This window comes from Lissotriton helveticus, chromosome 1_1 (assembly GCF_964261635.1).
Source record: "Lissotriton helveticus chromosome 1_1, aLisHel1.1, whole genome shotgun sequence".
NCBI lineage: Eukaryota > Metazoa > Chordata > Amphibia > Caudata > Salamandridae > Lissotriton > Lissotriton helveticus.
The window spans coordinates 1,400,990,150-1,401,062,025 of NC_136057.1; the positions used below are offsets into that span (position 1 = coordinate 1,400,990,150).

At 51.4% G+C, this 71,876-nt stretch overlaps 2 protein-coding genes across 5 annotated transcripts; both read right to left on the reverse strand.

Annotated features, from left to right (window-relative positions):
- Nucleotides 1–1,070: 1,070 nt before the first annotated feature.
- Nucleotides 1,071–33,831, reverse strand: ELOF1 (elongation factor 1). 4 transcript variants are annotated; one of them, XM_078684682.1, is made up of 4 exons: nt 33,729–33,831; nt 33,393–33,517; nt 2,911–2,981; nt 1,071–2,341 (listed from the first exon to the last, which is right to left on the reverse strand). In XM_078684682.1, the coding sequence occupies exons 2-4, from the start codon at nt 33,506–33,508 to the stop codon at nt 2,277–2,279; spliced, it is 252 nt and encodes an 83-aa protein (XP_078540808.1). In that variant the 5' UTR covers nt 33,509–33,517; nt 33,729–33,831; the 3' UTR covers nt 1,071–2,276. The 4 variants fall into 4 exon arrangements, with proteins under 4 accessions (XP_078540808.1, XP_078540820.1, XP_078540814.1 ...); XM_078684694.1 differs by having other exon boundaries at nt 33,393–33,514; nt 33,729–33,821; XM_078684688.1 differs by having other exon boundaries at nt 33,688–33,810.
- An 8,746-nt stretch (nt 33,832–42,577) lies between these two features.
- LOC144764108 (uncharacterized) lies at nt 42,578–43,279 on the reverse strand. Its single transcript, XM_078650279.1, has one exon. It carries the CDS (start codon nt 43,277–43,279, stop codon nt 42,578–42,580), a length of 702 nt encoding a protein of 233 aa, XP_078506405.1.
- Between the last annotated feature and the right edge of the window lie 28,597 nt (nt 43,280–71,876).

Below are 71,876 nucleotides of genomic sequence, written 5' to 3' on the forward strand. Positions count from 1 at the left end.
TACTTCAGAATGCCCTACTGCTTGAAGCCTTCCTTTTTCATCAGAGGACTGCCTTGTAGCTTTAGGCCTCCCTGCTGCTTGAAGGAGAGACTACTATTTCCTTGAACCAATGACTACCAAAGTGACTCCAAGGGTGAGTTGGCTGACTTATGTTCTGAGCTACATAGACTCAAAAGGCTCCAGATGCCTCCCTGCAACTGGACCCGCTTGAGCCCCGCTTGCCTCTGCTGGAGGGAGTTCCAGATCCCCAGATAGAGTCCAGAGTGTGGACTCTTGCCTGGTATCAGTTGAGCTCCTCTTGTGAAACCCTTATTTTGAACTCTGTGTACTGGATGTTGAGAAGCAAACTTTTTTAGTGAGACTAACTCTGTCCTTGTTTCGAGTGTGCTTTACCCCAGTCAGCCTGAATCTGCGACTTTGTCCCAGGTTAACACGACCACACACCCACAGTTAGTGCCTTCTGCTTCTTGGTGCCACATTTAATCAAACTTTTAAATTAGCATCTCTCTGGATCTATGGATTGTTTTTAATTTGTTTTTTCATTTCGTTTAATAAATTGTACTCTATTTTTCGAAATTGGTGTGAGATCTTTCTTCTGTTATGTTTTACACTTTATTACTGGTTGTGTGTTGCATAAATATTTAACACAGTGCCTCTAAGTTAAGCCCGACTGCTTTTGTGCCAAGCTACCAAATCGTTAATCACAAGTTAATTTAGTGAGTTTTGTAGCTCATCCAACAAGGATTGTGGTTGTTGCTTGAGAAGAGTCCACCCCACACCAAACCTTTAACCCAATTTTTCACACTGCGTTATTCAATTACAAGTCAATGTAACTTGTGGTTATTTCTTCCTTAAGGGTGCTGTCATGCACTTTACCTTGTTCCTACTGTGCCTGGCATAACCCATCACACAAGGTTTCACTCATTGAACCAGTGGTTCACACGAAGTTCAAGCAAAAACAAGTGAGGAATAAATTATACTCCTGCAAGCAAACATCGACTGCAGGTACTAAAGCGGAGACCATTCAGGGCTTTAGGAAGGAAAAAATTTGATACAGAGATAAACAAAACTACATGTTACTGTTGTTTAATGAACAGTTCACACAAACTTTACGTCAACCCAAACTAAACAGCCTCTTCCAACTTGGAAGAAAACCTGAACATAATACAGTTGTAGCCTCTTGTTTTCCACCACAGTGGTATTTTAAAATACCATACACCTCAATCAAATCATATTCTGGTTTAAGACCGTAACAGAGGAAAAGTATCCAACAATAGCATAATTATTAATATTTGTCCCCACCCATGAAGGATCAAATCAGTTTGAGTTTAAATGAATTAAAAATGAAAAATAAAAAAAACTGCAGTCAGTGCCATGTTAATGCAAGGGGGTTTTGATGTTCCAGCAATAGTTTTGGAATTGTATTCATATATTTGGAGTACAGAGTCCTCCCTACATGGGGAAATTCTGGAAAAAATGTACATGACATTAAACAAATAATATTTGCATCAGATGGTTGCTCGCAGGCAGAAACCGTGATAGGGCTGAACCTACCGGGGCATACTTGGAGAGGGAGAGAATGGACACCCCTCAACTCCCCACTGTAAGTGGCCAACAAACATCCCTTTCACAGATGTACTGTCGTGAAGCGGTCACCTACAGAAGAGGTTTGGGGGTTTTAGTAGACTGGTAAACAAGATGTTATACTGCTTTATCACAACCTACCACACTAGTGTAGTTAACACACAAGAACAAGCCATGTTAAACAGTTACAAATGAGGCAAGAAAATTCCATATCCAGAAATTGTTGGGGGTGGGTGGCTCAAGAGAAATTAACTGAATGCTTTGTTGGTGGGTGAGAGAGAACAGGGACCGGCAAAGGGTTGTGGGTCTGTAATTGACAGGACAGACATCTAAAATTCTGCTGGACAGTAATCCTTTGTTAGTATGTGTTACTGCTGACCTAATACAGAATACACTTTATATTTACAATTTCTGAACACAATCAACTACTTAGTGAAAATTGTGTCTTTCAGCACTAGTGGAATGTTTTTAATGCGACTGCTCTCATCAGCTAGAACTCTGTTCGTACCCTGCTATTGACAAAACTACCAAGGAGTACAAGGATGTTCATCAAACTCCCAGATAAAAGTCAACTCAACAAACATGAAGAGTTGCAGCATTCAAACTTGTCATTGGCTTGTTGACAATCAGTAAAGAGATGCCAACAGTTTGGGGAAAGAGCTCAAAATCTGCAGGGAGCCGTCGCACCAATGCTACTGATTGGCTGCTTCACATGCATCTATCCAATCGCTGTATACATCCACTGCTTCCGAGAGATCTGACAGTCTTATGTCAAGGAAAGTAAAAGTGATCACTGGAGGCGGCAACTCAAAGGCAGTGTCCGAAATAGGAGCTGCAGTTAAATAGACAGAAGGAAGAGAGGAGGAAAGGACATTTGTAAAAGGAGCATTCAACGCAAATACGACTAGTACATCAATATAGCCCGGCAGGGCCCTATTCCACTCGAAGTTCTTTCAATCTTAGACAAGTAACTGCCTATGCCAACACAGAACATGTCAGCTATATTGCACATCATTCCAGATGTATAATAGTACCTCCTGTTCCAGCCCAAATACTTGCACAGCTCTCCCTACTGACTGTCCTGGACCCTAGCCCCCTCAGCTATGCCAGCACCGAGGTCCCTGTAATTTTAGGTTGGGAAGAAGAAAGTTCATGCTTTTCAACACTAAACCATTGGGGTCTCTTTCTTCTCCCTAAATATATTTTATGAGTCAAATGCACCAAAGTACAGAACTAAGAAAACACACAACACAATATATAATTCCAACATACTAACCACACTTAGCTGAGGTGACCCCCACCTCCATCAACCCTGACAAAGGATACAGGTTATGGGAGTTTGAAATTCTTCTAGACACACAGTACAGGAAATCACCCCTGTATTTCGAGCTCGATCCCTGAAAGAAAGAAAAAAATGGGTAAGAGGAAATGAAAGACGGATAGGTTATTGCTGCAGTTGTCCCATTAAGAACATGGACTATGGTGAAGTTGTTTTTCGAAGAGAATCCATGCTTTCTAATAATGTAAAATATATATATATATATATATATATATATATATATATATATATATATATATATATATATATATATATATATATATATATATATCTGAACGCTCAACTGACCAGAAAAAATATACATCATCTATCAGGATGCATGGTGAGCCAATTACAGGCTAGGGAGTCATTCTGAACAAGCATCATCAGTAGGCATTTGAAAAGCTCTGTATCAAAGCAGCCAATATTTCTTCAATGCCATTACAGAGGTAGCAAAGTGGAGAGAGATACATTTAAAGTAAAGGGAGATTTTTAAATCTACGATTAAAGAGATTACAAAAGCAGATCTTAAGTTGACCTGAAGAAGGCAGCGAGTTACTTGATGCTTCCAAGCAGAGCTCGGATCTCCACACATGCAAAGGAATATTTAAAAGCTTTATAAAGGTAGACTTTAAGACAATGGAAAAGGCACATCGCATTGATGAAGAAACAGGACTGGCCAAGTAGGTTTGACATGCTCAGTTGGAGCCCAAAAAGAACCACAAACGTGAATGAACATGTGGCTAAGAGCATATGGATTCTTCAATGTACGATAGAGCACAGCGTAAAGAAAATGGAAACTTTAAAAAAATTCAACTATCCGAAGTCAATCTGATTAGTAAGCATAGAACAAAGCAGTTTGATATTTGAGGAAAACATTGCGATTTTTTTTTTTTTTTTTTTTTTAAAAGGCTGCCTAATAGTTAATAAAATTATGACAATTACATCGAGAGCAGCGTCTTTTGTGATAATACAAATGCTCCAAGACCAGTCGGAAGATGAAAGTCAAGTAAACATACACTCCACATAAATGTTATGTGGATTTTAATTGTAACTGTAAGTAGCATTCAATATTACCACGGCAGCAATTATAAAAGAACAAGCATTTACAATGCAACGGTCTCTCCTTTGCAAAAGTTAGACCTATTGGCATTGTAATGACAAACTTTTTATTTATGTGTTGGTTTTGAAAACAGATAAATGGCATTATTTACAATGCCAATAGCTTATTCTCTCGCAAATGCAAGACCTATTGCATTTGCACACACACAGAGCCACACACAGCTCTCTGTAGGCGCAGCAATGTCCCACTAAGCAAATTTAAAAATTGGCAGCTATTTGTGGTTGTTTTACACCTCTATACTTTCAAGACGATGTACAGCAGGGGTCGCCTGAATCAAAACCAAGAGAAATCGCAATGAACGGACATCCCGAGGTGATCTCTCCAACTTCGCAGTGCAAGGGCGCACGGCAGAATTGAACTTCACACAGACAGTGCAGAGGCGCACTTCATACAGACAGTGCAGAGGCGCACTTCATACAGACAGTGCAGAGGCGCCCTTCACACAGGCAGTGCAGAGGCGCCCTTCACACAGGCAGTGCAGAGGCGCACTTCACACAGGCAGTGCAGAGGCGCACTTCACACAGGCAGTGCAGAGGCGCACTTCACACAGGCAGTGCAGAGGCGCACTTCACACAGGCAGGGTAAAGATGCACTTCACAGACAGGGCAGAGGTGCATTTCACACAGATACATTCCATATACACAGGGCAGAGGGACACTTTACACAGACAGGGCAGAGATGCACGTCAAACAGGGAAAAGGTGAACTTCACAGAGGCAGGAAAGAGGTGCACATCGCAGAGGCAGGAAAGAGGTGCACATCGCAGAGGCAGGAAAGAGGTGCACATCGCAGAGGCAGGAAAGAGGTGCACATCGCAGAGGCAGGAAAGAGGTGCACATCGCAGAGGCAGGAAAGAGGTGCACATCGCAGAGGCAGGAAAGAGGTGCACATCGCAGAGGCAGGAAAGAGGTGCACATCGCAGAGGCAGGAAAGAGGTGCACATCACAGAGGCAGGGAAGAGGTGCACATCACAGAGGCAGGGAAGAGGTGCACTTCACACATACTGGATTGAGGTACATTTCACACAAGCATGGCCGGTGTGTGCGTACCAAACAAGCAGAACAGGTGTGTAATCCACGAGGGTAGGTTAGAAATGCAATTTACCCGGACGGCAAGTGCACACACCTGACCCTCGCAGGGCAGGCGCCCGTGTTACATATGCACCGCAGGCCCATTTTAAGCAGGCGTCATATGGACACATTTTATACAGGCAGGCAGAGGTACCTTGCACCGACTCATGTGGGGTAGATATACATACGAGGGGAGTTGGGAGGGGGGTGAGGCAGCGGCCCGGGAGATGTGCCCTGGCAGGAAGCGCTCTAGCAGAACAGGACTTAGTCAGCTGGTGGGTGGACCTACACATGAGAGGGGCCACACTTTGGATTTGGTTTGGTCAACCTGCCCACTTATAGGTCCCTTAGTGGCATCCCCATGTTCTTGGTCAGATCATTATCTGGATTGAAGGCCAATACCCTCTCTCTACAAGAAGAGCTAAAGTTAAACCAGAATGGAAAACTTTGCGGAGCTGGAGGCAGGTCATAGCATCTGACCTGATAGCTATTCTACGACACTGTCAACTCTCCACCCACGAAGGCCGATTTGGACATGGAAAGCGTTGCCCTGCTGTCTACACTTAAGGATGCCATCGAGGTTGTAGCACTGGCCCATAAAATCAGACTAGTAGACAAGAGCAAGGGGACACTATGGTTTAATAATGCTCTTAGGGAACAAAAAAAAAGCCCTCCGCCAATGCGAGAGAGCTTGGCGTAAGTCTCACAATCCTAGTGCTTTTGTGGCATATGCGCTGAAGTTCGCTACATACAAAAATGCCATCCGCTTGAGGAAGGCCGAATTCTATGAGGCGACAATCACTGAGGCTACTAACCCGCAGAAAGAATTGTTTAAAGTCCTAAAAGATTTGAGGACAGTTAGGGTGCCTAACCCGACTTTTAGCCAAAAGGACTAATGTTTTTCAAACCTTTTCCTTGGATAAGATAAAGGATTTGATGATAGAAATTAGTCATACTCCTACCCTTCTCTGTTCTATTGAGCCTCCCTCCATTCCCCCCAGGCCGCTTACGAATCTCCTGACTAGTGTGCCCCTCCTTACCAAGGAGTCCTTGGTCTCCTAAGTGGGCCGGGTGAAATCAGGCTCTCCAGCGGACCCCTGCCCTCCAAAAATGTTAAGCTTGGATGGTTGGGTATGGAGGATAAAGTGCTTGCCCTTCTGAACCGGTCCTTGGAGACGGGACTTGTCCCCTTTAACTTCAAGGAAGCACAGGTGGTTCCGCTTCTGAAGCAACCGGGTGCTGAACCGAAAAATTTTAAGAACTTTAGGGCAATCTCTCAGCTGCCTTTCCTGGCAAAAGTTTTAGAACAGCATGTTTTACATTCTCTCACCTATTACCTGGAAGGCAATTATCTCCTTGAGCCCAATCAGGCTGGGTTCAGAGCTCATCACAGCACGGAATTGGTTATGCTTTCCGGGCTGGATGATCTGCGACCCAGGGCTGACAAGAAAACGATGTGTGCTTTGGTCCTATTTGACTTATCCGCGGCGTTTGACACCTTAAATCATAGCCGCCTACTCTCGCGGAGCAAGGGATCCAGGGCTCGGTTGACCTCCTTTCTTAAAGACCGCTCCCAGCGAGTCCAACTAGCTGATCTAGTGTCTAATCCAGCCAAGCCGATTTGTGGAGTGCCCCAGGGTTCAGCTTTATGACCTCTGCTCTTTAACATCCACTTGCAGCCCCTGATAGCAGCACTGAACCGGATGGACTGCAGGGTTCATAATTATGCCGACGGCACTCAAATCCTGATCCAGATTGACCATTCACCAATGGCTCACTCGAGAGTTCATAAACTGGATGTTGGATAATTCACTAAAAATAAACCCTGACAAAACTGAAGTCCTAGCGGTCACCACAGCCTCTAATCCGTCGTGTGAGTTGTTCTGGCCAGCGGAAGTCGGGCCTTTCCCAGTAGCCGCAGGGGCAATAAAAAGTCTGGGCATCAAAATTGATGCCCGGCTATCCATGACACAGCAGGTATCGGCGGTGGTGGGTACTTGTGTCAATCTGCTGCGCCAACTTCGGAAATTATCCTCACTGTTGTCTTTTTCCACTCTCAGACTGGCGATCTCTGCCCTGATTCTGGCACGCCTCGATTATGGCAACTCTTTATACTATGGCCTACCAAAAAACCTGTTCGCCAGGTTACAAGTGGTGTTGAACGATGCTGCCAGATTGATTTTTAAAAAACCTAGACGAACCCGGGCCACACCTTTACTTCAGGATTTACACTGGCTCCCAATTGCCCAGAGAATTAAATTCAAAAGCCTTTGTATTACACACAAGGCCATTTATGGCTCGGCCCCTAGCTATATCAAGGACCGATTGATCAGTTACACGCCGAGTAGGGCCCTCCGGTCAGCCGATGCATGCAACTTGGTCTGCCCCCGGTTTAACCTTGCGTCCATGGGCAGTAGAGCCTTCTCTAGTACCATCCCTCAGGCTTGGAACCGCCTTCCAGTGAAACTTCGGAAGGAAACTAATTACTCCCTTTTAGGAAAACTCTGAAGACTGTGCTTTTCCTGGAAGCCCCTCTGATTTGGCGGCTCTACATCTTTCGTGGGTTGTGTATGTCCGCTGATAGCGCTTAAGATACCTCAGGATGATAATGCGCTATATAAGTGTATATTAACATAACAAAAGTGACACTCGGGAGGGAGAGCGCGGCGGAGGTAGGAAAGGCCAAAGTGAGAGCAGATTCACCCGAGCACAGGCGCCCCCCTATCTCCGTAGGAGCAACAGATGGTCCTCCGAAAACCAGCCTGTCAAAGAGGGAAAGGAGGGTGAAACTCCTGGAAAGGAAGGGTGTACCCATTTTCTACAAGAATTAAAACCCAAAGATCTGATGCAACAGATCCAATTATGTAGAAAATGGGACACCCGACCTCCTACTGGTCCAACATGCTCCAAGATGGGTGGGGGGGGGGGGGGACTAGAGCTGCATCCCTGCAGAACCAGGGTGGGGGCAGGATGAGGAGGAAGAGACCTGTTGGCCCTCTTCCTGCGAGACTCCCCCTAGACCTCTTCCCTTCCCTCTGTAGGATTTCTACAAAGGGTTTTGTTGCGGCATCGAAACGGAGCCGCCTTCCCAACACGCCTAGTCTGGAGTGCAAGCTTATGAATCTAGCGGTATCCCTGCCATCCTTAAAACATTGCAGAGCGGAGTTTGCTTTTGTCCCTAAGAGACTGGAGCCATTGAAGGGAAGATCCAGCAGCATGGCTAACACGGATTCCTCACCTGAAGAGAGTAGTCCATCCTTCACTCCTGGGATGGATTCAGTCAAGAACCTCGGCAGAGCCCCAGATGGAGCCATCGGCATGAAAGACACGAGGGCATAATGTTGGGGAACACCCAAATTATAAGAACCGGATGGGTTCACCGCCCTAGCAAACATGCCATAAATCACATGTAGAAAATGTGAAGGATCCTCACCTGGAGCCGGGAAAGGCGGGTACGGAACAGCCTGGTCTGGAATAGGCCGAGGGGCGGGTTCTGGCTGCGGCGGCGGAGACACTGGAACGGGGAATCAGAGAAGCTGGAGGTGCAGGAGATGCTTCCCTGAGTGCCAGAGAGTCCTTCGGTGACTGCACCGGAGTCACCTGCGGTGAAGAAGCCGAGACATTATCCTTCCTATGACGCAGCTGGACCGGGGACACTGATTCGATGACTTGTCCTTCAAAGAGGGACGCTTGGACCCATGACGCAGCTTATGTTTTTGGGACCTCGAGGTGTGTGGAGTCGGTGACCTTGACTTGGTCCTCTTCCAACCTCTGTCCATAATAAACTTTGCCTCCCATTCTTTAAGAGCCTCCGGGTTCATACAACACATCAAGCATCCCTTGAAACAGTGGTCAGGGACCAAAGGCAATCTTTGTGGGGGTCTGTGACTGACATATGGCCCCCACATTCCAAACAGGGTTTAAAACCAGGCTTCTTCTGAGTAGCCATCGTGCAGAAACAGGAACGAGGCAACTGTAACAAAGTATACTACAAAGAAATGGAGTCCAAGAAAAAGCGTTATGTGTAGACGGCACCAAAAAGAAGGGGAACAGACGTCCGCATGCGGACGAGGTCTTATGGCTCCGATGACAGTCAGGTGAAGTCGCAAGCGGAGCCATGCCATCGTGACGTCCTCAACGGGGCAGAGCTATGAAAAAAGTTTCTGTGGAATGGGGTAATTTCAAAAGACGAGGAATCAACAGGCAGATGTATCCATCAGAAAAAGCATTTTCATTTAACTGGCGAGCTCAACTAAGTCTTAGGGAATTGCAGGCGTGTAAAGTGAAAGCTATTTTTCAGCCCTGAGTTTTATTTATGTAACATTCTTACCTACGAGCTCAGCAAAGATTCTGGTTGCAGTCGCTGACAAATTGTCCCTGTGATAATGTTTCCATGCAAAGTACAGGGCATTGTACGCTCTTTCGGTCTCTTTACGGTTAACCCCCGAGGCGTTTCCTACTCGGAATTTTGCAGGAAGCCAATATCAAACATAATCCAGCTTTGTAATTAATGCAAAAACTTTGATTATGGAGCCTTGCTTATGTAGTTATTTCTTTAAGATACTCCATAGTCATTAGAAAGAAATATGGTTACTATGCAGGGAGAATTGAGTATGATGTTTATATCATCATTGTTTTAACTTGTGGAGGATAGAGGGGACGTTATCTTATGTTAACCACACTGCACTTTAGCACCTTTTAAATTTTGGGTATGCTTTTATTGTATATTGGTCTGATTATCTAGTCCTCAGACTAAATATTAGAAATGGCGATTCTGGTTGGTTAGGGTGTGCACCTAAGCCAGGCAGAACCTACACTAGTTAGGGTAATTGAGTTGCACACCTAAGATAACCCCTGCTGGGTAAAGTAAGAAAATACCCACTTTCTAAAAGTTCAAACACACCAATGCCAAAACTGACTCTCCTTTGTAATCTACAATTAATCCAAGACGGCTATATACAACAAAAGCGGTCGCTATTTAAACTTTTTGCAACATCTAACCAACACTTTAGTTTTTATGTTATTTTTTGTCACACATAGAAAAACATATACAATTGGTCAACAAAGTTGACCTATTACAACATGTGTTCTCTCAATGACTTTAGACTGGACAATTGCACCAATTGAGAAATCTGCAACAAGAAATCTTGATATTACTAGATGAGCTCTGTCCTTTTTTCAGTGAGTATTGAACCTTAACAGTGGTGGATTTTGTGGAATTGTTTGAGCTTGGAGGGATCCTTTTGAGTTGAAGAGGTAGTCTAACAATGGTGTATGGACGTATGTCTTTCAGGTTTAAGAATCCAAACAGTGCATTATTACCCATGCTTCAAGTCATCTGTGGTCATCACGGTAATGTATACAGATCTTGGGAGTCATTGTTGACCCACCTTAGCGTGTTTTAAATAGTAGTGTGTAATTTTGTGTTTATTATTTGGTAGAGTGGATATCAGTTCTACGTCCTGAGAACCCTACAAAGGATAATGTAGGGGGTAAAAAATGCGTGGACCATTTTTGTGGGCCTACTGTCGCCATTGAAAATTGTTTTAAATAGAGTGACTTTGACTTCCAGGGAATGAACAATTGGTGTAGTAAGAGTTAGGAACCTGGTGAAACAAGTCAGGTGTAGGCAGAGGCTCATTGTCCATAAAATTAGTGAGCGGCTGAACTAAATTTGTTTTATAAGGGTATTCAAATGCATTCCCCTTTAAGGTTGTGCTCTGGACATTGTAAAATAACGGACCTATTAATGTACTGTATTCATGTTTTTTGTGTTGAGTATTACTTTTTTTGTTTGTATCCACTGTTGCGTTTCCCTTTCTGTTGGTGGGAAGGATAACAAGCACTGGCGTTGCCAATAGGTTTCGCATTTGGAAAGTTGGAGCTATTGGTTTTGTAAATGACATTTTATATTTATATATTGTTATTGACAATGCCAATAACGATATATAAATATAAAATGTCATTTACAAAACCAATAGCTCCAACTTTCCAAATGCGAAACCTATTGGCAACGCCAGTGCTTGTTCTGATAGGGGGCCGGTTTTGTTTTCGGTCTGTGAGTCCGTGATGCAGTCATGCCAAGTATTACAAAGACATATTGTTTTATTAAGCGCTCTTCTGCAAAATTAAAATGTGGACTCTTACTGGGCAGCTGGCAGCGGCGCACCCCGTTGGTGCTGCTCTGGCAGGCTTCGAGCACTCGCTCTGCAGCCTAATGTAATGCCTCAACAATTTATCACAGCTCGGGGATGATTTGTGGTGCGGTTCTCTGATGACGTCAGGTCGAGTTAGTGCCCAATGGCTGCTACTTAGACATGACGCAGCCAGTCAGGGTGTGTAACAAGTTCAACACTGATTTAGGCTTGGCAGGGACCTGACGTCACGTGCTGCTGCCAGAGTTCACTTGTGGGAGGCAGGAGGCTGAGGCGCTGGGCTTCTTGGCGGCAAATTCAAATAAATTACCATGATCAAGGCTCGCAGCAGGCAGTGCTGTCTTCTCACACCTCCGGCGGCCCCTGCTTCAAGTCTCAGCTGTCTCAGCAGCTGCCCTAAATTTGACCCTTGGCCGCACTGATTAAATTGCCACGGAAGGGAGTGAGTCCTGCTGCAAGTTAGTAAGTCAACCCTCACAGAGACCGAGTCAGTGCAGTGGAGTTTAATATCATGATCATGCCTTGTGAAACATTTAGAGAATGTGTTGACTTGTCTGGATAAAGTAGGGTAATATCTTTGTACAGCTGGACCCACGGGGACTCATTTTTGTAGACGGCAAATCATAAAATTTCCTCTACAAACTTTGACCCAGTGCAAAAGAAAGTGAAACACAAAAGGGGGGCAGAGGACGGTAATTAAGGAAAAACAGTGACAAAAGGGAGAGGTAGCGGCGGGAAAACAATTAAAGGAGGAGGCATGGAGAGTTGGGAGGTCGATTAAATGGCCAAGAAGTGGAATGAACACTGTTTATTTGGTAATCCGAGAGCGTCAGAACAAAACTTTGGGACACAGCAGTTATACTTTTACAAATTAAGCACTACATTAAGGCAAATGGCCGGAGGGAAGCCGGATGGGGGCGGGAGAGCCTGGTGGGGGGGGCGGGAATGCATGCGAGGGGAGGAGAAGTGTGGCAGGCAGATGCACGGAGGGAAGCCGGATGGGGGCGGGGGTTTCTGTGTTTTTGAATGAATGCTGTTTGCGGATTAGGGAGATGCGCGTGCTTGTGTGGTCACGTGACCCGCTTTTGTGGCCACGTGACCTCACATGCACTGTGAAGAAACCACAGTGGTTTCACTAGTCGACCGAGCCCTTGAATTTTCGCCTATTACATTCGCAAGCGAATGATAATAGGCGAAACCTAAAAACTGCTATTACTCAGAATTTGGATGATTATATTTTGTTTGATTTTAGGTTCTTCTTCAAATGTTGTATCATCTAATCTGCATAATAGTGTTGTCACATCCACCTCTCCTATCTCACAAAGAGATGTGGTCTCCCATTCATCTTCTGAAAATGTTATTGTTGCTCCTGATTTGGTTTCTGTTTCACCTCCCATTTTACCTTCAAAAAGAATTTGTAAATTACCATCTGTGCATTAACGATACTCTGTTCTTTCAACCCTTCTAAGAGGCCCGAGGCTCCACTCTGCCTCTTACTTAAAATTACAGCCCTTGCTCGGCTGATATTAACCTGCCGAGAATTACCGAGTAATCGCGATGACAGACAGTATCTTTGGAAGCAATTGTAGTGTCTCTACTGTGTGGCTCGCCCCACCATGAGGACGCGCCCCACCGTGGCCCTCCCTCACCGCGCCATTTCACCCCCTCCCCCCCAGAATTCCTTTGCTACCCTTTGCCCCCCCCGAAGACAATCCCCTTCACTCTTGCCTCTTGCAACCTGTCCCGCCAGTACTGTACCCCTTGCCCCCTCCCGCATCCGCCCACAATTGTCACCCCCGCCCAACCCAGCGCTGTACCCCCATCATTTGCACACCTGCAATACTCTCCTCATTTATTTATTCTTGGCGCCGCCCCCGGGCAAAGCCCGCGCCACACCATCACGCACAAACAAATAAAATAATTGCCGCACATCTAGTCGAGTAACGTGCAACCTCTAACCGGCCAACCCTCGCCATGCGCTGGGCGTCCGTGGAATCCCCCCTGCTGACCCCCGTGGAATCCCCCTTGTTGACCCTCTCATCGGCCAGGCCGCCCTAGTGCTAGACATGCTACGCAGCAGTCGCCCATCTCTTCCAGCCCCCCAGCCTGGATCACCCAGGGGAACCCCCCCCATCATTACCGGCCACCCCTGTGCTCCCGCGCCTCGCCATCCCCGCATCCGCAAACCCTCGACCTGTTCACCCACAACTCGAATCCGGCCCCCCCTCCCCCTTCTCAAGCTCATGTTGGCGCGTCCAAGCCGTCACGTGTACGCCCCTATCAACGACTTCGCCCCTACCCATCCTCTGATCACCCTCCTCCCCTCTGACGCTGTTGAAACCTCACGGACACTTAAAATAAATATGCATCAATTCACCCTGACAGTGGCCCAAAGAAGGCATTGCGACAGCGCCTGACCCCGCATTAACCCCCCCCCCCTCCAGCGCCCGCAGCACTGAACCACCAACACAATCTGCAAAGGAAGGATGAAGGGCCCGTGCCGACACCCATCCCCCCCCCCCCCAACCACTGCTCCTGGGCACCGTAGCCTCGGCACCCCGTCGGCAGCTCCACTCTCGGATCCACCCTCACCCCTACTGCCCCTCTTTGTGTTGCTCTAGACACCCTAGCAGCTCTTATACGTCTTGCCCGACGTCCTTTCCTGAGCCCTCCTTGGGCCTCAACCTATATCCATTTAGTTATTTACCGCTTCTATATAGCGCGGACTCCACCCGAAGGCGCCAGAGCGCCCCACACAAGGAACAGAACTGTTACATGAGGAGAACACTACCGCGAACAAACTACAAAAGCAGGCGCTAAGCTACCCGAGGCAAAAGCGACAAAACAAATACACGAGATAGCAAAGGTGCCATGATGAAAAAGTGACAAGTGTGCACGTTACAAGAGAAAACAAAGTACCAATAGAAGTATATTACTGCAAAATAAGCTAGACACTCCGGAACTCTGCCTGGACCCATCCCCTTTCCGAGGCCCCCATTCCCACCGTCCTCCGTCTTTCACACCTTATCCCTTCTTTATTCCGTGGACGCCCAGAGCCCCGGCCTGTACCCCACGTGTTGACAGCCGCCTGCTCCAGCCCATTCCTCACTTGTGTGCGGCACAGGACCCTAACGGAGCAATGAAGCGTTGAGGCCGCCAGCGGTGTGCCATGCTTGCCTATCCTCTCTCTACCCCCTCTTTCCCGCCCCCTGGGCATATTGCTCGTGCCATTGTCCTCAATGCCCTCACACCCTCTTCATGGCAACAATGCTTCCGAGTTCAACTTTCGTCTATTGCGCTCGCCCCGCAGATGCCAGAAGTGGGATCGTGTCTCTACTGAGAGGCCGAGGTCTGTCCCTAACCATTCACACCTGAACCTCCTACTCCCCACTTGTTCTGTAGCCATACGTATCTCCCTGTTGCGCTGACTTATGCCTTCTTATTTTACTACCGGGGGAGGGGGATGGGCAATTTCCACCTTTCGCCCCCCGCCTCCCTTATCTGCCACTCCCCGCCATGCCTGGTGGGGCAGGCTCCGCCCCTGCCTCCCTAATTCGCCAGCCCTTAGTACCCCTTCTCCTCATCTTACAAATTCCTTTCTCCATTCCCTCCCTCCTGTCACTACCCCCTACGCTGTGTCTTCCCTGGCTGCCTGCGTTGGTGCCCCAGTGGCAGCCCCACTACGCCCCCTACCTTTGGCGCCCTTACCGTCTCCCATCCCCCCTGTTCCGTTATTTACGCCCTGCCACCCCCTTCCCCCCAGCCCAAACCCCCGTGAATTTCACCGGGACAGCGCCTGACATTCTAAGCATCCATCGTTCAATTTATTGTCCCCCCTTCCTGGCAAAAGTGAAACTTGTTCTTGTACCTCTGCCAGGAGCCGCCTAATGGCCGCAAGTTCCATCCGACACACTCTATGCCTACTTCTTGCAGTATACCTTTAGTGCTTATTCACCACAAGTGCCATCCAAACTATATGCTCATGTTACGCATGTACAAATCCTTCTTATTTCTGTTCCCTTTGCATCGGAGGACTATTCTCCGAATGGCACTAAACTGTGCCTCCCTAACCCTCGCCCATAACCCTATTCCCCGCGTTCCTTCTCCTGGTCGGCCCCCTCCCATCCACCCCATGCCTCCCTCCTTTACCCTGTAATCCGACCCCCTTATGCCTCCTCCATGGCTATCTCGTTGGCGCTTTTTCCGCTATCCTTGACTGCACGTTCCTGCTCATCCCATAATCACTCCGCACCTTCCTTCTCTACCTTCCTATTATTATGTTTGAGAGGCGACGTCGCCCTCTTACTCGAATGAGCTACCTCTCCGTGTAGCCGCAACTAAGCCCTCTGCCAGCAGTGCTTGCATACCCATCCCTTCAGCAGCGCTTGCATACCCATCCCTTGAGACTGCACTTGCCGTCTAGCCGTAGAGCCTTCCCCCCCACCCCTGACTTTCGCCCACCGCTCCGTCATTCCAATCAGCCCTCCAGCATATCTTTCATTTGACCCCCGCAGTCCCGTCCCTGCCGCCGCCCGCCCTGCGCCCATCCACCTTTTGTCTCCCCCCCCCCCCCCCGAGACCTCCCTTCGAAACGGAGCCCCCACTGCTTCGAGAGCTGCCCCCCCCCCCCACGACTGCGTACTTCTCATCACACCTTCTGCAAACCTGACACCCTCCGTGTCTCGCATACCCCACCGGCATTTACATTTCCCCCACCTGGCCTGCATCTCCATACACCCCCTTCTTGTCCTTAAGCCCCCGCCCCGGGCGCAACCGTAAGCACCCGCCCCGTGGCAGAGCACACCCCTAATCCTGACCCCCCCTGACCACCAACCCTCCGCGCCGTTAATTATTTCCTTCCCCTTATTTATTTATTTAATTTATTTATGCATTTTTCTATAGCGCGGACTTTACCCGAAGGTGTCAGAGCGCTTCACAAAAGAAACAGAAATGAAACATAATGAGAAACATTACAAAAGCATACGTTACGTTACATAAGGTAATAGTGACATTTGTGATCAAACAAAATACATGAGGTAGTCAAAATTATTTTCTTATTGTTGAGGCCACTGTCTGCGCGGCACCCCGCGACCTCACCCCGTGTCGGCAGTTCCGCCCACAAGCCCTCGCCTGCCCCTCACCCCCCACCGAACACCCTTGCCCACTGTCCGGCCAAGCCACCTCCTGCTCCCGACCCCCACCACGCACCCACGACCCGCCCCTGCGCCCCTACACTTTACATGCAGGCACCCTTTCACGAGCGCTCCTCCCTGGCACAAGTCCCGAGGACTCGCCTATCCCCGACTTCACACCTACCCACATGTGCTCGGCCTCACCCCTTCTGCTGTCCTTTTTGTTGCCTGCGCACCATGGCAACCCTGCCCCATTCCGACGCACGCCACTGTCCCGCAAGACGCCTATTCGATCTTCTCTATGCGCGATGCCTTTGTCACCATTACTTGGAAACTCTGCGATGCCCTTGCCCGCGCGCGGCCAGAGCCCCTCAGACAGCACCGTATTCCAGCCGCCAGGAACTTTGTCTTTAGCCGCCCAGAAACCAATCCCCATAATAGCCCAAGCCTGCCCCCTCCGACCCGAGCCAGTAAAGTCAGCAAACCCATAACCCCTGCTGGTGTTCCCCCCCCATCCTCTGCCGCCCCCATGCGCCGTCAATGGTCAGCTAATTTGCGGGCAGTCTAACCGCTGTGCCCTACCTTCCGCCATAAATACTCGCTATCCCACCCACTCTTAGCCTTTCCTTGCATTGCACCATCTTTCCCCTCTCCACCGCACTCCAAGCCCCGAGCCACTCTCCGCCCCTGCTGCCCCGTGCCCTTCAACCACCCATTCTCTCCTATGCCCACCATGCTGCATCACCCCCCAGCCCACCCCTCCCCCACCTCACCTCGCACTTTGTCGACGCCGCACCTCTTCTCCTGCCAAATTCCCAGGAGAAAGAGGGCTTTGTGCCCGGTGTCCATCCTTAAATAGCCCGTATCATCCCTACCACATTCCTATCTTAAATTTATGGCTGAGCTGACCCAGGCCTAATGCTTGGTGGGCCTGCTCTCTCTTTTTCCCTGCCTTTGCACCCCTTATCTCCCGCCAATCATTGGTGCCCGGGCTCTGCCTCCCGGGGGCGGCCTCCACTGAGACCCCCGGTCCAGCCACTGTCCCCCTCCCCCTGGGGAGTGGGGGGCCGAACCAAGGGGCACAGCTGCAGTTTCGTGCGCAATTGTGATCTCCACCGGCCTCTATCCGCACTCCTACGAGCCACAGCAAGCAGCGGCTATATTTGCGATTCATAACATAGTAACTCAGGCCGGTTGTCCAGCGGATGAGCCATGACTTCCGGAGCATCAAACTTCTTCCGGAACAGAAGTGGGTGGATGTATTGACATTTTTGGGGCGGGACACGGTGTTTGTTAACCCAATTGCAAGGCGATCAGCTGAGCGCTTCCTAATTCCGCCTCGTATGTTGCCAATCAACTTCCTGGTTACCGTCCCACGCCGCCTCAAATTATAGTTATCTGAAAGTCTGAAGAGAAGCTGAAGTGACAGATCGGATATTTAAGATCACGTTGAGAGGTAAGTGCCATGCTGGATAATCTATTGGTTGATTAGCCCAAGATACATCATAACATACACAGAGTTGCTGATACGTTTCTATTTCCGCTTTACTTTTATTTACGACTGCAGCCAAGGAACTACCCGCGAATGGCCAATTGGAAGTGCTAAGCGACTACCGTGTTCTTTTTCACTCGTGCTCCTTGCATGTGCTAGCAAGCATTGGCAAAGCCAATAGGTCTCGCCTACTCCACGGGAGCTATTGCCTTTGTCAATGTCCTTTAGCTATATTGTACAGCAGCACAGCATGGTTGAAAGTAAAGTGTAAACAAGTCAGGTCCCGGGCCGCGCTGTGATTGGCTGACGTCACGGGGGTGTCCCGGCCGGCAGCCAATCACAGCGCGGCCCGGGAATGACGTCACGGGGGTGTCCCGGGCCGGCAGCCAATCGCAGCGCGGCCCGGGACAAAGGGGCGGGGCTTAAAAAAAGCACCAGAAACGCCCCCGAATCGCGTTTTCAAGAGAAAGCGCGATTGACAGCCTCTGTCTCCCAATGGCTAGTCTCCATTGATGGAGCTAGCCAATTGGAAACAGAGGCGGTCCGAACATCCCTACTGTAGACAATAGTTTTCAATCTGGGAGGGGCTTTGCCCCTCGCCAGGTCGAAACCTAAAAATATTGTTGTTGATCAATTATATATTTTTTTTGTGTGTGACAAAAAAATATCAAAATTGAAAGTGTTGGTTAGGTGTTGCAAAAAGTTTAAATAGTGACCGCTTTTATTGAATATAGTAGTCTTGGATTAATTATAGATTTCAAAGGAGAGTCAGTTTTGGCATTGGTGCATTTGTTGGATTTTTTAGGTGGCTCAGCCCAGCGGAATATAAGAGCCCAACCCTGTGTGTGGTACACATCTAAAAGTGGCATTTTCAGACAAGCAATTTAAAAACCAACCTCACTGAAAGATGCATTTTTAGGTCTCGTGACCTATCAATGCGCATGCGCATTGAGAGAAGCGAGACTATAGGGCTTTAAACAAAGTTTAACTAACTGTGGCGATTTTGTGCTGTGCCCGTGCGCTTTTAGGTCAATGCGCAAGCGCATTGACCTAAAATGCGCGTGCACAGCATCAAATCGCCAGCCATCTGCCATCTGTTCCCCAGCAGCTCCGCCCCACAAGCTTCCCTCAGCGTGCGCTCTGGCTCAGCCGAGCCGCACTCCTCCCACACACAAGTGAAGCTTCACTTCAAAGGCCCCCGCATTTCTCCTCCCCACAGCAATGCCGGCCGTACTTTCACTTTGACGGCCGCAGGCCGTCTCTCGTGTTTTTCCTCCCCCCTCCCAGTTTTTTTTTTTTAAACTTGTTTGTGTTGTTGCTTATGCCGGCCGTACTTTCACATTGACGGCCGGCCGTGACTCTCGTTTCTGCCGTGCTTGTTTTGCTCTCTCTCTCTCCTCAAGTCCTCCGCTGCACTTCTCTCCCTGCCCGCAGCGTGCCCCCGTCTCGCCTTTATTTTTGCTCTCTGTCTCCTCAAGGCTTCCCCGGCGCTCTCGCGCATTATTCCGCCAGCTGCAGCAGTCTCGTTCTGTCTGAACGAGCAATAACAACATCATTTGAGACCAGCATCGCAACCGACCTGTTATTATCCTTCCTTGGAACAGACTGTAGCGCTATTCTTTAGGATGTTGACACTCTTTTCCACACCCTCCCCCAGGCGTCACCGTTAAATTAAAGTGGTGTGGTAGTCAGCTGTTGCATTTTGTTAACCCGCTCGCGCCCCCAGTGGACAAATACACTTTTGATGTGAAAATCTGCACTTTTATAAATGCCATCCTGCGGGCCGGCTTCGGCCTGGGAAAGGTGCCCGGCTTTGGGGCGGGGGAGCTTTGAAGGTGTCTAGTGCTTGGGTTAATGAACACATTAAATGCTCCTAACGGGAAGTGGGCTCTGATATCACTCCTCCGACTGGCCCACCTGCCCGGGCGGCTATTGTCCCCTTCAGTCGAGCACCATTTGCACAATAAAGAGGGGGCTGTTTGATCAACAAGCTACCCCTCCGTCCCTGGCGCCAGGGAGTCACACACCTACGGGCTCATCCACAGACCCCTGGTGATGGCTTCTGAATACCCCTTCACACCTGCATATCCTACAGGAGACGTAGTAACACAGAGGGGTAGTGACTGCCCCATAACCATGCTTTTTGGCAGGGTAACGCTGCACGTGGTATGTTGCCTGTGAATTAAATCAAGCATACAGGAGTAGTTTATATAGGTCGTATGCGGTTTAGTCAGGTTCACAGCCTCCCATGTTTCAGCAGATTAGGTGATTTAGGCGGAAGGTGAAAGCGATTTTCCCAGTATCACACTTTCCCCAAGTGAGAATCCAGAATTACATTCTTGTCTCTTCGTGGTTTCAGACAGCTTAATCACTTTACCTAATGCAGTCGGGCAGGTTTGACCTACTGACATTTAATGGTTAGCAGGGTTGCAAACTTTACTGCGCCTGGTAATTACCCGATACGATAATCATCCTTCCTATTCTAATTACAACCCCTGTGCAAATAGGTGCTTGTCTAGTGTTCACAATTTAACGGGCACTTATAACCAGACCGGTAGCGCCTTGTTAGTACAGATGTAGCATTACTTGCTTGTTGAAAACACTATCCCTTGGACAGCTGTTACAACAAGATGGCACACATAATATGCACAGCCTGACACAGCACATCATGTCGAGGTACATATACTTTATCAACACATTTTGTGGCTGCGAACTTTATGGTAAATGTGTCTCTTTGAAATCTGAATGGAGATGTAAGCCATGTTAGTGAATATATTTTATGCTACACATTCTCATACATCAAAACTGCTTAGTAGCACCTTATGTTGATGACGTGGACTGTTAGAGCGCTGCTTAGACTTGGCGAGCAGATGTTAGTGCAACCTTCCTTTTTGGCAAAAAAAGTACAACAAACCCTTAATTTAGCAATTGATTCAATCAGCTGGTTTACGTATCGCAGATGGAAAAAAACATTAAACAATGATCCCCAGTAAAAATACCACTGTCACTAACATGCAGAAACCATTAACAGCGTCACATGAAACACATTAATGGCCCGATTCATAAAGACTTCTGTACAAATGTATGACCTGAAGTGCGACAAGTTTTTTTAAAAAACTTATGGTTTTAGTTTTCAGCGCAACAGCTTCCAATTCATAACATATACATTTACTATATGGAACTACTACACTGCCATGGAAACCTGACACTCTACCATCAAAACATAGTTGAGATGACCCATCCAAGGTAGCCAATTATTTCTCACGCCTGATGGCTCTACCTTATTTGTTCGGCAGCATCAAGAATAAAAATGGACCTGGGGATCAACCGATTCATTAAAAAAAGTTTTTTTCAAGGGCCCCAACCCAGTTGAAATTGAAGGGGTTAACTTGTTGAAATGGCATCCACCAGGAATAGAAAGAACTAAAGCAGGTGTGTGCCACTACTGTGGACGCGTTGATAAGCAGTTGCACGCCTGAGCCCTCCACACACAGGCACACATGCACGCTCTCTCGCACTCACACACACACACGCATACTCACACATGCAGGCTCTGCTCTCTGTCTCTCCTCCTCTCACACACATGCACACTCTCTCTCTCACACACAGGCATGCACACATGCACATTCTCTCTCTCACACACACACACTCACCTCACAACCTCACCCTCACACACCCTCACACTCACACACCCTCCCCCTCACACACCCTCCCCCTCACACACCCACTCACCCTCACACCCCCTCACACCACTCAGTGCTACAAAACATATTGTGTTACAATAGGTGTCACATTTGCGAAAGATAAAACTATTGGCATTGTAAATAACAAAGCTATTAATTTCGCTATTTTCAAAACAGGCACATAAATAAAAAAAAGTGTCCTTTACAATACCAATAGCTCAAACTTGCCTAATGCGAGACCTATTGCATTGCTGTGCTTCTCTCCCCTGCTGCGCACTCATGCTCTCTAGAGATGTGGCCTAATGACCAGAGCTGCCATCTAAGTCACATAAATACAAAACTTGTTGCATTCCAAATGTTATAGGTGTCACATTCGCAAAAGTTATAACTATTGGCATTGTAAATGACAAAGCTATCAATTTAGCTATTTTAAAAACCAACAAATAAATAAAATATTTGTCCTTTACAAGACCAATAGCTCCAACTTTTCTAATGCGAGACCTATTGCATTTCCAATGCTTGTTAAACTGGGAGTCCAGAGATCCCAAACTCCAACTTCCTATCAGCACCCAACTGACGATACATTTGCAAGATGTTACATGGTAATGCTAACCTATGGGAGAGATAGGTCTTACTGTAGTGAAAGACAAAATCCGCAGCATTTCACTACAAGGACACAAAACACAATAGAACATGCCCTACCTTTTAAATACACTGCCCCCTGCCCATGGGGCTACCTTGGGCCCTCCTTAGGGGTGCCTTACATGTAATAAAAGGGAAGGGTTGGGCCTCGCAAGTGGGTACACTTGCCAGGTCGAAATGGCAGTTCAAAACTGAACACACAGACGCTGCAGAGGCAGGCCCGAGACATGTTTGCAGGGCTACTCATGTGAGTGACACAATCAGTGCTGCCGGCAGTTGGCACACATGGTGCACTGTACTGGGAACTTACTAGTAAATCAAGTATGCCAATCATGGGAAAATCAAATACTATAACATTTTTAGACATGAAGCACTTGCACTTTAGCACTGATCAGCAGCGGTAAAGTGCCTGAGTTTTAACACCAGGAAAAACAAGCATTTACAATGCAATGGTCTCGGCATCATTAAAGGTAGAGCTATTGGCATTGCTCATGACATTTTCTTTTTCTTTAAATCATAAATAAATGGCATTGTCATTTATATTGTCAATACACACCACTCTGCCCTCAACTGCACTCACCTGCACTGCACTCAACTGCACTCACCAGCACTGCACTGCACTCACCTGCACTCACCTGCACTGCACTCAACTGCACTCACCTGCACTGCACTCACCTGCACTCACCTGCACTGCACTGCACTCACCTGCACTGCACTCACCTGCTCTGCACTCACCTGCTCTGCACTCACCTGCTCTGCACTCACCTGCTCTGCACTCACCTGCACTGCTCTGCACTCACCTGCTCTGCACTCACCTGCACTGCTCTGCACTCACCTGCACTGCTCTGCACTCACCTGCACTGCTCTGCACTCACCTGCACTGCTCTGCACTCACCTGCACTGCTCTGCACTCACCTGCACTGCACTCACCTGCACTGCACTGCACTCACCTGCACTGCACTGCACTCACCTGCACTGCACTCACCTGCACTGCACTGCACTCACCTGCACTGCACTGCACTCACCTGCACTGCACTGCACTCACCTGCACTGCACTGCACTCACCTGCACTGCACTGCACTCACCTGCACTGCACTCACCTGCACTGCACTCACCTGCACTGCACTCACTACACTCGCCTGCACTGCACTCACCTGCACTGCACTGCACTCACCTGCACTGCACTCACCTGCACTGCACTCACCTGCACTGCACTCACCTGCACTGCACTCACCTGCACTGCACTCACCTGCACTGCACTCACCTGCACTGCACTCACCTGCACTGCACTCACCTGCACTGCACTGCACTGCACCTGCACTGCACTCACCTGCACTGCACTGCACCTGCACTGCACTGCACTGCACTCACCTGCACTGCACTGCACTCACCTGCACTGCACTGCACTCCACTGCACTCCACTGCACTCACCTGCACTGGACTCACCTGCACTGGACTCACCTGCACTGCACTGCACTCACCTGCACTCCACTGCACTCACCTGCACTGCACTCACCTATACTGCACTCACCTGCACTGCACTGCACTCACCTGCACTGCACTCACCTGCTCTGCACTCACCTGCTCTGCACTCACCTGCACTGCTCTGCACTCACCTGCTCTGCACTCACCTGCACTGCACTGCACTGCACCTGCACTGCACTCACCTGCACTGCACTGCACCTGCACTGCACTGCACTGCACTCACCTGCACTGCACTCACCTGCACTGCACTGCACTCCACTGCACTCCACTGCACTCACCTGCACTGGACTCACCTGCACTGGACTCACCTGCACTGCACTGCACTCACCTGCACTCCACTGCACTCACCTGCACTGCACTCACCTATACTGCACTCACCTGCACTGCACTGCACTCACCTGCACTGCACTCACCTGCTCTGCACTCACCTGCTCTGCACTCACCTGCACTGCTCTGCACTCACCTGCTCTGCACTCACCTGCACTGCTCTGCACTCACCTGCACTGCACACACCTGCACTGCACTCACCTGCACTGCACTCACCTGCACTGCACTCACCTGCACTGCACTCACCTGCACTGCACTCACCTGCACTGCACTCACCTGCACTGCACTCACCTGCACTGCACTGCACTCACCTGCACTGCACTCACCTGCACTGCACTCACCTGCACTCACCTGCACTGCACTCACCTGCACTGGACTCACCTGCACTGCACTGCACTCACCTGCACTGGACTCACCTGCACTGCACTGCACTCACCTGCACTGCACTCACCTGCACTGCACTGCACTCACCTGCACTGCACTGCACTCACCTGCACTGCACTCACCTGCACTGCACTCACCTGCACTGCACTCACCTGCACTGCACTCACCTGCACTGCACTCACCTGCACTGCACTCACCTGCACTGCACTCACCTGCACTGCACTCACCTGCACTGCACTCACCTGCACTGCACTCACCTGCACTGCACTCACCTGCACTGCACTGGACTCACCTGCACTGCACTCACCTGCACTGCACTCACCTGCACTGCACTCACCTGCACTGCACTCACCTGCACTGCACTCACCTGCACTGCACTCACCTGCACTGCACTCACCTGCACTGCACTGGACTCACCTGCACTGGACTCACCTGCACTGCACTGCACTGCACTCACCTGCACTGCACTCACCTGCACTGCACTCACCTGCACTGCACTCACCTGCACTGCACTGCACTCACCTGCACTGCACTCACCTGCACTGCACTCACCTGCACTGCACTCACCTGCACTGCACTCACCTGCACTGCACTGGACTCACCTGCACTGCACTGGACTCACCTGCACTGGACTCACCTGCACTGCACTGGACTCACCTGCACTGGACTCACCTGCACTGCACTGGACTCACCTGCACTGCACTCACCTGCACTGCACTCACCTGCACTGCACTCACCTGCACTGCACTGCACTCACCTGCACTGCACTCACCTGCACTGCACTCACCTGCACTGCACTCACCTGCACTGCACTCACCTGCACTGCACTCACCTGCACTGCACTCACCTGCACTGCACTGGACTCACCTGCACTGCACTCACCTGCACTGCACTGGACTCACCTGCACTGCACTGCACTCACCTGCACTGCACTGGACTCACCTGCACTGCACTGGACTCACCTGCACTGGACTCACCTGCACTGCACTGGACTCACCTGCACTGCACTCACCTGCACTGCACTGCACTCACCTGCACTGCACTGCACTCACCTGCACTGCACTCACCTGCACTGCACTGCACTCACCTGCACTGCACTGCACTCACCTGCACTGCACTCACCTGCACTGCACTCACCTGCACTGCACTCACCTGCACTGCACTCACCTGCACTGCACTCACCTGCACTGCACTCACCTGCACTGCACTCACCTGCACTGCACTGCACTCACCTGCACTGCACTGCACACACCTGCACTGCACACACCTGCACTGCACTGCACTCACCTGCACTGCACTCACCTGCACTGCACTGCACTCACCTGCACTGCACTCACCTGCACTGCACTCACCTGCACTGCACTCACCTGCACTGCACTCACCTGCACTGCACTCACCTGCACTGCACTCACCTGCACTGCACTCACCTGCACTGCACTCACCTGCACTGCACTGCACTCACCTGCACTGCACTCACCTGCACTGCACTGCACTCACCTGCACTGCACTCACCTGCACTGCACTGCACTCACCTGCACTGCACTCACCTGCACTGCACTGGACTCACCTGCACTGCACTGGACTCACCTGCACTGCACTCACCTGCACTGCACTGGACTCACCTGCACTGGACTCACCTGCACTGGACTCACCTGCACTGCACTGGACTCACCTGCACTGCACTCACCTGCACTGGACTCACCTGCACTGCACTCACCTGCACTGCACTGGACTCACCTGCACTGCACTGGACTCACCTGCACTGCACTCACCTGCACTGCACTGGACTCACCTGCACTGCACTCACCTGCACTGCACTGGACTCACCTGCACTGCACTCACCTGCACTGCACTGGACTCACCTGCACTGCACTGGACTCACCTGCACTGCACTGGACTCACCTGCACTGCACTCCACATACCTGCACTGCACTGCACTCCACATACCTGCACTGCACTCCACATACCTGCACTGCACTCCACATACCTGCACTGCACTCCACATACCTGCACTGCACTCCACATACCTGCACTGCACTCCACATACCTGCACTGCACTCCACATACCTGCACTGCACTCCACATACCTGCACTGCACTCCACATACCTGCACTGCACTCCACATACCTGCACTGCACTCCACATACCTGCACTGCACTCCACATACCTGCACTGCACTGCACTCCACATACCTGCACTGCACTGCACTCCACATACCTGCACTGCACTCCACATACCTGCACTGCACTCCACATACCTGCACTGCACTCCACATACCTGCACTGCACTCCACATACCTGCACTGCACTCCACATACCTGCACTGCACTCCACATACCTGCACTGCACTCCACATACCTGCACTGCACTCCACATACCTGCACTGCACTCCACATACCTGCACTGCACTCCACATACCTGCACTGCACTCCACATACCTGCACTGCACTCCACATACCTGCACTGCACTCCACATACCTGCACTGCACTCCACATACCTGCTCTACTCTGCACTCACTACTCTGCACTCACTACTCTGCACTCACTACTCTGCACTCACTACTCTGCACTCACTACTCTGCACTCACTACTCTGCACTCACTACTCTGCACTCACTACTCTGCACTCACTACTCTGCACTCACTACTCTGCACTCACTACTCTGCACTCACTACTCTGCACTCACTACTCTGCACTCACTACTCTGCACTCACTACTCTGCACTCACTACTCTGCACTCACTACTCTGCACTCACTACTCTGCACTCTGCACTCTGCACTCTGCACTCTGCACTCTGCACTCTGCACTCTGCACTCTGCACTCTGCACTCTGCACTCTGCACTCTGCACTCACTACTCTGCACTCTGCACTCACTACTCTGCACTCACTACTCTGCACTCACTACTCTGCACTCACTACTCTGCACTCACTACTCTGCACTCACTACTCACTACTCTGCACTCACTACTCACTACTCTGCACTCACTACTCACTACTCTGCACTCACTACTCTGCACTCACTACTCTGCACTCACTACTCTGCACTCACTACTCTGCACTCACTACTCACTACTCTGCACTCACTACTCACTACTCTGCACTCACTACTCTGCACTCACTACTCTGCACTCACTACTCTGCACACTCACTCTGCCCTGTGCACACCACTGATATCATGGAATCTTCCACCACACTTTCTAAAACTCTATAGTCCGAAGCATAATAGGCACAGAACCAAAAGAAGGGTAGACATTGCTTAAAATAATCTTATTGTATTTATGAGAAGCAAAAGCGAGACTGTGAAATGTGCTGAATATCAGTTTGTTACGAATCAACAGAGTGGAGTTAGAGAACCAAGAAATAGTAATTTAGAATCCGGGTTAGAAGGAGTAGTAATCACAAGCTGAGGATCAACGGGCGCGAAACAGCGTGGTGGGCGCGCACGAGACGCAGCGTGGGCGTGCACATCAGCTGAAGATCGCCGGAGAAGACACCGTCTGCCTGCTGCCATGACTGACCCGCTGCGGCGGGAAAGAGCCCGGTGAGTGGGGGTAGAGGGGGGCGGCAGAGAGGGAGTGGGCAGAGAGGGAGGGTGTGTGTGTGTGTGTGCGTGCGTGTGTGTGCGTGTGTCTGTCTGTCTGTCTATGTGTGTCTTTCGCGTGCCTGCCTGCCTGGGTGTGTGCGCGTCCACAGACCCTGGTCGGCTCGTGCACCGCTCTGTACTCCCTTGCGAGCTTACTCAGTGACAATAGTTCTCGTTGCCGAGACCTAAAAATATGCAGCACACAGTCAAATCAGGAGGTCAGAGGCAAAACGACTGGGGAAACCATGCAAAAAAGATGCCAGGTATATCAGTGATTTTTCCTTCTACAAATGGTAAGGATGAAAATTATGTTTTTCGTTTGTCTTTAACCCCATCCATGCTGCCGTCGGCCATTGGCCGACGGCAGCACTAACTCGTTGGAGCTGCCGTCGGCCAATGGCCGACGCGGCCCCACCCGTTTTGCGGAAGTGCCGCACTACCGCAAAACGGGAGGCGCAGCCAAAGTGTTACAAGCCTAAAAAAAAGACAGCAAATAGAAAGCAAACAAATGTGAGTTACAAACCACAAAGCCAATAGTAAGCATTGGGCAAAATGCATTCCTAGGTCAAATTTCAGAATATCCACAAGAAGTCATTAGCAACCAGACAGTCTGAATACCCTAAAGCCCTGGAAATCGTCCCAACAAAACATTTTAGGGAAAACGCTTCTTAATTTAAACATAATTTGCGAAGGAGTGCTGAAGCTAATTAGAAATGCTCTGGAGCTTAAGTAGGAGACTGAATGTAGATTGAGTTTCCATTATCACACTGATGGGCACATTACTAGATGTTTGCTTGGTAAAGGAGGCATGGAGAGCATTTTGAGGGTGTTATTCTGGGAAAGGGTTGCCCATAATCCTGCCACCGAGTTGTGGTATAGCGGGTTAGTCCGAATCTGTGGAACCTGCACACATGTTTTTTTTAAATCCCTACCTCTTCAATTGGCCAAACGGTACGCTTTTAAAACAAGCATTGGAAATGCAATAGGTCTCGCAATAGAAAAGTTGGAGCTATTGGTTTTGTAATTGACAATTTATTTTTAATGTGTGGGTCTTTAAAATTGCAAAAGTAATAGCTTTGTGATTTACAATGCCAATACTTTATACTTTTTTAAATGCGACACCTATAGCATTTGTAATGCAACATGTTTTGTATGTACGTGACTTAGATGTATTCATTTACCAAATACAAATGGATTTTAATTTTTTCAAATTAAAGACTGAAATAAAAGTTTTTGTAATTTATAATAGCAATAACTAAAACGTCGGCATGGCAACCAGCCTCTGGCATCCCCAGACAGGGACAGCGGTACACAGTAGGGTGGATATTCGGCGTGTAAGTAGAAATACTTGCAAACTACGAGACGTGGCACTTTTGAAGACATGTGTACTTTAAAGACAGTTTGTGTAGGTGCACATTAATGTACTGTGCTAGCATCTTTAGTGTAAACAGTTTCAACGTGTCATTTTCTCACTAACTTACGTGCCTCACAGAAATAAAGATGTTGAAAGTTTCTGTTTGTTAAAACAAAGAAAGATGGGGCCATGGCACAGCTTGAGTCACAGCAGGTGATCATACCTACACCAAAGAATTATTAGAGCGTCCTCACACCAAACCAACTAACACACCACTAAACCTACATAACAATTAAACATCCCCCTTTGATTCATGTCCACTGTACTTCTTCCAACAAACCCGGAAGCACTGTTTAAAAATACCATTTTGAAAGCATGTTTGCACGGATACTGTTAGTGGCAAAAAAATTACACAGATTCACAGCGTTCTACCTTTCAAGCTGTCATGATTTGCAGTAAGGGCAAGTGAGACATTTACCTACCTGCCCTACAACATCTCCTTAACACATACTGTACAAGTTTGTGTCTACCTTCTAATAATTTAAAAAAAATAAAATAAAAAAAAAAAAAAAAAGACTCCTAGAAGCACTATAGATGGCACTGAGTAAATGAATGCATTAAATCTACTGCTGGCAAAGTACCGCCGTACTAGGAAATGAAAACAGCCCTAAGCATTTCACCCGAGCAAAATCAGTCTTAGCCGTAAATGCGTCCATAAAAATAACAAGGTGCGACGGGCTGAGAGCTTGGGAGAGATTACATGCTGGGAGTGCGGATGGCCCTGAGAAATGGCAATTAGAGCATGCCAGGCTGAGAAAGGGGTAGAGTTTACTGTACGAGTTTGTGTCTACCTTCTAATTATTTAAAAAAAAAAAAATTTAAAAAAAAAAAGACTCCTAGAAGCACGAAAGATGGCACTGAGTAAATGAATGCATTAAATCTACTGCTGGCAAAGTACCGCCGTACTAGGAAATGAAAACAGCCCTAAGCATTTCACCTGAGCAAAATCAGTCTTAGCCGTAAATGCGTCCATAAAAATAACAAGGTGTGACGGGCTGAGAGCTTGGGAGAGATTACATGCTGGGAGTGCGGATGGCCCTGAGAAACGGCAATTAGAGCATGCCAGGCTGAGAAAGGAGTAGAGTTTACAACCTCTGAGAGGGATGAAGATGTGGGGTGAAAAATAGAGTGGGACGTGAATAGCGGTATCAAGCTGAGATGGAGGGGTGAGATGCTAACACATGGGCAAATAGGATGATCTACAAATAAAGGACACGGGGTGGGCATGCTGAACCAGAGAGAAGGAGGAAAGCGGTGACAGAACGAGAGGGGTTTACAAAGAAGTTAAGAAACACCATTTTGCACAGCAGTAAATAAAACAAGCATTGGCGAAGCGCGGCAGAAACGAGAGACACAGCCTGGCGGCCGTGAAAGTGAAAGTACGGCCGGCCGGTGACAGAACGAGAGGGGTTTAGAAAGAAGTTAAGAAACACCGTTTGCACGGCAGTAAATAAAACAAGCATTGGCGCAGTGCGGCAGAAACGAGAGACGCGGCCGTGAAAGTGAAAGTACAGCCGGCCGTGAATAATTAGGGGAGGAGAAATGCCCGAGGCAGAGCGCGTGCTGGGGGATGCCTGTGGGAGGGAGGCAGATGGCTTTGATGTGCGCGCACTTTTTATGTCAATGCGCTTGCTTTTCACGGGCACTGCATAAAATCGCCAGTTTGGTTAAGCTCTGGATAAGTCCCTATATTCTTGCAAGCGCATTGACAGGCGAGACCTAAACAAATTCAAATATATCCCTGGGTTTCCTTCTTTCACATGACAGAGTATTTGTAGGTAATCTGAAAGCTGCAAGGAAGCCGTTAAATAAAACTGCAAGTAATATTAGTGGGCCCGGCAGCTGTTACTCACATGGTCTGAACACCAAAATATAATATGGGAGTTAGCATTAGGAGCATATAGTTCTGCTAATTCTACTTCAGAAAACTATCCAACCATGGTCACATCACATTCTCCCTGTGCCCCTATTCACTAACTGGATATGTGAGCTGTAGACAGATGTGGCCGTGAAGTGATGCAGGGTATGTAGACATATTTGGTTGTGAAGAGACATCTAAACTGTGGCTAAATAAGATAGTGTCGACATGCTGGGTCTGTTCGGGAATGGGAAAGAAAATATGGAGGCTATAGAGCAGGGGTCTCCAAGCTTTTCGGTACTAAGAACTTGGGTTCACAGAAAATCATCCTGAGCTGCTATTATTACTGTTGTAATAGCAACAGCATCAGGGCAAGATTTATGGCCACCATGTGCAAGCTTATGAGCAGTGATCACCTTAGTTCACTATGCAGGTTGTCAGCAAAAAAAACAATTTAAAGGCTTAGTCAATGTCGAAGGCTTCTATATGGTGATACACAACAGCCATAGTTGCAGTGTCCTTGGTACCAAGGTAATAGTACTAGTAATAAATCTCAGCATCGCCCGATTGATCTGCAAATATTAGCTTAAAATAACTGGGAAAGCCAACTATTTTCTACAAATATCTGCCGAGTTCTGAAAATACACCCATTTTCATCTCAAACACGTGCGTCACATTGTTGGTATACATACACCGATTCCACAAAGCAAAGCCTCTGTGACTAGGCTGCACACACTACTCACAGGTCGCTACAGTAGCTCACAAGGTACTCGGTGAGGGAAGCTTTCTGTAGAGAAATTGGAGTTATAGGATACATAAATGGTGGCGAAACTGAAGGTATCCTGACTAAAGAAATAGGGCAGTGAAGTTGCTGAGACTATAGAGATACAATAGTTTAGAGATACATGGGTGTGTAGAGGAAGTAGTGAGGCGATATAGACTTGTTGAGTGACAGCAGTATGCAAATAAAATCACTGTACTTTTATGGTTTTTACAATGAGAATGTGGTTCTTTGCGATGTGTTCATATTTGACTTAACGCATTCAAGTTCTTCCCTCTTGCCAAAAACTTTAACGCTTAAATTATAAAATTACTAAAAAGACCATTGTCGCCATATTCCAAGCCCGACCTTTCCTTTCACAAACACTTGCAATTCGGTGCTAAAACGGTTGCCTTTCTTGAGACTTAAAACTAAAGCTACCACAACGCGATAGGTTGCGAAATTGAAGCACAGAACCGGAGCGTTACGTCCTTGATGTCAGAGTCGACTGGTCACATGGTTGTGGAGTGTGCTCAAGTTGCTTTGGTAACTAAATCCATGAGCATTTTAGGTTAGTAGAAGCCTACATTTTTGACTTAAGACACCAGAATATTTCGACAAACTGTTAGCATTGGGGTAGAAAATGATACATGCATGGCTGCCAACAAGCCCCATGGGTCACAAACGGCATTGCATGCGACTTGCACACTTACTTATTTTAATGTGCACATTAAAACCACATATCCCAGCATGCAAAAGTACTACCGTAAGGCCCCACTGGTTTTATCACTATATCCTTCTGTGTAGCATATGCACCATTACAACAAACAAGAAAACGGGCCGCTACGTACAAAAGCTATGGATGGAACGTTACACAGCAAGGACTGCACCCTTGAACCTAGGCCCAGACTGTATACACTGACAACTATCCATAATAAGAATATATCTTTCTTAAAGAAATAAAATTAGCAGGTACTATCTTCTTGTCGAAAGTAGAAAGCCTAGAATGTAACCGTAGAGGGCAGCTCGCAGCACAGACTCCACATTTGCATTGCATTCAAACTTTTGAAACCGTAGGCATTAACATGCTGTTGACGACCTTACACTGCTAGACGAAACAATTCACACATGGGAAATTACGTGTATTTGTGATGTTTGCACAGAAACATTTGAAAACATCAAAAGGCACATGCATTTTCGCCCCCCCCCTACAAACACAAGTCAAATCTACATAGAATGGGGGAGGGGGTCAAATGTTGAGAGCTTTTCTTGGAGACGCTCCTCATTGCCCCTCTGTGAACAAGTCCCTATAGGCTGCAGTCAGCGATTGAACATGAAACATTCACTGGCCGGTTACATTTAAAAGAACTCCCACCTTCTTACATTTTTACGTCGCACGACTTCTCGTGGTTACAGAAGGGACAGGTAAACTGAGTATCCAAATTCCCTGTCATCTTCTTCTTGGGAGGGGGCTTTCGTTTTGATTTACGGCGACCCATCTTTACCTACTGAGAAAAAAACCTGAAATAAATCAAACAGGCCACGCCCACCCAACATTTGGCACACCAACTCAACACTCCCTTCTCAGGCAACCTTCCTCAAAACACGTTTAAGCTTTACTGCCTCAGTTTCTCCACACACTCTCAAACGCATCACCCCATGTCTCAAATCAAAATACTTTCTCTCGCTTCACGACGACCCGCAACCTCTAGGCCTCACGTGTTATTTTCTCCGCCACCAGGTCTCCAAAGACAACAAGTCCACGTTCCGTTACGCACGGCGCGAGACAGGAACCGGAAACAGCCAAAGACCACGCGTACTGTTCGCCGAGTTCTCCAATTGGCCGAAAGGCAGGTCGCTGATTGGGTTAGTCTCTGAGCTCCGATTGGCTGAGGGGAAGCAGAGTAGATAGAGTATTTCAGAATGCTCTGTAAGTGGGTCGCTTAACTAACACGTGATTGGCTGCGGGCCAATGCAAGGAGAGGAAGAAAGGTAGTCGACGATTCGAAGTCCTCTGGTGTGGCTGTGTGTGTGCCCGGGAAGCTGTCTCAGCCCGGGCAGACACGCGACAGGGGGGCGGGACTGATGCCCTTTGAGACCAATTTCTTTATTTATGCATTTTTATATAGCGCGGACTTTACCCGAAGGTGCAGAGCGCTTCACAAAAGGAACAGAAATGGAACATAATGAGAAACATTACAAAAGCATACGTTACGTTACATAAAGTAATAGTGACATTTGTGATCAAACAATATACATGAGGTGTTAAAAATTGTGAGCAACCAAAAATACATGAGGTAGTAACGATAATAATACAATTGTGAGCAAACAGAATACATGAGGTAGTAAAAATTGTGAGCAACCAAAAATACATGAGGTAGTAAAGGTAATAGTGACAGTTGTGAGCAAACAGAATACATGAGGTAGTGAAAGTTGTGAGCAGCCAAAAATACACGAGGTAGTAAAAAGTGCACAGGAAGAAAAAAGTGACAAGTGTGCAGTTACAAGAGAGAACAAAGTATCATTTGCGGTGTAATACTGCAAAAGGTGCTAGACACTCAGGCACACGAACAAGCGTTATGTAGGCAAGGTGGCACTTGTGCAAGTATCAAAGATAAAAACATGTGAGGTAGCAAACCGTGTGTTACAAGGGCAAAGTGGAGTGTGCATGTTACACAAGGGCACCAAACACATGTACATGGAAAAAACTCCAAAGAGGCAGACACTCCAACCCCAGGAATACCCTGGGAAGGCACTTCCATGGGCATGGAAAATATCAGTAATGGGAAGTCTTCCTCAAATACCAAGAGGACGTAAATCACTTTTGGAGGTGTCTCTGGAGGAGGAGAACTTTGAGGTCACTTTTGAAAGCCTGGGAGGAGGCAGTGGTCCGGAGCTGAGGCGGGAGTGAGTTCCAGATTCTCACTGCGCTGCCTGAAAAGGATTGGGTCATTGTTCTCTCCTTCTTGAAAGTGGGAGGTTCAAGTAGAAGATTCCCCGCATTGCGTGAGGGTCTAGAGCCTCCAGAGAGTTTCAGTTTATTCACCAGGTAGCGAGGAGAGGAGGAGTGCAAGGCTTTGTGGGTGATACAGGCGGTCTTGTAGATAGCTCTAGCCTCGAAGGGGAGCCAGCGAAGGGTGGATAACATCGGAGTGATATGATCGCTTCTTTTGGCCCCATAGATGAAGCGAGCTGCTGAGTGGAAAACAGACTTAAGTGGGGACAAGTGGGATTTGGGGAGGCCAGTAAGAAGAGAATTGCAGTAGTCTAATCTGGAGAGGACCAGCGATTGCACCAGGGTTATAAGGTCCTGTTCCGGGAAGAAGCGTCTGATTCCTCAAACCAATGGGCGCTGCGCGCCTGCCTGAACGCAATAAATAAATAAATAAGAAACAGAGTCAATTCAGTGAGACTTCGAGGCGGAGGGGCTTAAATAGAAGCCCTTTCAGCTGCCGGTACGTCATTTTTTTGCCATATTAATGTGACACACTGGCGACGCAAGGGGCCTGTAAATAAGCCCCAGAGTCAAAAATTAGCTAGCATTCGCGCCAAGAATTTTCAATTCTATTAAGGACACGGAGGCGAGGATTATGCTTCTCTTTCATTTACTGTAAACTCACAGCAGCCAATAAACCTACAGTTTATCAAAGTTAAACTACATTAACCATCATGCTTGGCCCAAGCCACGCCTCCTTAGCCCTACAAGAGCCCAGGTAACAGTCCCAGCTTCCTCTTTCTTTGCACGAACATGCAACATAAGTTCAGTATAAAAGTCTTATCGAAACTCCAACGTGGAATAACCCGGAATCACTTCCAACTTCAGAAAATCTCCAACGTGAGATAGTGGGGAACAACGTTCCAACTGCAATCTTCAATAGAAGAGACGTCACTCCTTTTTCTTGTCAGAACCTAGAACAAAGATAGAGAACCCGTAATGCCTGTATAAACAGAGTCAATCATAACAACGGGTGGGTAAGCATGATCATAACATGACATAGCCGGGTGGGATAATCCTCGCCTCCGTGTCCTTAATAGAATTGAAAATTCTTGGCGCGAATGCTAGCTAATTTTTGATTCTATTACAGGACCGGAGGCCTCAGATTATGCTAGTTTAACGCTGAATCAAATACAACAGAAGAAATATCTCCCACCGGCTTATAGTAGAAATGTTTGAATGTCGACTCAGACGACCAATCAGCACAATGCATAATATCCTGAATATTTGCTCCCAACAAATATGACTTAGAAGCCATAGCACCCCTCACAGAGTGCGCCCCAAATAGTTGAACATCAACACCCGACTCTTTCATGACAAACTTGAGCCATCTGGCAATGGTGGCAGAGGACACCGGTTTAAATGGTTTCTGAACTGCAATTAAAAGCTGCGTAACCCCAGTCGGTCTCAAGGAACGAGTACACTCCTTGTATGCTTTCAAGCATTGGACAACACAGAGTTTAGCATTACTATGAAAGGCATTATATTCAATCATCCTAGACCACTGTGCCCTCGGCCTGGTTGCCCCCACGCTCCCCGCCTGCTGCCTGCCTCCTACCTGCTGCCTGACTGCTGCCTGCTGACGCCACTCCAGCCCGGCGCCCCAGCCGCCGCAGGGCCGCCCGCCTCGATCGCCACTCCAGCCCGGCGCCCCAGCCGCCGCAGGGCCGCCCGACTCGATTTTCGCGCCGGTTTTTGCCGCGACCCCGCCCCCCGCCTGCTGATAGGACAACGCGCTCCCCGCCTCACAGCTGACCCGCCCTCACGGATCCCTTCTTAAGGGGACCCCGACCTCCTTTCTGCAGCGACCACTGTGCCCTCGGCCTGGTTGCCCCCACGCTCCCCGCCTGCTGCCTGCCTCCTACCTGCTGCCTGACTGCTGCCTGCTGACGCCACTCCAGCCCGGCGCCCCAGCCGCCGCAGGGCCGCCCGCCTCGATCGCCACTCCAGCCCGGCGCCCCAGCCGCCGCAGGGCCGCCCGACTCGATTTTCGCGCCGGTTTTTGCCGCGACCCCGCCCCCCCGCCTGCTGATAGGACAACGCGCTCCCCGCCTCACAGCTGACCCGCCCTCACGGATCCCTTCTTATGACGCCCCCTCAGCGACCGCGCAGCGGACGCGCGCAGCGGGAGCACCGAATGAGCGCCGAAGGTGCGCCAAAGGTAAGCCCGTCTGCGCCCGTCCGCGCCTGGCCCGCGCCCAGTGCCAGGACCCCTGGCCCCCGCAGTTCCCAGCCCACCCGCCGGACGTACGACGCCGCCACTCTCAACGCACTCAACACCGGCCGATTCCCAGGATGCTACCGAGCCACCCCGAGACGCACCCACGGACCCTTCTGCTGTACCGCCTGCAAGTTCATCTGCATCCGGACCTGCCTCGCACCAGCACCCGCCAAGACGAACACCAGCAGCAACCACCTCAAGTGCATCCTGCTCAACACCCGCTCCGTCCACAGACACGCCATCGAACTCTGGAACCTCCTCGACACCACAGCCCCAGACGTTGCCTTCCTCACGGAGACCTGGATGAACGCCTCCTCAGCGCCCGACATCGCCATCGCCATCCCAGAGGGCTACAAGATCACCCGGAGGGACCGCACCACCAACCAGACAGGAGGAGGCATCGCCATCATCCACAGGGACACCATCCGCATCACGACCTTCACCGACGACATCCTGACTACCGCCGAACACCTACACTTCCAGATCCACACCGACCCGAAGACCACCCTCAGAGGCACCCTGATCTACCGACCCCCGGGACCACGCACCCAATTCAGCGAGGACATCGCCGACTTCGTCAGCCCGCATGCCCTCCCCTCCGCTGACTACATCCTCCTGGGGGACCTCAACTTCCACCTGGAGAACAACAACGACCGCAACACCACCACCCTGCTCGACAACCTCGCCAACCTCGGACTCAAGCAACTAGTGACCACCCCCACCCACCTCGCCGGACACACAATCGACGCCGTCTTCTCATCCAGCAAAGACATCGCCTTCAGCCACGCCACAGGACTCCACTGGACGGACCACAGCTGCGTCCACTTCACCTTCAGAAGAACGAAGACCCACCACCACCAGCAACAGGTCGCCCGCAGAAGCTGGAGCAAGATCACAGCCGACCAGCTCGCCGCTTCCCTGAGCCAGCACCCTCCCGCCAGCTCAGCGAACCCCAGCCAGGCCGCCAACAACCTTACGAAGTGGATCAGCAACTGCGCGGACGAACTCGCCCCACTGAGGACCCCGCCCAGCAGACCCGGCAGCAAGAAGGCCCCGTGGTTCACCGACGAACTCAAGAGCTCCAAGAAGAACTGCCGAGCCCTCGAGAAAGCCTGGAGAAGGGAGCCAACACCGGACAACATGACCACCCTCAAGCTTGCCACCCGGAAGCACCACCAACTGATCCGCGACACCAAGAAAACCGCATTCAAGGACCGGCTGGATAACAACGCACACAACAGCAAGGAACTCTTCAACATCGTGAAAGAGCTCTCCAACCCCAACGCCGGAAACAACGACATCACCCCATCGCAAGAACTCTGCAACTCCCTCGCCTCCTACTTCCACAACAAGATCGTGGACATACACAACAGCTTCAACACCCAACCGACGAACGCCACGTCCAACTCGACCGAACCACCGCCCCCCACCACCACCCTCCGCACCTGGACTTCGATCTGCACCGAAGAAACCGTCCGCATGATGAACTCCATCCACTCCGGATCTCCGACCGACCCCTGCCCTCACCACGTCTTCAACAAGGCCGACGCCGTCATCGCACCCCACCTGCGTGACATCATCAACACCTCCTTCACCACCGCCACCTTCCCTGAGAGCTGGAAGCATGCCGAACTCAGCGCTCTACTCAAGAAACCAACAGCGGACCCCACCGAGCTCAAGAATTACCGCCCCATCTCGCTGCTCCAGTTCCCAGCCAAAGTCATCGAGAAGACCGTCAACAAGCAGCTGGCCGCCTTCCTCGAGACAAACGGATCCCTCGACCCCTCACAGTCTGGCTTCCGAGCCAACCACAGCACCGAGACCGCCCTCATCGCTGCCACCGATGACATCCGAACCCTGATGGACAACGGAGAAACAGCGGCCCTCATCCTACTAGACCTCTCCGCGGCCTTCGACACCGTCTGCCACCGCACCCTAGTGCATCGCCTCAGCAACGTTGGAATCCAGGAGAAGGCGCTGGAATGGATCATCTCCTTCCTCGACGGAAGAACACAGAGAGTCCGTCTACCACCGTACAAGTCAGAGGCCACCGAAGTCATCTGCGGCGTCCCTCAAGGATCCTCGCTGAGCCCAACCCTCTTCAACGTCTACATGAGCCCCCTCGCGGCCATCGCACGCCAACACAACCTCAACATCATCTCCTACGCCGACGATACCCAGCTGATCCTCTCCCTGACCAACAACCCCGCCGCCGCCAGAGCCAACCTTCACGAAGGAATGAAAGAGGTAGCCGAGTGGATGTCGACCAGCCGCCTGTAGCTGAACTCGGACAAGACGAAAGTCCTCATCCTGGGATCCTCGCCCTCCGCCTGGGACGACTCCTGGTGGCCCCCCGCCCTGGGCACCGCACCCAAACCGACAGACCACGCACGCAACCTGGGCTTCATCCTGGACTCCTCCCTCTCCATGACCAAGCAAGTCAACGCCGTCTCCTCGTCATGCTTCAACACCCTGCGCATGCTACGGAAGATCTTCCGGTGGATCCCCACCGAGACCAGGAAGACTGTCACCCAGGCACTCGTCACCAGCTGACTGGACTACGGCAACGCCCTCTACGCCGGAACCACCGCCAAGCTCCAGAAGAGACTCCAACGGATCCAGAACGCCTCAGCCAGACTCATCCTCGACATCCCACGACACAGCCACATCTCCGGACACCTAAGAGACCTGCACTGGCTCCCGGTCAACAAAAGAATCACCTTCCGTCTCCTTACCCACGCACACAAAGCTCTTCACGATCAAGGCCCGAGCTACCTCAACAACCGCATCAACTTCTACGCTCCCAAACGACACCTCCGATCAGCCAGTCACGCCCTCGCCGCCGTCCCCCGCATCCGAAGAACGACAACAGGAGGAAGGTCCTTCTCCTACCTGGCCGCCAAGACCTGGAACTCCCTCCCGACCCACCTGCGCCTGACCCAAGACCACCTCGCCTTCAGGAAGAAGCTCAAGACCTGGCTGTTCGGGCAGTAGCAGCACCCCCCCCCCCCCTAGCGCCTTGAGACCCTCCGGGTAAGTAGAGCGCTCTATAAATGCCTATGATTGATTGATTGATTGATTGATTGATTGATTGATTGAGACATAATTTTTGTGCGGCCTGTAATAGTAAAGGAAACTCCCTCTGGAGTGAATACTCTACCTGCAAGGTCCAGTGCCCGCACATCCGAAGATCTCCTGCATGATGACAAACATAAAAGCATAGCGAGTTTGGCCGATAACTGCTTCCTAGAAAGCGAGTCATTAGAAGGCCAGCTATCAAGTAGTTTGATGACCAAAGAAACATCCCATAGCCCCGAATACTTGGGTTTGGGAGGATTCGCAACACGAATCCCTTTGAGGAGTTTGCACACAAAGGGGTGAACTCCCACAGGTTTCCCATCAATGTGGGAATGACCCGCAGAAATAGCAGATCGGAAGTTGTTTACCGATCTATAGGCTAAACCGCTGGTCGCCTTTTCCGACAGAAAATTCATGATGTGTGAAAGGCCTGCCCCCACGGGATCCAGGTCCCGTTCCACGCACCAACATAACCATCCCTTCCAGGCTGAAGAATACCTTTTTCTCGTGGAAGGGGCCCAAGCCTGCTTGATGAACTCATTAGCAGTTCCTGAAACTCCAGGCAAGCTCCACTGTTGCCTGAAAGCCTCCATGCCATCAACATTAGACGCTGTGACAGGATCAACGGATGTTGTTCCTGTAGAGGTCCCAGGAGAAGGGACTCTGACCAGGGCAAAATCCTGGGAAGGTCGCTGCACATCCCCAACAAGGTCGGGAACCACGGTTGCGATTTCCACAGAAGTGTCACCAAGATCACCTCCGCTTTCTGCTTGAGAATGTATGACGCCACTCGTGGGATGAGAAGAAAGGGGGGAAACGCATAGTTCAACGCCCCCGTCCAGTCCTGTAGAAACGCATCCGTTGCTGCCGCTGCTGGGTCCGGCCTCCAGCTGAAGAACCTGGGCAGCTGGCTGTTGAGCCTGGATGCAAACAAGTCGATTTGGCAAGGACCCCAGAGGTCCTCTAGCCAGTGAAACATCCGGGGAAGCAGCTGCCAATCGCTGTAATCCCTCAGGTGTCTTGAGTTCCAGTCCGCTACCACATTGGACTGTCCCGGTATGTATTCTGCAATAACCGTGATCTGACGGTTGAGGCAGTATTGCCAAAATTCCTTGGCTACCTGTACTAGCATGGACGATCTCGTCCCTCCCAACTTGTTTATATAGCGAACCGCCGAGACGTTGTCCATTCTGAGAAGAATGCAACACGACGTCCGATGCGGTGAGAGAGTTCTGATAGCGAAGGATCCTGCTAGAAGTTCCAAGCAATTTATGTGTAATTCTAGCTCCTGAGGGGACCATCGTCCTCCTGTGGAAACCGCGCCACAGCGCGCTCCCCAGCCCCAACGGCTGGCGTCGGATTCTATGACCACTTCAGGAAGAGAACCAAAAATGGCTCTGCCGTTCCAAGCCTCCACCTGGTGCAACCACCATTGCATTTCGTCCCTTACCTTTTGTGACAACGGCACTAGATCCGAGTATGCCAGCCCTCTCTGGAGGTGCTGTATCTTCAGTCTCTGCAGGGCCCTGTAGTGAAGAGGCCCTGGAAATATCGCCTGTACTGACGACGCCAATAGACCTACTATCCTGGCGACCGTCCTGAGAGATACCATCTGATTGTTGAGAAGAGAACTGATTTCCTTCTTTATATCTTTCAGTTTCGACTTCGGAAGGCTCAACTGAGCTGTCTGTGAGCTGATCACAAACCCTAGAAAGTCTGTCGTTTGTGACGGAATCAGAACAGATTTTGTCTGATTTATAACAAATCCCAGATTCTGGAGCAACGAAATCGTTGTCTGCAGATGTTGCGACACTAGATCCGGGCTTTGAGCCATGATTAGGATGTCGTCCAGGTAGATTATCAACCGTATGCCTTGTTCCCGAAGGTGGGAGACTACCGGCTTCATCACCTTGGTGAAACACCAAGGAGCCGAGGAAAGCCCGAAAGGAAGGGCCGAGTATTCGAACCATCGTCCGTTCCACTGAAACTGCAGGAATCGGCGATGGGGTGGGTAGATGGGAATAGATAGGTAGGCGTCCTTGAGATCCAAACGGACCAGCCAGTTGCCCTGCCAGAGCAGATCTGCCAACAGATGGATGCCCTCCATCTTGAAATGATTGTATACTAGGAAGTAATTGAATTCCCTTAAATTCAACACAAGTCTGTGACCTCCTTCCTTCTTCTGAACCAGGAAGATATTGCTGCAAAACCTGTGCGGATCGTGATCGCACACCGCTATAGCCTGTTTGTGAAGCAATTCTTCTATCTCGTTGTCTATAAAGGCTCTCTCTTGTTGGGAAAAAAAGGAGAGTTCTCGGACCCGTCGTCTGTGTAGGAGTATGGTAGAATTCTAGCTGAAAACCCCGTACAGTTTGTAAGACCCACGCATCCTGGGTCAGAAGAGCCCAATTGTGAAAGAAGTGTCTTGTGCGACCCCCCAGTGGAAAGGGAAAACAATCGACTGTGCTCCCCTGAAGAGTTCTGGTTGTGGAAGCCTGCTCTGTTGCCACCTCCTTGGAATCTGCCTCTGTGGAATCTGCCTCTTGTGGGGTAGAAAGTACCACCTCTGGTAGAGTCCCAGTCTCCTCGACCTCTACCGAAATCGCCTCTGGGGGGACCTTGGTTGGCGAAGCGGCCTGGCGAGCGTCCCCGACCTCGTCCGGCCCTGTTGAAAACCTGTTGGTGGAACACTCGTTTGATTCCAGATTGAGCCTTGTCTAGCGATGTGAAGGTCCCCACATATTTGGAGACGTCCTTCACAAAGCGATCTCCAAACAAGTTACCCTCGGCTAAGGGACCTGGTTCCGCCGATGCCAATTCAGTCTGGTTTGAGTCCATTCGCATAAGTAACGACTTGCGCCGTTCTGTGGATAGCGCGCAATTAGCGTTTCCTAATAAACAGATGGCCCGCTGGGTCCATCCAGCCAGGATATCCGGGTCCACGGGAACGTTGGATTCCTTGGCTTGAAGGGCCATTTCAAGGATCTTTGCCAAAGGGCCTACCACGTCCAGCATTTTATCCTGGCAGCCGCGCCAGGCGCGGTCGATGCCCTTCTTAGGGTCCTTGGCGAACTTTTTCAAAAAGGTTAAAAGGCTAACGTCGATCTCCGGAGTCTCTGCCACTTTGTGGGCAAGGTCAGGTCGAGGGCACTCCGAGCGTAGACGATTACGCACCTCTTTGTCAAAACCTTTTCTGAGGTTTTCCTGCAGGTAATCTGCCACGGCTGTGGCCGGGACCCAGTCAGATGATCTGGGATGGACTATTTCCGTAGGATTGAACGTAAAAGGGGTATTAACAACCGGGGCGGACGCCGAAGGTGTGGCCTTCTTTGCCTTCTTCTTCGGTGGAGCCTCTTCGTCCGTATCAGTGGTATCTGTACCAGTCGTGGTGGTAGTGTCAGTCTCTGTATAATTTTGTTTGCTCTTGGCCTTGGCTCCTGTAGAGTAGCCATGTTCCTGCCCCGATGTTGGTAGGGATTGCAAAGCCTGTTCCTGCCCTGATGCTGGTAGGGATTGTAAAGCACTTGAATGTGGCCATTGGTCACTGCTGCCTGCCTGCGTAGCTGGTGGAGTTTTCTTAGTGGACTTGTCCTTAGTGAAGTCATGCCGTTTTGCAAAATTCTCTAACTGTTTTGTAATAGGCTTAAGAGCCTTCGCCAATGCTTGATGCACAGAAGAAGGCACTGTGCTCTCGACAGCCTTGTTGACTGAGGCCTGCACCGAAGCGTCCAAGGCCTCCACAATTTTATCCTCCACTGCAGCAGCTGGCTGCTCTTCATAGATTTCTTCCCCTGCCTCCTCATCAAAATACACCCAGTCTTTCATCGTAGTACACAGTGGGTAGATACACCACAGAAGCGAGGTAGACACTAGGGGAGTAAGAGGGGGGGGGGTCAGCCCCACTGCACACTAAATACACACTAATGTCCTGTACCAGACCCCCTCAGCAAAAGCTGTATAAATATTATTGCAGCCCAGAGGGCGTCAGAGCCGAGTAAATTCTATATATAGAGCGTGTGCACACTCTTAAATAAGGCAACTGTTGATTACAGCCAGTTAGGCGTCTCCTCCACCAGCTCTAACCAAAAAACGCGGTGTAAATCAGTGGGAACGAGCTCAAAAGCGTGTGCAGCCCAACCGAGTCCAAATCCTACTAGGAATAGCCCAATGGACGTGGCTTGGGCTGCACGCGCTTGCCGTGTGGTTCGCGGCTCCGTTTGGGCGTTCGGGCGATTAGGGAGAGCCCTGCGCCTACCCTCAGGCACCGGAGGGGCCCGGCCAAGGAACGAGTAACCCGCCGGGCAGGCCGGTACAGGCGCGCAAAGCGCGTGAGACACGGAGCGAGGCTCCAAACACGAGCGCAGCAGCGCCCCTAACGCGGCTGTCACCGCCGACCCAGAAGCGGGTCCCAGAGCGCGAAAGCGCGTCGCTCCACTAAAATGCAATCTGCCCAGCAAAATCGTCAACTAAACGGCCAAGCCGCATACAAGCACCAGATTTAAGGTAAAGCAAAGCAATCAAATACAAATGTAAACAGAAACTCTTGTCAAGCACTAATAGCAATGTAAGAGTAAGAGTAATGGGAGCATAGCACTTATCTCTTGCTGTGAGCAGCAAAGAAAGAGGAAGCTGGGACTGTTACCAGGGCTCTTGTAGGGCTAAGGAGGTGTGGCTTGGGCCAAGCATGATGGTTAATGTAGTTTAACTTTGATAAACTGTATGTTTATTGGCTGCTGTGAGTTTACAGTAAATGAAAGAGAAGCATAATCTGAAGCCTCCGGTCCTGTAATAGAATTTTCTACAGGGTGCATAGCTGCCAAGGTTTCAGATAGCCAGGTGTGACATTTTCATAATTTCAATGTAAATATGAGTTACAATTCAACGATTATGAGTGATACTTTCTCACGAGCAGTATAAATATAAGAAATTACACCGGAGAGTGAGGTTGAGGCACACATAGGTCACAGCCAGGCTGTATGTTATTATTTCAAGACTAGTATAGCAGCCTCAACCCTAAATAAAACCATTAACCCTAGCTGAGCAGTCCTCCCCATTTGGCGAAAGGTGCCTACGTGCCCAGCCCTGCAGCAGGCACCAGATTACACCAGTCGCAGTGTAGGAAGGTGGCTACCTGACTATGGTTACCCCAGATTCTTTGCCTTGTGTTTAGCTGGTTTTTTACTTAGTTGGCCTGGTTCCCTGCTAATCAGGGCCCCAGGCTATCTGCTCTCTCTGTAAAATGGATTCCATGTACCCTAGGTACATACCACAATTGGAAATGGACTCCTTGTCAGCCCCTGAACCATGCACTATAGGTGCTCAGGGCATAGGTGCCACCAAGGCCTACCAGGGGCTGCAGCATATCTTTTGCCACCCCTGGCTGGTTCTTGAATTGACACAACTGGCTGATCACTCAGCTGGGGCAAGATGGTGTAATCACCTCTTGCTTAGATATAGTATACCTATATCTAAACCTATATCTGGACACATATAAACCTGTGAGCCACTCCTATGGAAGGCCTTATCAATTCTGGAGGCAGAGTGCGTGGTTTAATGTGAGATGGAGCTCTAGCATGAGCTGAGCCTGTCTGCAGCTGTCGGGAACAAATCCCTAAGCTGTTTCAGGATAATGCCATACCATATACTATTAAGTGCATTATAATCCTCGCGGTTATAAGGCAACTTTGGTTTGGCTTTATCAAAACATGTCGTGTAAGGTGTCATACGATTTGGAATATTATCCCCTCGCCAGTTCTGGCGACGGGGATAGCATTCCACCCCTCTAGAGGGGTAAGACATGTTACTTTACTGAAATGCGGTTAATTTCTAAAAGAGCCTCAGATCCACAAAATGGATGCTTCTGCCACAGACACAAGTCTGACCCCCTGAAGCTGACCGAAACTCAGCCAAGGGGGCCTGGACAAAGGGTTTCCTGTCGCAGGGAGGTGTCACACCCCCCCAGACAGGAGATAATGGATTGTAGCAGGGAGGTTTGAAAGAAACCAGACACTGCATGGGGAGCACAAGGCTGCCCCTTGCATAATCCGGTCAAACCGGTTCTGGGGCACACCAGCCCCAGTCCCAGCACGGCCTGGATCAAAGGAAAGGGGTGTATCCACCCCCTTCCTGGGTCCCACCCATAGGAGGGGACCTAGCAGGTAATCCAGCCCCCCAGATTCGAATAAGAGTGGGAGCAGTGCCAATGCACTTCAGATTATCCTGATAAAACATAAGAAACAAAACTCTGGACCCTTCGACATCCTACTCAACGTAGAAGACTGAAGAATCTCCCTTGTGGTCAAGGAGTGACCACCCTGTGCAAACAGGCACCATCCAGCACCTCAACGTCTGCTTTGTTGCAGTTCCCGCCGGAACTCGAGGGACAGAGATCGACGAGATCAAGCTTGCCTGCCTTCTAACAGCCCGATCCACAGTCCCTGCAGAGCTGAGACCCGTGGAGGCGACCGGAAGCGTGGGGCACGCCATCTTGGAAAGACCACGAGACGCTGACCGTGCAGCCCACGAGTGACCCTCGAAGCTGTACACCGGGGTTTGAGAAGCCCCAACCCTGCGCCACTCTTGCACCGAAGTTCAGCCCTCCACACTCGACGAATGCTGCGTGGGGCCCTTCTGCTTCTTTTGGCTCAACGTGTTGGCCAGTCCCTTGCTAGCTGGCTTGTGGCCCCTGTGCCGACGAAAAACGAAATACAACTTGTGATTCTGGTTGCTCCAGATTTGCACCAGCTCCCCTGAAAAGGAGCCCCCACTCTGACCTTCCTGGTCCGAGTGAGAAGCAATCTCCCATTTCCGCGTGGATTGCTTTTGCCAAGTGTTGTTTGCTCCAATCTTGAAGCCGACGGCGAGAGCCTTCGTGGGACAGATCATGACCTGCTCCTGGACTTCGTAGATGCCCCAGAGCCCACGTGACAGCGGAGAGAAACTCCTCGACAACCACCTGATTGCGCCAGACATTGCCTGGTTCCATCCTGGTTCCACCCTGGTCACTGCTGAGTGACCCAGACTCTGTCCCCTCTGCTTTCAGGTACTTTTCGACTACGATCCACCCTTGGATCACACAGGACACTTCTCCTTCACAGCGCCTGCAGCCTCTTCAGCTCCAAGCACCAAGAACCAGCGTGACGAAACCCGACACTACTTCGACCCTGTGCACCCGCTTCCTGTGGGTGAGGTAACATTGCAACGCCGGTGTTCCCACACTGGTACACACCTCTAGGGTCTGTGTCTTAAGTTTTGTCTTTCTAGGTTCAGCGGAAGTGTCCTAAAACTCTATTTGCTTAACTTTTGCGCACCATTGACTTGCATTGGTGCATGCGTGTGCTTTCAGCACTGCACCCGAATCCCGCGGGCTTTTCCCGACTTCAGCATTGCTTGTCCCGACTGCTCCAAGCGATTCCCTAGGCCCTAGGCCTAACCACTGTTCGATTGGTATCTCTTATACCACTTTCTTAATATATGGTCTGAGTGGCCCCTCGCCCTCATCCATAATTGTGCAACTTTGTATGTTATACTGTGCTTCTGATTTAACGCTTGTGCTCCTTTGTTCATAAAGAATACTGGGGATTATTTTGAGTAATAAATACATATATTTTTATAATATATACTTGTGTGGTGTCCTTTCATTTGATATTACAGGACTGTGATTGGTAAAACAGCTTGCTTAACACGACCTCTTGAGTTAAGCCTTTAAGGCTGCTTAGTCTATGCTACCATTAAGATAGCTTGTCTACAAGGTTGACTTACAACCTGACACCATAAGGGATAGCTTGGACTGATACAAGGTGGTTCCAGAATTGGAAACATCATATATCAGGCCAACTTCTCACATTGGTGAGCAGCGGTGCGGATTTGAGCTTGCTGTTGTTTTACCATTGCAATCTTTTTATCAAATTGAAAGATCACATCAAGTACCTTAGGTACATATAAATCAAAAGCTTAGCATATTAAGTTCTACTGAACTTAGTAGTTGTAGATTAAAATCAGGATCAGAGGGGTAACCAGGTTGTAGTTGCCAGGCTTAACCAGGCCAACTTAAACCTACTGGGGAATGGAGAGGGCCAGCACCTCCCCAGATCCCAAAATATCATTCTCCCAAGCAACAGTAGAGTGAGATCTCCATCAGGGGACTCTCATATTTCTAGTGCCTCAAGAGAATCTCAGAGAGGGATGACTTCCTCTCAGAAGATAGAGCATAGGGCCAGGATGAGGGCTGTCAAACTCCAGATAGAGAGGGAGGAGGTAGCCCTGGCTCAAGCTAGACTTGCTTTGGCAAGGGAACAGAAAATGTGTGGCTTAGATGCCACTGGTGGCAGCAATATTCCTAGAGAGAAACCCAGGTCCTATGATAGTAGAAACCTGACAAAGATTGTGCCCCCCCTACAAGGAAGGGGATGACATCCACAAATGGATGACTGCTCTAGAAAGAGCCTGCATGGTACAGCAGGTTCCTGAAGAACAGTGGGCTGCAATCTTATGGTACTCCTTTTCAGAGAAAGGGAGAGATAAGCTCCTCACTGTTAGACATGAGGATGCAAACAATTACAAAGTCCTGAAGAGTGTTCTGATAGATGGGTTTGGCTTAACCACTGTACAATACAGGTTAAGGTTCAGAGTCACCCAGAAGACACAGACTCAGGACTGGACTGATTTTGTAGATTGTGCTACTAAGGCTCTGGAGGGTTGGCTACATGGCAGCAAAGTACATGACTTCACAGGATTGTATAATTTGATTATGAGGGAGCAGATCCTAAGTAATTGTCAGAACCAGCTCTTACACCAGCACCTGGTGGACTCAGATTTGACCTCTCCCCAAGAATTGGGAAAGAGGGCAGATAAATGGGTCAGAACCAGGATTAGGCCTAAGAATCAGGACAGTAACCAGAAGAAGGAGTCTACCAAGCCTCAAGAAAAGGGTGAGGATAAAAGTAAGGAAAAGACTTCCCCAGGGCCCCAAAACTCCAAGAATGGGGGTGGGTCCCAAGACACTTCTTCAACTCAGAGAAAGACTTATTGTCATGTCTGTAAACAGGTTGGGCATTACAAACCAGACAACTGTTGTCCCAATAATGGCAATAAAGAGAATATACCTCCAAAGCCAGTTCCAACACCTCCTGTTTCTGTCAGCAGTAATCCCCCAGGAAGTGGGAGCACACCCAGGAATCTGGGTGGGTTTACTTTTGGAGCACAGGTGGATCCTGGCCTATCCAGGTCCCCATCACCAAATAATCTTGTTTATGAGACTGGCATGGGGTTTGCCAACTTCTCTGATTGCCCAAATACCTTGAGCAAATATAGACAAGAACCCATCATCAATGGTTTGAAAGTTGAAGCTTTTAGAGACACAGGGGCTAGCATCACCATGGTGGCTGATTGTATAGTCCCCTCTAAGCAACTTTTACCTGGTGCCACATACCAGGTAACAAACATTGATGGCATCCAAACAAATCATCCCATGGCAGTAGTAAGTCTCAGCTGGGGAGGTGTCACTGGCCCAAAGAGAGTGGCAGTGTCACCAAACTTGCCTGTAGACTGCCTACTTGGTAATGATTTAGAAATCTCAGCCTGGGCTGAGGTTGAACAAGAAACCCATTCTAGAATGGTAAATTCCAATGGAAAGGTTAGTGGGGCTGTAATGGCTACAACCCCATTTCAAGATGTCCTTCCTGAAAAGGTTGGTAGGGCTGTGCAAGACTCAGCCCCATCTTTAGCAGAAGCTCTTCCTGAACAGAATAGCAAAGCTGTTATGATAACAGCAGAAACCCAAACTGAGTCTCCTCCTGAAAAGGTTGGTGGGGCTGTGATGGCCACAGCCCAAACTCAAACAGATGTGTGTGTTGTGAAGCCTGAAATGATGGATGACTCCACACAAACTTAGAGCACAGAGGAGGACGAGAAATCTCCCCCTCACCAGACTTTAGGAATGGATCAGCCTCCCAGGGAACTGATCTTACCCCTGATGAAGGAACTGCCCCAGAGGTGGTTGGGCCTAGCCTGACAGAGCCTCTGATGTCAGTGGACCCTTCCCAGGTGGGACCCAGTCTGGAGCAGGTAACCTGCCCCTCTCTACCTTGCCTTAGTCAGCCCAGGGCTGCAGATGACAAGAAGAACAGTGAGACCCAGAGGGCCCCCTGTCAAATAAAGCACCCCCATCAACAGATTAGGGGCACCAAAACTAGTAGCCCTAGTAAGGTGAAAACTTTAAAAATTCCTGAGGGAGCCCCCTTAAAAATAGTTAGGGACCTCCCACAGATGGATTCTGTTGGGCACAGCCAAACCTGGGACCCAAAGGGCCCAAACCTGAACTGTCCCTCCAGCAAGCCAAACAGAGGGACCCAGCCTCCAGCTTTAGGTAGCCAGAGGTTGACCATGAGAGCACAGTGCAACTCAGTTGAAGAAAGAAAGGAACACATGGTGGAAGATAATTGGAGGAAGCTGAGCCCTAAATTAGTGGAGCCTCACTTCAATACTCCATATCCAAACCAGCCTTTAACTTTGCTTAAACACACCCAAGGTAGTGATTCCCTATGGCGGAGACCCTCTAATACCCCAAGGGTGAGGGACTGCTTAGTGGACCATGAGACAGGGGGTACCCATGCTAGTGCAGGTACTTCCTTATATGGCCACTCAGGCAATATAGGCTTACCTGGCCAAGGATAGCCTTATCTCCTTTCGTTTGGGGGGGGGGGGGGTTATGTAGGAAGGTGGCTACCTGACTATGGTTACCCCAGATTTTTTGCCTTGTGTTTAGCTGGTTTTTTACTTAGTTGGCCTGGTTCCCTGCTAATCAGGGCCCCAGGCTATCTGCTCTCTCTGTAAAATGGATTCCATGTACCCTAGGTACATACCACAATTGGAAATGGACTCCTTGTCAGCCCCTGTACCATACACTATAGGTGCTCAGGGCATAGGTGCCACCAAGGCCTACCAGGGGCTGCAGCATATATTTTGCCACCCCTGGCTGGTTCTTAAATTGACACAACTGACTGATCACTCAGCTGGGGCAAGATGGTGTAATCACCTCTTGCTTAGATACAGTATACCTATATCTAAACCTATATCTGGACACATATAAACCTGTGAGCCACTCCTATGGAAGGCCTTTTCAATTCTGGAGGTAGAGTGCGTGGTTTAATGTGAGATGGAGCTCTAGCATGAGCTGAGCCTGTCTGCAGCTGTCGGGAACAAATCCCTAAGCTGTTTCAGGATAATGCCATACCATATACTATTAAGTGCATTATAATCCTCGTGGTTATATAGCAACTTTGGTTTGGCTTTATCAAAACATGTCGTGTAAGGTGTCATACGATTTGGAATACTATCCCCTCGCAAGTTCTGGCGACGGGGATAGCATTCCACCCCTCTAGAGGGGTAAGACATGTTACTTTACTGAAATGCGGTTAATTTCTAAAAGAGCCTCAGATCCACAAAATGGATGCTTCTGCCACAGACACAAGTCTGACCCCCTGAAGCTGACCGAAACTCAGCCAAGGGGGCCTGGACAAAGGGTTTCCTTTCGCAGGGAGGTGTCACACCCCCCCAGACAGGAGATAGTGGATTGTAGAAGGGAGGTTTGAAAGAAACCAGACACTGCATGGGGAGCACAAGGCTGCCCCTTGCATAATCCGGTCAAACCGGTTCTGGGGCACACCAGCCCCAGTCCCAGCGCGGCCTGGATCAAAGGAAAGGGGTGTATCCACCCCCTTCCTGGGTCCCACCCATAGGAGGGGGCCTAGCAGGTAATCCAGCCCCCCAGATTCGAATAAGAGTGGGAGCAGTGCCAATGCACTTCAGATTATCCTGATGAAACATAAGAAACGAAACTCTGGACCCTTCGACATCCTACTCAACGTAGAAGACTGAAGAATCTCCCTTGTGGTCAAGGAGTGACCACCCTGTGCAAACAGGCACCATCCAGCACCTCGACATCTGCTTTGTTGCAGTTCCCGCCGGAACTCGAGCGACAGAGATCGACAAGATCAAGCTTGCCTGCCTTCTAACAGCCCGATCCACAGTCCCTGCAGAGCTGAGACCCGTGGAGGCGACCGGAAGCGGGGGGCACGCCATCTTGGAAAGACCACGAGACGCTGACCGTGCAGCCCACGAGTGACCCTCGAAGCTGTACACCGGGGTTTGAGAAGCCCCAACCCTGAGCCACTCTTGCACCGAAGTTCAGCCCTCCACACTCGACGAGTGCTGCGTGGGGCCCTTCTGCTTCTTTTGGCTCAACGCGTTGGCCAGTCCCTTGCCAGCTGGCTTGTGGCCCCTGTGCCGACGAAAAACGAAATACAACTTGTGATTCTGGTTGCTCCAGATTTGCACCAGCTCCCCTGAAAAGGAGCCCCCACTCTGACCTTCCTGGTCCGAGTGAGAAGCAATCTCCCAGTTCCGCGTGGATTGCTTTTGCCAAGTGTTGTTTGCTCCAATCTTGAAGCCGACAGCGCCGACGGCGAGAGCCTTTGTGGGACAGATCGTGACCTGCTCCTGGACTTCGTAGATGCCCCAGAGCCCACGTGACAGTGGAGAGAAGCTCCTCGACAACCACCTGATTGCGCCCGACATTGCCTGGTTCCATCCTGGTTCCACCCTGGTCACTGCTGAGTGACCCAGACTCTGTCCCCTCTGCTTTCAGGTACTTTTCGACTTAGATCCACCCTTGGATCCCACCGGACACTTCTCCTTCACAGCGCCTGCAGCCTCTTCAGCTCCAAGCACCAAGAACCAGCGTGACGAAACCCGACACTACTTCGACCCTGTGCACCCGCTTCCTGTGGGTGAGGTAACATTGCAACGCCGGTGTTCCCACACTGGTACACACCTCTAGGGTCTGTGTCTTAAGTTTTGTCTTTCTAGGTTCAGCGGAAGTGTCCTAAAACTCTATTTGCTTAACTTTTACGCACCATTGACTTGCATTGGTACATGCGTGTGCTTTCAGCACTGCACCCGAATCCCGCGGGCTTTTCCCGACTTCAGCATTGCTTGTCCCGACTGCTCCCAGCGATTCCCTAGGCCCTAGGCCTAACCACTGTTCGATTGGTATCTCTTATACCACTTTCTTAATATATGGTCTGAGTGGCCCCTCGCCCTCATCCATAATTGTGCAACTTTGTATGTTATACTGTGCTTTTGATTTAACGCTTGTGCTCCTTTGTTCATAAAGAATACTGGGGATTATTTTGAGTAATAAATACATATATTTTTATAATATATACTTGTGTGGTGTCCTTTCATTTGATATTACAGGACTGTGATTGGTAAAACAGCTTGCTTAACACGACCTCTTGAGTTAAGCCTTTAAGGCTGCTTAGTCTATGCTACCATTAAGATAGCTTGTCTACAAGGTTGACTTACAACCTGACACCATAAGGGATAGCTTGGACTGATACAAGGTGGTTCCAGAATTGGAAACATCATATATCAGGCCAACTTCTCACACGCAGGCAGCCAGTCACAGAGCTAAAGGCTCTGTTGACAGTGATGCTGCTCAGGGGCGTAACACAGGCCCCTGCAGCCCCCGCGGTGCGGGGTGGCCCTCACCCTCCAGGGGGCCCCGTCAGCACCGCACTTCTGCTGGGGAGCTCTAGCTTGAGTCCGGAGGGGGCCCCTTCACTTACCCTGCAGGGGGGGGCCATCAAGGTTTGTTACGCCACTGATGCTGCGGATCAGTGCTGAAAGTAAAGTGGTTGCTGTTGGACCCGGGCCGACTGGCACATTTCTGAAGGGAGAAATGAGGGGGAGGGTTCCAGCCGCTTCTGACAGCTCTATGTATCCATAAACACTGCTTCTGTGACTGCAGGTTGACAGATCCATGCCCTACTACCCCATCATGTATATAGAGAAGTGATCCCTAATCTAGTTAGAGATGAGAAGAGAAAACGGGAAACCAATGACAGACATTAGTACGGTGACTAGATAACCCCATGTTACCAAGGATGCCTTGCTCCTGTTGTAGGTTTTCATTCAACAACAAATCTACTACATTCTGGGAATTGCAGTCCTGGCGCGCATCATTTGAACTAACAGGACTAGAGCATTGTGTCTCTACTTACATGGAGTCATCTAATTCCCTTAGGCATCAGAATTAACAGAAATGTTCTGTTACCCAGTAAAGGCCTTAAAACATACCAAGACCCACAAGAGGCAGCATAGAACAAGTGGTATATCACCACACAGTGGTCTTTTAGGGAGAAAAGCTAATATGACGACCCTAGCAAAAGGAGGATCGAGTGCAGGCAAAGCCCTTCCTACACAAACACAGCTGCAGTGATGTATGTACTGCATGTCTCTTGTTATGTGTAATTTTAATTGAGTCTCTTGGCCCTGTTTAGGAACGCAGTATTTACATGCCAGTCAGGAATCACTAAAAAGCATCATTAGTATGAGCCCTTGATATAATTATCCTATTTCTGAGCGCAGCACAGCTTTTTACGTATGCTGTGTACATTTCAGATAAGAGCATTTTTTAAAATATTTCTGTGAAATGTACAATTAATTTTAGAGAATTAATCAAGTGTGTACATATCACAGCAATATAGAACACTTCTGAGGGTTGCTTGGTTGTGATATGCAATGAAAATATGTCGGCATATCACAGAAAAAGAGAACAAGGTAACAAAGTTAGTGTCCTATCATTGAAAACTAAACAGGACGGACAGTCGTGTTTCTTGCATCACGGAGATGTTATTCCTACCACTAACACACTCTGTGGTAAGGTGCACCTCCTGGTAGGAATTAAACATCTAGGTAAGCCGAGCAAAGACTTGGTGGCAGACTGTCCCGAGGGGGTCGGGACGTGCGGGGTTTCGGCTACTGAGCTGGGACTGACTGGAGGTGTCGGGGTAAAGAGAAACACTGGCGCCTTGAGTAAAGGTTTGAGGGAAGGCTTTATTGGTATGTAAGTCTTTTTCATTAAGGGGGTTGCTCGTTCTCTAGCAAGCACTGCAGGGTCCAAAGAAAAGGTAGCTTTCTCCAGCTTGGCTGTTCCCGGTATGTGGTCAGGGCGGTCGTGTTCAGGGAGGGGACGTCTCTCCACTCCGTGTTCCGCTCCGGTACCGAAAAGAAAGGAAACTTGAGTCAGATACTTGTGTGGTACTGGGAACACATGTAAGGGCCGGGAGTGAGGGAAAACAACAGTGATACGGTGCACACTTCTCAATCAAAGGGGTGTGGTAGGAGTGCACGTGCTCAGGCAGGGTACTATACGTAGGGCTATACACTTTATACACGGGGCTGACTCCTCTGCCCGACCCAACCCGCTACCCGGCCCTGTATCTCTTGTAGCCACGCTCCTCCCGTGGGAACGTGGCGGGGCGAAGCGTTGAACCGTTGGCCTCCTGGCGTGTCGCTCTTGGTCTCTCTCGATTCCGGATACCGCCGTCTGTCTTCCACGATGTCCGCTACCTCCAGGGAAACGCCATTCGTCCTGTCTCTCATACTTCCTCCTTTTGACGTGGTGACGCTGTCGAGGGGCGGGGTCTCTTCTTCCTGGTCCGTGTTCTCAAAGGGGCCGAACGTGGTGTTGTCATCCGGCCAGCCTGACTCGGGTTCCTCGTTCCAAGGACAAGGCGGTAGCTGTGGGGAAAAGGGGCAAGGTGAGAGGGGGGTGGCGGACCACCAGTCCGTTGGGATAGTCATTTTCGGTCCGCATGCCCCGTCACACAGACCTTCTTATCTGTTGGACAGGCCACATGAAGGGCTCGCTCCCTCCCCGCAGGACAGGGCCCGGGCCACCGTCAGCACCATTGCCCGGCCCAGCCGCCATCTTGGACACGGCACCACGCGGCCGCGCGGCCTCAGCCCGACCCCAACCCTGGGCCTGGCCAGGCCCCGACATCCCGGCACCACCCTCCACCCAGGAGGTGAACGGCCCACTTGGCAGGTCAATGGGAGTACGAAGTGTCGATGGCTCTCCCCCGTCAGGTGCCGAGCACCCCCCAGCCTCCTTGGGCGCTGGCTCCGCCCCCCTGCTGGGTGTCTGGACTCCCTCATCCCAGACCTCCCGACCTCCAAGAGCGAGGGTCCGGACATCAAAGGGGGCCAGACCTATAACTGAGGCAGCCCCAGGACAGGAAGGCAGTTGTATCCTGGAGTCGAGAGACACCGCGACGAACTCATCCTTGACGGACTGTTGGCGCTGCCACAGCCCTGCCTTGTGAACTATTGTCCTGCCTGCTGGCGCTGCCGCGGCCCTCTGTAACCTTCATCCTCGTGGGACCTGCTGGCGCTGCCGCGGCCCTCTGTAACCTTCATCCTCGTGGGACCTGCTGGCGCTGCCGCGGCCCTCTGTAACCTTCATCCTCGTGGGACCTGCTGGCGCTGCCGCGGCCCGTTGCAACCTGCATCCTCGTGGGACCTGCTGGCGCTGCCGCGGCCCGTTGTAACCTTCATCCTCGTTGGGACCTGCTGGCGCTGCCGCGGCCCGTTGCAACCTACATTCTCGTGGGACCTGTTGGCGCTGCCGCGGCCCGTTGTAACCTTCATCCTCGTTGGGACCTGCTGGCGCTGCCGCGGTCGTTGCCACCTACGACCTCTTCGGGACCTGCCGGCGCTGCCGCGGTCTGACCCATCCGAACACCGAGCTCGAGGATTGTGAGCTATCACCGTTACACACCCGTACCCGTGGGTACCAAGACTGTCCCGCTACCCCCTTCCCTTACTAGAGACTAGAATTGAGAGGATCATCGTGTCCTGATCGCCTTGTATCGTGCCACACTACTACCCGAAGTGCCTATAAAAAGGTGTTACCCTAATCTTTGTGTGGTGTCCATCTGTGGGGGGGAAGTTACCTGTCTGTGCGATCACTGTGCTCGGCCGACCCTCCAGGTCCCCGTCTAACATTGGTGGCTAGCGGCGCGATCCGAACCAACGCGTACCGTACAGACAGTAACTCACCCTACGACTAAAACCACAATGACGACCAAAGAGAGCGGATCGGCGGAGAAGTTCCAGATGGAAAAGCTGGAAGAATACAACCACCGAGAGCTCAAACAATTTTGCATGGACTTAGGCATTGCTACCACCGGGCTAAGCACAAAAGAAGACTTCAAAAATGCCCTAGAGGCCTGGACAGAGACAAATACCGCAACCCCCCGGGACCCCGCAGCCCCGGAAGTCAACACCACCCGGACGGAGGAACGGAGAACAGGCCCCTCCCATGAAGAGATCCAAGAGCGGGAAAAAAATAGATTACACGAGTTAGACTTGGCACGACTCAGATTAGACGGAGAATTGAAACTGGCGGAACAAAAAATAAACTTAGAACACTTACGGCTCAGAGAAGAGCGAGAGGAAAAACAGAGACAGAGAGACCTCGAAGAAAAAAGACTGGCATACGAGCACGAGTGCAAACTAGCGGAGATAGAAATACGCAAACTGAACAAAAACCTAGGGGTGCCCGAGCAACCGCACTCCCCGGGTCCTACCGAGCAGAAGGTCCACATCCCCAAGGATGTGGTCCGAGAATATCACCGGAACGACGACATACAGCAGTGGTTCAAGGCCTATGAGATTGCCATGACCGCCCACCGGGTCGCTCGAAGTGACTGGGGAGCCGGTCTATGGGGGAGATTCGTCAACGAGGGTCGTGATGCCCTGCTGCAACTTCCGGACCATCAAATGACGTCCTATGACCACATGAAGGCCGCCCTCCTCAGTCGATATGGACTTACACCCGAAATGTACCGCCAGAGGTTCCGCAACTGCACCCGGATCCCAGGTACGACGTGGTTGGAATACGTGAACTATTTCAGCCGAGCCTTCGAGGGGTGGATCAAGGGTAACAACGTAACCACTTACGAACAACTCTTCAATCTCATTGTGTGGGAGCACCTCTCCAACAACTGCTTTGTCGAGCTCAGGCAGCACCTCCTCGACAGTAAATTGACTGAACCCCGGCAGCTCGCCACCGAGGCTGACCGGTGGGAGAGCACCCGAGTGGCCCGGAGTGGGCCGAATGAGCAGAACAGAACCAACCAAGGTCACCATCGTCCCCGAGGAGGAGGAGGAGGCCCGGGCCGGGGCAGAGACGCCGCCCCGGCCGCACCCACTAACGCCACCCCGGCCCCAGCAGGCCGGGGAAACCCCCCGATGCGCCCGGGGTTCCGAGCTAACGTGACGTGTCATCGATGCCAGCGAGTCGGCCACTATGCCAGTGACCCGACCTGCCCGAAGAACCAGGCCCCCGGGCCCCGCCAAATGGCGGCCGCCGCCCTGGGAGAAGAACAAGTCTCCGAAGACACGGAGACCTATGAGTCGGAGCAGTTCGAGTGGGAACCCGCCGCCATGACCCTGGCATGCCTAGGAGGAAGAGACATGGTCCCGCGGACTCCCCTGCCCGCCAACACTCGGAAGTACAGCCAATGGGTGAGCATCAATGGGCGCAAGGCCGAGGCCCTGCGTGACACCGGGGCCAGTGTGACGGCCGTCCGCTGTCACCTGGTAACCCCGGAACAAATCCTACCAAACGTACTTTGCCCCGTCCGATCGGCAGATAACTCAGAGAGCCTGTGTCGGATGGCCTGCGTCCCCTTCGAATGGGGAGGAGTGTCCGGCATGCTGAAAGTAACTGTCCGTGACGATGCCCCCGTAGACTGCCTCCTGGGGAACGATCTCGAGAGCTCCCCGTGGGCCGCTGTGGAAAGAAGAGAGCATCTGGGGATGTTGGGTCTCCCGGACTGGGCGTGCGTAACCACCCGGTCCATGGCCACCCGCACCATCCCTAGACCAGAAGAACCAGAATGGGCAGCACCTCCGCCCTCGATCACTCCAGAAGAAGACTTCCTCCAGACCGACCACCCGGACCCCACCCCAGAGGGGTCCACACAGCCCCCCGAGCTTCCCGACCTGGCTCAGTGGCGTCAAGAAGGGGGGCCCACCCAGGAACAATTCCGGCAGGAGCAAAAGACCTGCCCCTCCCTCGAGGGATTGCGACAGCAAGCGCTCGCCCAGAGCCAAGGAGACACCACCGGGGCCCACTGGGTTTATTGGGACAATGATCTCTTGTACAGCGAACAGAAAATCGCAGAACTGGGGGCCGGGCGAGTGCTGGTGGTGCCCCTCCACTTCAGAGACTTCCTGTTGAACCTAGCCCATGATGTCCCCCTGGCCGGGCACCTGGGCCAAGACAAGACCTACCACCGCCTGGTGACTCACTTTTTTTGGCCCAAAATGAGAAATGACGTATCCAACCATTGCCGGTCCTGCCCGACCTGCCAGGCCAGTGGGAAGAGCGGCCGCAAACTCAAGGCACCCCTACAACCATTCCCCGTGGTGACCACCCCGTTCGAAAGGGTGGGAATAGACATTGTGGGGCCCCTGGACCCCCGAACAGCACAGGGACATCGCTTCATCCTGGTCCTGGTGGATCACGCTACCCGCTATCCTGAGGCGGTCCCCCTTCGTACGATAACAGCCCCAGTAGTGGGTCGAGCCTTGATGGGGATCTTCTCTCGAGTGGGCTTCCCCCGGGAAGTCGTCAGCGACAGGGGTACGAACTTTATTTCAAAGTATATGAAATCCCTCTGGCAGCAGTGCGGAGTCACTTACCGATTCACCACCCCCTATCACCCCCAGGGGAACGGACTGGTCGAGCGGTTCAACCGCACCCTCAAGGGGATGATCATGGGGCTGGAAGAACCCCTACGCCGCCAGTGGGACGTGCTACTACCGTGCCTCCTCTTCGCCTACCGAGAAGTCCCCCAGAAGTCCCTCGGCTTCAGCCCCTTCGAACTCCTGTACGGACACCCCGTTCGCGGGCCTCTCAGCCTAGTGAAGGAGGAATGGGAAATGGCCCCCCTAAAGACCCCTCCGGACGTCTACAAATACCTCCTGACCCTCCGTAATCAGACCAGGAAATTCAGGGAGATCGCTAAAGCCAATCTGGAGGCCAGTCAAGAGGACATGAAGAAGTGGTACGACCAACATGCCTCCTCCATCGAGTTTGAACCGGGTCAGCAGGTATGGGTGATGTCCCCCATCGAACCATGTGCCTTGCAGGACAAATGGACGGGGCCCTTCAAGGTGATCGAGCGCAGGAGCCCCGTCACCTATCTCATCGACCTGGAGTCCCCCCGGAACCCCCTCCGGGTCCTCCACGCCAACCGACTCAAACCCCACTTCGTGCGCTCAGAGCTCAGCCTGCTGATGGCTACCGACAGTGGCGCAGAAGGAGACTCCGAGCCCCTCCCTGACCTACTGAGGACCCGGGAAAGAGATGGTTCGGTGGACGGGGTCCGACTCTCTGAGGCCCTGACCCCAGAGCAGCGTCAAGATTGCCGGGCCCTCCTGCTGCCGTTCGCAAACCTGTTCTCTCTCGCACCCGGAGTCACCTCCTGGTGCCTGCACGACGTGGACACGGGGGACAGTCCTCCTGTTCGACACCGGGCGTACCGAGTACCGGATCGGGTACGTACATGCATCCAAGAAGAAGTCTCCAAGATGCTCGCCCTCGGAGTCATCGAACCTTCGGACAGTCCCTGGGCCAGCCCGGTCGTCCTGGTCCCCAAGGCCGCGGCCCCGGGCACCACCCCTGAACTCCGGTTCTGCATTGACTATCGGGGTCTGAACGCGGTCACCCGAACCGACGCTCACCCTATCCCCCGAGCAGATGAACTAGTCGACCGCATGGGGGCAGCCCGCTACCTAAGCATCTTCGACCTGACAGCGGGCTACTGGCAGATCGGCCTCACCCCCAGAGCCCAAGAACGTTCCGCTTTCTCCACCCCGGATGGGCACTACCATTTCAGAGTGATGCCCTTCGGCATGAAAAACGCTCCAGCCACTTTTCAAAGACTGGTGAACCAGGTATTGGCGGGCCTCGAAGAATTCAGCGCCGCCTACCTGGACGACATCGCGGTATACAGCCGCCACTGGGCGGATCACCTCCACCACCTCAGAGAGGTCCTGCAGGCCCTCCAACAGGCCGGCCTCACCATAAAGGCCAGCAAGTGCCAAATCGGCCAGGGGTCCGTGACCTACCTCGGACACCAAGTGGGGAGCGGTCTGGTGGCCCCCCTCCAACTCAAGGTAGCTGCCATTCGGTCCTGGCAACCCCCCGAGACACAAACCGAGGTCCGAGCCTTCCTGGGGCTCACCGGATACTACCGGCGGTTTGTAAGGGACTATGGCAGCATTGTGGGGCCCCTCACGGAGCTCACGTCTAAGAACCACCCAAAAAGAGTCAACTGGACTCCCGACTGTCAAGCAGCCTTCGAGACGCTGAAGGCCGCCATGTGCACCGCTCCTGTGCTCCAGGCCCCCGACTACAGCCGCGAGTTCATCGTGCAGACCGATGCCTCCGACCATGGTATTGGGGCCGTCCTCTCCCAACTGAACCCCGAAGGAGTGGACCAACCAGTGGCCTTCATCAGCAGACGCCTACTGCCCCGAGAACAGCGCTGGAGCACCATTGAGCGAGAGGCCTTCGCGGTGGTATGGGCCCTCAAGAAGCTCCGGCCGTACCTCTTCGGAACCCATTTCCGGGTACAGACGGACCATCGGCCCCTGCAATGGCTCATGCAGATGCGGGGGGAGAACCCCAAACTATTGCGATGGTCCATCTCCCTGCAGGGGATGGACTTCACTGTGGAACATCGCCCTGGCCAAGACCACGCCAACGCGGATGGCCTGTCCCGCTTTTTCCGCCTCGACGAGGAAAGTCCCCAAGAAGATGGGTGACTCTCCCCGCCTTCAGCTGGGGGGGACGCATGTTGGACAGGCCACATGAAGGGCTCGCTCCCTCCCCGCAGGACAGGGCCCGGGCCACCGTCAGCACCATTGCCCGGCCCAGCCGCCATCTTGGACACGGCACCACGCGGCCGCGCGGCCTCAGCCCGACCCCAACCCTGGGCCTGGCCAGGCCCCGACATCCCGGCACCACCCTCCACCCAGGAGGTGAACGGCCCACTTGGCAGGTCAATGGGAGTACGAAGTGTCGATGGCTCTCCCCCGCCAGGTGCCGAGCACCCCCCAGCCTCCTTGGGCGCTGGCTCCGCCCCCCTGCTGGGTGTCTGGACTCCCTCATCCCAGACCTCCCGACCTCCAAGAGCGAGGGTCCGGACATCAAAGGGGGCCAGACCTATAACTGAGGCAGCCCCAGGACAGGAAGGCAGTTGTATCCTGGAGTCGAGAGACACCGCGACGAACTCATCCTTGACGGACTGTTGGCGCTGCCACAGCCCTGCCTTGTGAACTATTGTCCTGCCTGCTGGCGCTGCCGCGGCCCTCTGTAACCTTCATCCTCGTGGGACCTGCTGGCGCTGCCGCGGCCCTCTGTAACCTTCATCCTCGTGGGACCTGCTGGCGCTGCCGCGGCCCTCTGTAACCTTCATCCTCGTGGGACCTGCTGGCGCTGCCGCGGCCCGTTGCAACCTGCATCCTCGTGGGACCTGCTGGCGCTGCCGCGGCCCGTTGTAACCTTCATCCTCGTTGGGACCTGCTGGCGCTGCCGCGGCCCGTTGCAACCTACATTCTCGTGGGACCTGTTGGCGCTGCCGCGGCCCGTTGTAACCTTCATCCTCGTTGGGACCTGCTGGCGCTGCCGCGGCCCGTTGCCACCTACGACCTCTTCGGGACCTGCCGGCGCTGCCGCGGTCTGACCCATCCGAACACCGAGCTCGAGGATTGTGAGCTATCACCGTTACACACCCGTACCCGTGGGTACCAAGACTGTCCCGCTACCCCCTTCCCTTACTAGAGACTAGAATTGAGAGGATCATCGTGTCCTGATCGCCTTGTATCGTGCCACACTACTACCCGAAGTGCCTATAAAAAGGTGTTACCCTAATCTTTGTGTGGTGTCCATCTGTGGGGGGGAAGTTACCTGTCTGTGCGATCACTGTGCTCGGCCGACCCTCCAGGTCCCCGTCTAACATTATCGATTTTTTAATAGAATAAATGATGGTCCGCACAGACTCCAGCTACTTCTTTACCAGACAAAATAGTGACCTTTTCGACCCCAATAGAGGGCAGCACTGGCCAAGTAAAGCATAGTCACCGTCAGCGCTTACAAACATTCTTTAAAGTGTTCACATGAGCTCTGGAAATATGTGCACTATCAAAGCTCTCAACTGTGTGACCTACTGTCCTTTCAAATTAATTAAACTGTAGTGTGAAACCTGTCCCAAGCGCATTCTCGCCTGAGCAGTGAGCAGAGTTGGAGCAGGCGCAAAGTCAGTCAGCAGACATGATGACGCTCTAAAATCATTAACTATACTAGAATAATAAAATACCTGAAACTGAAGCAGTAGAGCGATCCACACTACAGGCCAGCCTCATAAGGCTCTGCAGGCACCAAGCTCTCTTCAGCAGCTGGGCCCGGTCCGGACTCGAGCGGCATTCCTTCATGAGAGGCTGCAGACACCAAATGGGGGTGTAACAGATGGCGGTGCGAGCAGCAGCGGCGGGCACGGGGTCGCGGGCGCACTGCTGTGCAGTCTCCCTGCAGTGCCCGATGCTGTGATGATCATGCCACGTAGTCAGGACCTGACCTGAGTGAGAGTGGTGAGCCGGTCATCGATGCTGTGCAATCCCACCGGTCCATTGCCGGTACTATAAAGGCTATTAAATGATTGCCTTCCTGCTGCGCAGCAGGCAGCTGAGCAGCTCACTCAGTCTAAGACTGCTGAGAGGGACGGCTCGCCGTGGACCAATTTAGTCCAGTCGAGTCGAAGGCCCCATGCCGCTTACACCTCACTTCCTTCTAGTTCCACTGACGTGAGGTCACATCCGGTTGGATGAAAACCCACACGGCGCCACAGCCAGGCCTGTAATGCAACGACTGCAGGGCAGCACCCGGCAGATTGTAACATTTGTAGCACAGAGTCTGAAAGCAGATCTTTAACTGCTTACTAACTATGCTGCTGCTTACCACAAGTGAAGTCTGCTGCCTGGTGCCCGGGGCACACACACTGGTGTGTGTCTGAGCATCGGCACGCGCTAGCACCTGGCATAGTGGGCTGCCAGTTTCAGCGCTGTCAGCAGACTGTGGTCAGTGGCAAAAATGCGTGACAATGCCTTTCAGTGCAGTGATGCGGGAACACCGCACTGAAATGAGTTAGCGTCATGCTAGATGAGTGACACTTGGCAGGCCTGAGGGTGACAAGTCGCAAAATAGACAGATGTTCAATGGATGGATCAAGCCATAGATCTAAGAGTACAATTTGGAATTCTACTCAACTTCCAGCTGCTTCCCCATGGCGAACAAAGCAAACACAAGGAGATGATGCCAGACCTGCCAAGTATCACGCATCAGGTGTGACTCTAACGCATTTCAGTGTGGTGTACCGCATCACCGCAATGAAATGCATTGTCACGCATTTTAATTCCACTGAGACGCTGCTGTAGCAGCGCTGTAGTAAGGCCATGCCAGGCTGCTAACGCACGTGCCTGTGACCTGCGCCGGCTCTGCTGATCCTGAGACTTGCCGGCCGGGGAGCTGCTACCAGCCCAGACTTAGTAACTATTGTGCAGCTGCACTGCTGCAACAATGTATCTTAATAGCCTGCAGGTTTGAATTCCCGCTCGCAACTGAGTCCCTCTCGTCTACAAAAGTGCTTGCTGGCTGTGGCGTGGCTGGCCCTGCAGGGGGGGGGGGGCAGGGAGGGGGGGAGATGTGACCTCACATACTGGTCGGTCCTGGGAGGAAGAAAGGTCGGGGATTGAGGAAGTGAGGTCGGGGATTTAGGAAGCGTAAGCGGGAACTGGAGCTGTGCCGCTCGCTGGCAGGCAGTCTCACTCTGTGTCCTGTCCGTGTCCCGGTATCCGCATACACATACTGGCAACAGCAGCTCAGCTCCGTGTATACCACATTCATTCTGTTACAATAATCCAGCATGCAACGTTACGTGAACAAAAAAAGCCGTCCGAGGCGCTGGTGTTCGAGATAGCCGTTGTCAAAGGAAGCATAAGTTCACACCGCAGTGCAAGGAAAGTAGCCGAGCCAGGCCCAGAATCGTGGCCAGGCCGACGCTTGCCACGGGAGCAGTTGCTGCGGCCATACTGAGTCTGCAAAACCAAGTAAGTTACAGACTGTGATTCACTTAACATTTACCTAACCATAGCGCCAGCGCGCAGCTTTCCTAACGCCTGTATTAACTCACTGCACGGCCAAGAGCCGGGTGTTCAGCTTCGTAGTAGAACGACCTTGTGAGTGTGACCCGCAGCCCGCCAGCGTGATCCGTCAACACAGGGCTGGGCAGCAGGCAGTGATGCACTCCCCATCTAGGCCAACACATCTTGCCAGGCAAAAAAACTTCATCACAATCTCCTGAGACACTGTGGGCAGCACATAGATTCCTAATGAATTGGCTGGAGATATCTCCCCCCAGGACCAAGATAGCACCGGAGGCCCAGGCAGCCCTAATCAGTGCAGACAGCACCATCGCCCAGTGACCACACTGATGCCTGTCAACTATCAGAACGGCCGGCGTCACTTAGTTTGTCAAGAGCCTGGTGTATATTAGTAGCTCTGGGACTACCGCACTCGTAACCTACTAGTATAAGTAGATCTGGTGCTGCGGTGCTGAGCGGCAGGCAGTGTGCTCCAACAGGGGTGGACACCACTAGCTAGCAGTGCTGGTAATCACTTTTATTAGGGTTGAACAATCAGTAGTAAAGTCAAGGCTAATACAGTGTCCCGGTTGGCTGTAATGTGTGAATCACACTCCTTATTTCTGGTGCTTTCCAGCAGTTTTGTTACACATAGCAATCTGAAACCTTGGCAGCTATGGGAGCCCTGAAACCTTTCAGACACTCACCCCGGTCACAAATCTGTGTTGAATCTATCATCGTTCTTTAGCTCACTTCGCCACCTCAGTTCATACCCAGCGATATGCAATTCAGTCTTGCCCCTGTGCCTCATGGGAACAGTCCAGCCCTAACTGCCAAGCCATGTCTTCCCTGAACCAGAAAAAAGCATCCTGGGACCGGTTCTGGGGTAACACCCCTCATCAGCCAGGCTAGCTTGAATCCAGAGGCAAAGTGAGCAAGGGACCCACGTCTGGGCATAGCCTGCCAACATAGGGCGGACTGAAACTTTTCAAACACTCCCCCCCCCCAGTCCCAGATCTGGGTTGAATCCATCATCGTTCTTTAGCTCACTTTGCCACTTCAGTTCCGGCCCAGCAATATGCAAATCAGTCTTGACCCTGTGCCTCATGGGAACAGTCCAGCCCAAACTGCCAAGCCATGTCTTCCCTGAACCAGAAACAAGCATCCTGGGACTGGTTTCAGGGTAACACCCCTCATCAGCCAGGCTAGCTTGAATCCAGTAGCAAAGTGAGCAAGGGACCTACGTTTGGGCATACCCTGCCAACATAAGGCACGCTGAAACTTTTCAGACACTCACCCCCAGTCACAGATCTGGGTTGAATCCATCATCTTTCTTTAGCTCACTTCCCCACCTCTGTTCAGGCCCAGCTATATACACATCAGTCTTGACCCTGTGCCTCATGGGAACAGTCCAGCCCGAACTGCCAAGTCAGCTCTTCCCTGAACCGAAAACAAGCATCCTGGGACTGGTTTCGGGATAAGACCCCTCATCAGCCAGTGGCAAAGTGAGCAAGGGCCCCACGTCTGGGAATACCCTGCCAACTTAGGGCGAACAAAGCAAACACAAGGAGATGATGGACGGAGCGCTAAAACATTTCAAACACTCACCCCCAGTCACAGATCTGGGTTAAATCCATCATCGTTCTTTAGCTCACTTCACCACCTCAGATCAGACCCAGCTATATGCAAATCAGTCAGTCTTGACCCTCCACCTCATGGGAACAGTCCAGCCCAAACTGCCAAGCCAGGTCTTCCGTGAACCAGAAACAAGCATCCTGGGACTGGTTTTGGGGTAACACCCCTCATCACCGTGGCTAGCTTGAATCCAGTGGCAATTGGTCACCCCGAGTGGGACAGGTATGCCCAGAAGTGGGTCCCCGTGCTCTCCATGCCAATGGAGTCAGGCTATGACTGACTGACTGACTGACTGACTGTAGGACCTGGCCTGGCAGTTCGGGCTGAACTGTTCCCATGGGGGCAGGGTCAAGGCTGATTTGCATATGGCTAGGTTCAAACTGGAATGGCATGGGGAGCAAAAAAACCGATGGATTTAAGTCCAGATCTCGGTACTGCATTCTGTCCATCTATTATTCTTTTGCATTGGTCTCCCCACGGCAGCAGAGTCGGTTGAGCAGAGCAGTACTTAATAATCCAGTGTGCTTTATTTTTACAATTTTAACATCAATTCTGGACTATTTTGGGGAAACTTACAAAATGAGCACTGTACAGTTTCTTTGTACAGTTTGACATCTTCAAATTGCATGCTGTCCCTCTACCCTCTAACTATAACTTAAGCACTGCATTAAAATCGGACCTTTTTACATAAATCTTTATTTATTTTCGTTCTTTTTTAGGTCTCGGCAACGAGAACTATTGTTGCCGAGTAAGCTCGCAAGGGAGTACAGAGCGGTGCACGAGCCGACCAGGGTCTGTGGACGCGCACACACAAAGGCAGGCAGGCAGGCACACACCAGACACACACAGACAGACACACGCACGCACACACACACACACACACACCCTCCCTCTCTGCCCACTCCCTCTCTGCCGCCCCCCTCTACCCCCACTCACCGGGCTCTTTCCCTCTGCAGCGGGTCAGTCATGGCAGCAGGCAGGCTCGGTGTCTTCTCCGGCGATCTTCAGCTGATGTGCACGCTCACGCTGCGTCTCCTGCGCGCCCACCACGCTGTTTCGCGCCCGTTGATCCTCAGCTTGTGATTACTACTCCTTCTAACCCGGATTCTAAATTACTATTTCTTGGTTCTCTAACTCCACTCTGTTGATTCGTAACAAACTGATATTCAGCACATTTCACAGTCTCGCTTTTGCTTCTCATAAATACAATAAGATTATTTTGAGCAATGTCTACCCTTCTTTTGGTTCTGTGCCTATTATGCTTCGGACTATAGAGTTTTAGAAAGTGTGGTGGAAGATTCCATGATATCAGTGGTGTGCACAGTGCAGAGTGAGTGTGCAGAGTGCAGAGTAGTGAGTGCAGAGTAGTGAGTGCAGAGTAGTGAGTGCAGAGTAGTGAGTAGTGAGTAGTGAGTGCAGAGTAGTGAGTGCAGAGTAGTGAGTAGTGAGTGCAGAGTAGTGAGTAGTGAGTGCAGAGCAGTGAGTGCAGAGTGCAGAGTGCAGAGTAGTGAGTGCAGAGTGCAGAGTAGTGAGTGCGCAGAGTAGTGAGTGCGCAGAGTAGTGAGTGCGCAGAGTAGTGAGTGCAGAGTAGTGAGTGCAGAGTAGTGAGTGCAGAGTAGTGAGTGCAGAGTAGTGAGTAGTGAGTGCAGAGTAGTGAGTGCAGAGTGCAGAGTAGTGAGTGCAGAGTAGTGAGTGCAGAGTGCAGAGTAGTGAGTGCAGAGTAGTGAGTGCAGAGTAGTGAGTGCAGAGTGCAGAGTAGTGAGTGCAGAGTAGTGAGTGCAGAGTAGTGAGTAGTGAGTGCAGAGTAGTGAGTAGTGAGTGCAGAGTAGTGAGTGCAGAGTAGTGAGTGCAGAGTAGTGAGTGCAGAGTAGTGAGTGCAGAGTGCAGAGTAGTGAGTGCAGAGTAGTGAGTGCAGAGTGCAGAGTAGTGAGTGCAGAGTAGTGAGTGCAGAGTAGTGAGTAGTGAGTGCAGAGTAGTGAGTAGTGAGTGCAGAGTAGTGAGTAGTGAGTGCAGAGTAGTGAGTAGTGAGTGCAGAGTAGTGAGTGCAGAGTAGTGAGTGCAGAGTGCAGAGTAGTGAGTGCAGAGTAGTGAGTGCAGAGTAGTGAGTGCTGAGTAGTGAGTGCTGAGTAGTGAGTGCAGAGTAGTGAGTAGTGAGTGCAGAGTAGTGAGTAGTGAGTGCAGAGTAGTGAGTGCAGAGTAGTGAGTGCGCAGAGTAGTGAGTGCGCAGAGTAGTGAGTGCAGAGTAGTGAGTGCAGAGTAGTGAGTGCAGAGTAGTGAGTGCAGAGTAGTGAGTGCAGAGTAGTGAGTGCAGAGTAGTGAGTAGTGAGTAGTGAGGGCAGAGTAGTGAGGGCAGAGTAGTGAGGGCAGAGTAGTGAGTGCAGAGTAGTGAGTGCAGAGTAGTGAGTGCAGAGTGCAGAGTGCAGAGTAGTGAGTGCAGAGTGCAGAGTAGTGAGTGCAGAGTGCAGAGTAGTGAGTGCAGAGTGCAGAGTAGTGAGTGCAGAGTAGTGAGTGCAGAGTGCAGAGTAGTGAGTGCAGAGTAGTGAGTGCAGAGTGCAGAGTAGTGAGTGCAGAGTAGTGAGTGCAGAGTGCAGAGTAGTGAGTGCAGAGTAGTGAGTGCAGAGTAGTGAGTGCAGAGTAGTGAGTGCAGAGTGCAGAGTAGTGAGTGCAGAGTAGTGAGTGCAGAGTAGTGAGTGCAGAGTAGTGAGTGCAGAGTAGTGAGTGCAGAGTGCAGAGTAGTGAGTGCAGAGTAGTGAGTGCAGAGTAGTGAGTGCAGAGTGCAGAGTAGTGAGTGCAGAGTAGTGAGTGCAGAGTGCAGAGTAGTGAGTGCAGAGTAGTGAGTGCAGAGTGCAGAGTGCAGTGCAGTGCAGTGCAGGTGAGTGCAGTGCAGGTGAGTGCAGTGCAGTGCAGGTGAGTGCAGTGCAGGTGAGTGCAGTGCAGATGAGTGCAGTACAGGTGAGTGCAGTGCAGTGCAGGTGAGTGCAGTGCAGTGCAGGTGAGTGCAGTGCAGGTGAGTGCAGGCGAGTGCAGTGCAGTGGAGTGCATGCGAGTGCAGTGCAGTGCATGCGAGTGCAGTGCAGTGGAGTGCAGTGGAGTGCAGGTGAGTGCAGTGCAGGTGAGTGCAGTGCAGGTGAGTGCAGTGCAGGTGAGTGCAGTGCAGTGCAGTGCAGGTGAGTGCAGTGCAGGTGAGTGCAGGTGAGTGCAGTGCAGTGCAGGTGAGTGCAGTGCAGTGCAGGTGAGTGCAGTGCAGTGCAGTGCAGTGCAGGTGAGTGCAGTGCAGGTGAGTGCAGTGCAGGTGAGTGTAGTGCAGTGCAGGTGAGTGCAGTGCAGGTGAGTGCAGTGCAGTGCAGGTGAGTGCAGTGCAGGTGAGTGCAGTGCAGTGGAGTGCAGGTGAGTGCAGTGCAGGTGAGTGCAGTGCAGGTGAGTGCAGTGCGTGCAGTGCAGGTGAGTGCAGTGCGTGCAGTGCAGTGCAGTGCAGGTGAGTGCAGTACAGGTGAGTGCAGTGCAGTGCAGGTGAGTGCAGTGCAGGTGAGTGCAGTGCAGGTGAGTGCAGTGCAGTGCAGGTGAGTGCAGTGCAGTGCAGGTGAGTGCAGTGCAGTGCAGTGCAGGTGAGTGCAGTGCAGTGCAGGTGAGTGCAGTGCAGGTGAGTGCAGTGCAGTGCAGGTGAGTGCAGTGCAGGTGAGTGCAGGTGAGTGCAGTGCAGTGCAGGTGAGTGCAGTGCAGGTGAGTGTAGTGCAGTGCAGGTGAGTGCAGTGCAGGTGAGTGCAGTGCAGGTGAGTGCAGTGCAGTGGAGTGCAGGTGAGTGCAGTGCAGGTGAGTGCAGTGCAGGTGAGTGCAGTGCATGCAGTGCAGGTGAGTGCAGTGCGTGCAGTGCAGTGCAGTGCAGTGCAGGTGAGTGCAGTGCAGGTGAGTGCAGTGCAGTGCAGGTGAGTGCAGTGCAGGTGAGTGCAGTGCAGGTGAGTGCAGTGCAGGTGAGTGCAGTGCAGTGCAGGTGAGTGCAGTGCAGTGCAGGTGAGTGCAGTGCAGTGCAGGTGAGTGCAGTGCAGTGCAGGTGAGTGCAGTGCAGTGCAGGTGAGTGCAGTGCAGGTGAGTGCAGTGCAGGTGTGTGCAGTGCAGGTGAGTGCAGTGCAGTGCAGTGCAGGTGAGTGCAGTGCAGTGCAGTGCAGGTGAGTGTAGTGCAGGTGAGTGCAGTGCAGGTGAGTGCAGTACAGGTGAGTGCAGTGCAGGTGAGTGCAGTGCAGTGGAGTGCAGGTGAGTGCAGTGCAGTGCAGGTGAGTGCAGTGCAGGTGAGTGCAGTGCAGGTGAGTGCAGTGCAGTGCAGGTGAGTGCAGTGCAGGTGAGTGCAGTGCAGTGGAGTGCAGTGCAGGTGAGTGCAGTGCAGGTGAGTGCAGTGCAGGTGAGTGCAGTGCGTGCAGTGCAGGTGAGTGCAGTGCGTGCAGTGCAGTGCAGGTGAGTGCAGTGCAGGTGAGTGCAGTGCAGTGCAGGTGAGTGCAGTGCAGGTGAGTGCAGTGCAGGTGAGTGCAGTGCAGGTGAGTGCAGTGCAGTGCAGGTGAGTGCAGTGCAGGTGAGTGCAGTGCAGGTGTGTGCAGTGCAGGTGAGTGCAGTGCAGTGCAGTGCAGGTGAGTGCAGTGCAGTGCAGTGCAGGTGAGTGTAGTGCAGTGCAGGTGAGTGCAGTGCAGGTGAGTGCAGTACAGGTGAGTGCAGTACAGGTGAGTGCAGTGCAGGTGAGTGCAGTGCAGTGGAGTGCAGGTGAGTGCAGTGCAGTGCAGGTGAGTGCAGTGCAGGTGAGTGCAGTGCAGGTGAGTGCAGTGCAGGTGAGTGCAGTGCAGGTGAGTGCAGTGCGTGCAGTGCAGGTGAGTGCAGTGCGTGCAGTGCAGGTGAG

Excerpts from the sequence above, each read along its gene's own strand:
- ELOF1 (XM_078684682.1), bottom strand. The coding sequence starts at position 33,508 with ATGGGTCGCCGTAAATCAAAACGAAAGCCCCCTCCCAAGAAGAAGATG. Across the intron at positions 2,982-33,392 it reads AAGTCGTGCGACGTAAAAAT|GGATCGAGCTCGAAATACAG; the intron begins GTAAGAAGGTGG and ends TCTTTCTTTCAG. Across the intron at positions 2,342-2,910 it reads ATTTCAAACTCCCATAACCT|ATCTCTCGGAAGCAGTGGAT; the intron begins GTATCCTTTGTC and ends TAAGACTGTCAG.
- LOC144764108 (XM_078650279.1), bottom strand. The coding sequence starts at position 43,279 with ATGGCCCTTCAAGCCAAGGAATCCAACGTTCCCGTGGACCCGGATATC.